This window comes from Podarcis muralis, chromosome 1 (assembly GCF_964188315.1).
Source record: "Podarcis muralis chromosome 1, rPodMur119.hap1.1, whole genome shotgun sequence".
Classification (NCBI taxonomy): Eukaryota; Metazoa; Chordata; class Lepidosauria; order Squamata; family Lacertidae; genus Podarcis; species Podarcis muralis.
This window is the reverse complement of record NC_135655.1, coordinates 79,519,432-79,580,379: the sequence shown is the minus strand read 5'-3', so window position 1 is coordinate 79,580,379 and position 60,948 is coordinate 79,519,432. Positions and strand designations below refer to the sequence as shown.

The 60,948-nt window shown below is 44.1% G+C and overlaps 3 protein-coding genes across 6 annotated transcripts; 1 reads left to right on the top strand and 2 right to left on the bottom strand.

Annotated features, from left to right (window-relative positions):
• Window positions 1-4,248: 4,248 nt before the first annotated feature.
• TMEM258 (transmembrane protein 258) lies at window positions 4,249-7,941 on the bottom strand. 2 transcript variants are annotated; one of them, XM_028736897.2, is made up of 4 exons: window positions 7,330-7,941; window positions 6,811-6,920; window positions 5,763-5,910; window positions 4,249-4,391 (listed from the first exon to the last, which is right to left on the bottom strand). In XM_028736897.2, the coding sequence occupies exons 1-3, from the start codon at window positions 7,924-7,926 to the stop codon at window positions 5,784-5,786; spliced, it is 834 nt and encodes a 277-aa protein (XP_028592730.2). In that variant the 5' UTR covers window positions 7,927-7,941; the 3' UTR covers window positions 4,249-4,391; window positions 5,763-5,783. The 2 variants fall into 2 exon arrangements, with proteins under 2 accessions (XP_028592730.2, XP_077788634.1); XM_077932508.1 differs by having other exon boundaries at window positions 4,249-4,342.
• Window positions 7,601-10,904, top strand: FEN1 (flap structure-specific endonuclease 1). Of its 2 annotated transcripts, none has more exons than XM_028736876.2 (2): window positions 7,601-7,735; window positions 9,304-10,904. In XM_028736876.2, exon 2 carries the CDS (start codon window positions 9,362-9,364, stop codon window positions 10,508-10,510), a length of 1,149 nt encoding a protein of 382 aa, XP_028592709.2. In that variant the 5' UTR covers window positions 7,601-7,735; window positions 9,304-9,361; the 3' UTR covers window positions 10,511-10,904. The 2 variants fall into 2 exon arrangements, with proteins under 2 accessions (XP_028592709.2, XP_028592718.2); XM_028736885.2 differs by lacking the exon at window positions 7,601-7,735 and adding an exon at window positions 7,946-8,065.
• Window positions 10,905-13,800: 2,896 nt separating this feature from the next.
• On the bottom strand, window positions 13,801-31,205 carry LOC114600565 (acyl-CoA (8-3)-desaturase-like). 2 transcript variants are annotated; one of them, XM_028736854.2, is made up of 12 exons: window positions 30,426-31,205; window positions 24,830-24,940; window positions 24,350-24,547; window positions 23,854-23,955; window positions 22,722-22,850; window positions 22,225-22,285; window positions 21,074-21,150; window positions 19,034-19,131; window positions 17,705-17,801; window positions 15,445-15,524; window positions 14,877-15,002; window positions 13,801-13,985 (listed from the first exon to the last, which is right to left on the bottom strand). In XM_028736854.2, the coding sequence occupies exons 1-12, from the start codon at window positions 30,651-30,653 to the stop codon at window positions 13,934-13,936; spliced, it is 1,359 nt and encodes a 452-aa protein (XP_028592687.2). In that variant the 5' UTR covers window positions 30,654-31,205; the 3' UTR covers window positions 13,801-13,933. The 2 variants fall into 2 exon arrangements, with proteins under 2 accessions (XP_028592687.2, XP_028592695.2); XM_028736862.2 differs by lacking the exon at window positions 30,426-31,205 and adding an exon at window positions 30,229-30,253.
• Between the last annotated feature and the right edge of the window lie 29,743 nt (window positions 31,206-60,948).

Sequence of the window (60,948 nt, the reverse complement as noted above, 5' to 3'; positions counted from 1 at the left end):
GGCTGCCTTCAGAGGTCTTCTAAAAGTCAGATAGTTGTTTATTTCCTTGACATCTGGTGGGAGGGCATTCCACAGGGTGGGCACCACCACCAAGAAGGCCCTCTGCCTGGTTCCCTGTAACCTCACATCTCGCAGTGAGGGAACCGCCAGAAAGCCCAAGGAGCTGGACCTCAGTATCTGGGCTGAACATTGCGGATGGAGACGCTCCTTCAGGTATCTTGCTTAGCTGGCTGGAAGATAAGAGAGGTGTCTGAGTATATATGGAAATTAGCCTACTGTACAAAAGTGAGATCTGCATTGACAGTCATTGCTCTGCTCACTTTTGCATCTGGCCCTGCCTACCATTGGCACATGGCCCACAGAAGTTAATGCAGGCTGAAAAGCCATTCCCCACTCCTCCCTTAATCTCTCCCAAGATTAACTGACAAAGGCATGTGAGACAGGAAGCTTATATAGGACAACATGTGTTTACCATGTGAAAGTACTGTACCTGCAGGGTTATGCAGATACTTCACAGAGACAATGGTGCTACCCAGCTAAATCCACCACAATCTTCTAGTGCTGTTCCTATTGGTCCATGCCTGCTGAGTTATTTGTCGGGGGTCTTTCTTACTTTGTCCACAAAGCATGTGCTTTGATCATCCATGGAGGTTCAGTACCAAAAGACTCTTCACCATGCAGGCATCCAGCAACGCCCCCAGCTAAAGCACAGTTGTTCTTGAGCACGATTGGAGTGTCAAAAAAATGTACTTGGCCGTGGACAATATTCAGATAATTCTTCTCAACTTGGTATTAGAAAGTCAGGATCTTGCAGGGGCTGGCAACGCTCCAATTTCCTAGCAACAAGAGGCTGCTCTTCCTCTCCGTGTTCTGTGGCCCATGTGCCAATTGCCTGTTTTTTCCACGTAGGCTGAATTTTTGATTATTTTTTTTAACTCCAGCAGAATGGGAGCCAAAATGGAGCCTCTCCTCCCGTCACACTTCTCAGCAAAGGGAGAATCTGGTGCTCCACTGGAGGTGCTTGTGCCGGAGCTCCTCCCTGTATTGCCAACCCAAACGGTGTGGGGAGGAGCTGCAGAACAAACATGGCCTTTGGGGCTTCCTAGGACACTCCAGCAGTGGGAAGAAACCACCCTGCAAGAAGCAGCTCATAGAGGAGGAAGGACCTGTTGCTTAATGACTGAGAGGCATCTTAGGCCTGGTGGGTCACTGTTTTGGTGCTCTCCTCCTGAGCAGCAGCAGGAGGCTTAAGCAGACTCCTTTCTACAGACCAGCAATAAGAAGTCTTTAGACTAGTGGTTAAGAAACCGCTGGGTTAAAAACAATCTGGTGAGGACATTCACATTTTGACCGGACTATCCCCTTACCCACTCCCCAGTGCATTAAATGTATAAAACCATTCATCCATAGTTTGTTACCGATCAAGATCAGGGTGAGGGCAGCAGGGACACAGTGACATCAGAAGTAAATTAACCAATCACTTTCTTCTTCTCCTGGTCTTATCAGGTGGCATTGGAGAGAAGGGCTGTGTATGTGTCAAATATTTTCACTGGTACATTCACATTCGTGCTGAGAATCCGATATGCATAATCCTTTGTAACAGTAGCACTCTTTACATTACAGTTTTAATGGTTTTATTGTTTAAAACTGCTACAACTACTTACTTTTATCGATATAGCACTTTTTTTTTAATCCCAAAGTGCTTCACAGTATTGGGGTGGGCAAGGTGACTACCAGCATTAAAGAGTAGGCGTTCTATAGCAAGGTGTTACCTGCCCATGTTTGAACTGGTATCATAGACATCACCTGGACTGGCCAGCTCAGCATCTTGATGCTACTCGCCTGTCTCGGGAAATGTTCTCCCTACCTGCACCAATTACATACCCTCCCCAAATAGAAGGACGATTAACAACTGGATGTTTTCCTGCATCTGATGGAGGGAGCTCTGTTCCGGTGCTTCTGACCTAGGAGGAAATTCTTCTTCCTTAGAACCGGAACATGAAGCCATATCTCTCTAGCCATTTGGGGAGTCAAGAATAAAATCAAGGGTGGATATGGAGCCAACTTTTAAAGTCTGGCTGTATCGAGGGGCTGGGAATGAGTTCTCCAAGGAAAATTCATAAGCCTTTTGTCTTTTTGTTGTTGTTTAAAGAAAAAGCTCAAAGCCTGTAAATAAAAGTTTTGTGCCACCACTGTGAGCCTTAAGGAAGATAAAGCACTAATTTGTTTTGTTTTAAATGTTGCTATCACAGCTTTAATCACTGTATATTGCCCCCAATTCAGAGTCATATCTGTAGTACGTACTATATTAATGAAGTTTTATTGTTATTTTGCTTTGGTGGAGGACATGTGTGGTTGCTTTTCCCCCTACCATCTGCTTTTCTGATCTGTATTTATATTTTGTTTTGGAGTGCTGGTGCCCAGAACTCCTCTACTTCTTGTTTTGCTTACCTAGACCTTTTATTCATAAGAAATGTACCTATAAAAATAAATATATAAGTATACTACTTTGTATCCAAGATTGGCTCATGGCTTCTTCCTCCAATTCACAGAACTGAATTATTACAAGTAATGTTATGGTAGGGGCTCTAAGCAAAGTTTTTTGTGGGTAAAAAGAGAATTTCTGAAGCAAGAAGTGCATTTGTACTACCAGAGTAAGCCCAGTTACATGCACACAAGTCAGCAGACATTTTAGAGAAGAAATATCTGTGTGAGAGTCATACATCACTATATAAAAAAATCTATGCCTTCAGTATTGGACTACCACTGCCTACAGAAACATTCAGTTAACACAGCTATTTTCAATTTGAACTCAATGCCATTTAGTTATAAGAGCAAAATGCAGTTTTCATTAAGGATTTAGTTAAAACATGGAATTGAGAGAAAGCAATTAACCAAAACTACACTCACTAATCCATGGGCTACATGTCTTTTACTAGCCTCGTTTCTGATATACATTCTTAATTACTATAGCCTTGGGATTTTTATTTTTAAAGCCTGTTGCCAGCTCTTGTAGTTTAAAGGTAGCTCAGAGTCAGTGATGTCCTCAAGACAGCTTGTTATTTTAGCCTCTGCAGTTTAATGCAATGCAGTAAAAGGAACTGACATCTCTAAAGATTATTCTTTAAACCACAATCTGAGAGGAAAAATCAATATGGAGACAAAACAATAAGTAGTAGGGAGGAGATGATTTATCTATCTGTATTACACACACACACACACACTCCACTTTGCACAATTGTATAGACATTACTCATGACACACACAGACACCTTTATTTAACGGGCTTTCCCCTTAAGCTGAAGAGCCCCAAATATTGTAGCCTGCCCTTTTCTGCATGTTGATCCAGAAGTGGAGCATCTCAGCTCTAGTGCCTACCACAGCTGTGATCCTATGTGCCTTTTTTAATCAGAAATACGTCCCACTGCATTCAGTGGGACTTACTCTGAAATGAGTTTATTTACCTACATGGGAATATGTCCCACTGAACTAAGTAGGATTTACAGTACTTCTGAGTCCATTGGCTCTCTCTCAGTAAAGAACAGAAAGAAGGGAAGAAAAATGAGTGTGGATGCTTTGTGTAGTAAAAGGTAAATGTAAAGAACCTCTGGACAGTTAAGTCCAGTCAAAGGTGTCTATGGGGTGCAGCACTTATCTTCAGGCCGAAGGAGCCAAAGTTTGTCCACAGACAGCTTTCCGGGTCATGTATGACTAAATTGCTTCTGGCGCAATGGAACACCATGGCAAGTGCCAGAGCGCATGGAAACACCGTTTACCTTCCCACCACAGTGGTACTTATTTATCTACTTGCACTGGTGTGCTTTTGAACTGTTAGGTCGGCAGAAGCTGGGACAGAGCAACAGGAGCTCAGCAAGCCCAAGAGGCTCAGTGGTTCAGACCACAGCACCACCTGCTCCCCTTTCTGTTTGGTATCCAGCATACTGTGTGTGCAAAAGAAAAAGTTCATTTGTGCTTAAAGGTTGGTTTGAAAGCCTGCTCACAGCAGTGGAAAGTCTGATATGTCAACATTTACAGTCTCATGAAATTCTGACTGTTGTCACAATTGCTTATTTCTTAAAAGTTGAGATAAAATATTCCTTCAGGCATATGATTACTATGTGTCCCCTATATCCATCCTATTCAAAGAGCAATTTCTGTTGCTTTGTACCTTCTCTCCTGTAGCGGGTGTAGGCCTATGGGTCTTCATATACAGCAGAAAAGTGCACGCAAAGAACAAAGAACACAAACTTCAGCTCATCACAGAGTCAGCTTTATTGGTCCGATGTTGCGACCCTGGGCTATAACCATATATCAAGATTATGCAGGCCCAAGCTGCAAAGAGCTGCATTACGTACAAAAATAAAAAAGAGCTTCAGTAAGGCTGCTGGAACCTGAAAGGAAAAACAACAAATGGATCAAACTATTTTCTGAAGTACCCAGGCTATTATAGTTTTCTATATTGCTGTTGGAAACGGAAACATACAAGCAGGGGAGCCAAACAAGGCCTTGACAATTAGAGGGGCTTCTATGCTCTACGTGCCTGGGAAGTTGTCCTCATAATTTGTGCCTTTCGTTCTTGCTTTTTAAATTTAGATTGTTGTGACTAACGGTAAGGGGCAGACAAATGCAACTACCTGATACAAAACTGCTCACTATTGCACATGTTGCAGTTCGAAGAGCACTAAGAGAGAGAGGCTCAGCAACTGTATTTTACTGTGCAGATGCCGATAGGTTCACATCATTTTGTTACCTGCTACATCCTTTGTGAAGTAGTTGCAATATGCTACACAAGGCTTTGTCTATATTCACAAGCATGCCTGGTAAAAACTCAGCTTTAGAAAAGCCAGAACTCTACACATTAAAATAGAACTATTAAATAAGCACCAGACAGCCTACTATATGGTGTGTGCACCCTATATCCATATCCTGGGGAATACATTTTTCTATAATCTTTCCTCCCACAGAGAACTTTCCATTTCTAAACTTCCATTGTTTTGCAAGACAAATTAGTAACATAATTGTTGGACACAATACTAATCACATTTGCAGTTTTAAACAGTTGCAAAGCAACTGCTTCTGGGAAGTATGAATGCACACATAATAATAGAGATCCCTAACATGTCTTTGGATTACTGCAGTCCTTTAGCCAGCCAAAGACAGGCGGAGGGGCCTTAAGAAGCAGTGTGGGTCTTACTGCACTGGCGACATGGCAACATCTACCCACTGGATACTCCTGAGTAAAGCTCTGCCATAACAGATGTACAGCCAGCGATATTCTGGCAGTTGTGGGAAAAATAAGGCATTGGAGGTGGTAGTAGTAGCGATAGATCTGCAGGATCCAAAGCTCCCTCACTCCCGACATGCCTGCAAAATTGGCTCCACACTATCTAGCTCTGGGGCTGGCATAGCTATTTTTCCAACAGGAGGGGGAACTCCTCACCACCACCTGCCCTGCCCATAGCAGCGGTTGTTCTGCCAAAGAACCTGCCCCTGCCCAAAACATGCTTAGCCATGTTTAGTATCTCAAAAATTTTCATTGCCTTCATTTCTCCCCCTTACAATATAAATGATTGTATGGAAGTATGGAAGTCTTAAAATAGTTGCACATTTTCCAACAAAGTGAATACCAAACTGAAACTCTGAATGTTATTTCAATATAACATTTAAACCAAATTAACAATTCAATCCTAATATTTTCTGGGAAATTCCCTCAAATTTGTTCCAAAAAACTCTCATTGTGGAATCAGGTATTAATTTCTTACCTGAGAAAGCTCCTGACTTTGTTACACATAGATTCCAACCCATAGCAGTAAGAAGAGTACTCCAAAGCCCATAAAGAGTGAAGCAACCAGAGAGATGAGCAGTTCCTTGTAAATGTCCCGGGTGTACTTGGTCGAGGTCACTTCATATCTGAAATACTAGTTAAAGTAGTAAACCAGAGACTGAAGAGTGGAGAAAGCCCCAGCAATACACAATGAAAATCCAACACTTTTGCAAAAGGTCATGACATTTTTGTTTAACAGGGTTGTCATCCTCTCAGCTGCCCCAGCATGCAAAAATTAAGCAAGAAAACATAACAGAAAAAAATTCTTGTTTAATTGCAGTGTGACAAACTGCATACAAGGAATAAAATTAATTAAATGAAATTTCAGGGAAAAGATAGCAACTATCCCACAGCATCAGGAACAGTATCAAAGAAAGATCTGATGCCATTAAACATCAGTCACCAAATTAGAAGACACTAAATGAAAGAGTTTCCCAGTCCAGACACCAAAATAGGCTCTTTTTTGTGCAACGTGGGAATGCCCTTAAGACAATCACCTGGTGCCAATTTTGCTTTCAGTCTGCTGCCAGACACAAGCATTTTTATTTGTCTGAACTTTTAAGAAGCAATAGTAACTTACTGCATAATATTTATAAATCTTTTGCTTAATATTTATGCTGACTTTCTACTCCCCTTCATTTGCTTATATGCATCTTATTACCCTTATGGTACATCATCCTAATCGTTTTGCTAAACGAAGGCCTAAAAATAATTTAAAACAGTAATTCAGAACCAGCTGCACCCTAGATGCTGTTGGTCACCATCAGCCTCAACCAGCATGGCGAATGGTAAGGGATGGTGGGAGTTTTGTAGTCCAGCAACATATGCTGAGACAGCTTTCCCCACCTTTTTAAAAATAAGCAAAGGTACAAGCACCTCCCCCAGATCTCATTAAAGCTAACCCCACAACCCTGTGGGTAACTGAAACGTGTCTGGTGCAGGCCTCTGGACACTCAGCAGAGCCGCTCTGGGCTGGAAGAGGATACACAAAGAACCAGGCGGTGAAGAACATGCCGATGGCCAGCAGGACCACTGTGAGGTGTGGAAACACAGCCGGGTTCACCGGACTGGTGTATCTGCTCATTGTCTCCAGCTCCTGAAATTGAAAGAAAGAAGGAGAGAAGTGAAATAACATATTGTCACCAGTATTTATAGCACGCACACAGATAAAGAACCTGCGTTGGCCTCCATCTCCCACCAGCCCCTTCCAGCATGGCTTAAGGGCCGGGAATGATGGGAGATGCAGTCCATCGAAACACCTGGAGGGCAACAGGTTCCCCAACCCCGATTTTAAGGAGATATCTCGGCGAGGGAACAGAGGAGGTGGTAACAGAAACACCATTTATTTCTCCCTCCCTCCCTCTCTGCTGCATTGAAACCGGGCCATTTGCGCCCGCCGTCCGCCCCTCCTTGGCTCTCTCGGGATAACCGAGCAGACCAGCACCGGGAAGGCGCGCAAAGGCTGGCAAAGGGGCGGCTCCGCTCCGGCCGGCCCGCTCCCTCACCATGGCTCTGTCCGGCGCTTCCCGTGGCTTCTCCTCACAGGTGGCGGAAGGACACGTCTCTTCTTCCGGCGCAGGCTCAGCCCTTTCCCCGCCGGAAGTCCGACTGTCATCTTCTTCCCCCACCCCCTCCGGACGAAGAAGGAGGAGGGATAGAGGCCTCACGCATGCACGGCCTGCTGGGAATTGTGGTCCGTTCAGACCTCTGAAGCGGGCCACCAGGAAAAGCCGGTGAGCGCGTGGACTACGTTTCCCAGAAGCCAGCAGGCGCCTCGCCCGCCCTGCCTTCTTTGATGCTCTGAGCGCGGGATTCAGAAGGCGCCAAAAGGGAGGCGCTGATTGGCTTTGCCGAGTCCTCAGCCGGGTCTTCGGTCGCGCGTGGCTGCGAGGGAGCAGGTGGCAGTGGAAGGTACCCCAAATACCAGCCCCTCGCGCGTTCTGCGTGGCTGGGAGGGGAGAGGTGGCGGAGGAAAGGGCCGGCTGGGAGGGAGGGAGCCGCGTTCGCCCTCGCCCTGCCGCGGCCCCGGGCAGAAACCTGCCCCGCAGGGAGGGAGGCTGGCGTGGAAGGGCGAAGGCGGGAGGTTGATGCAGCAGCCCCATTACATTCAGGGCGGGACAGCTGGGCGGGCGGCGTAGGCCGGCTCTCAGGGTCCACTCGGAGGTCAGTCCCACGGAGTTCAGCGGCACTGGCTCCCCGGTTAAATGCCTGCGAGACCGCAGTCTGAGACGGGCGAAACGAGTAAGAGTCCTCTGGGTTGGCTGTCTCTTATTTTGCTTACAAGAGGATTTCTGAACCACCAACTGGATTAAAAAAAAATGGTGGTGGTGTTGTCATCCTCTGTCTCGAGAGACAGTGGAAGAGTGTGCACTATCGGGGGTGAAGTCAAGCCCTTGGAGGAGAGTTACAGCACCTGCTTTGACCTATATGGGAGATACATTACTGTATTTTAATACAGTGGTACCTCGGGTTACATACGCTTCAGGTTACAGACTCCACTAGCCCAGAAATAGTACCTCGGGTTAAGAACTTTGCTTCAGGATGAGAACAGAAATTGTGCTGCGCGGCAGCAGCAGGAGGCCCTATTAGCTAAAGTGGTGCTTTAGGTTAAGAACAGTTTCAGGTTAAGAACGGACCTCCGGAATGAATTAAGTACTTAACCTGAGGTACCACAGTATTGTGTTGGAAGCCGCCCAGAGTGACTGGGGAAACCCAGCCAGATGGGCGGGGTATAAATAAGAAATTATTATTATTATTATTATTATTATACATGTTTTGTTGCAGCTGGGGCATATGAAGGGGGCAGGGGTTGAACTGCCTTAATGCCCATTGGAAATAATAGGGACCATGAATGCCAGTTGAACCGTGATGTGACTCCATTCAATTAAAGCAAGAGATGGATCCTGAGAGACAATTAGATGTGTTGCAGCAATAGGCCACATTAACAGTGGGCAGGAAGAAATAATGGAGAATAGCAATGACAGTCCCTGGACCTTTAATTCTAGTCCCAGATACAGTCAGTCATTCCAGTCCCAGGTTTCATTCCTCAGTTGATGTGATGTACCTCTGTGTCCCATTTGGTTTCCATGGGGTTCTATGGCAGAATAAGGGTGGCATATGAATGTAATTTACATTCCTTTGAGAGGAAGAGCAACATATAAATTGGAAAAAAGAATAAATTCCTTACCCTATTTGTAATTTGCACTTCTTTCTCTGGAGTCTGTACATAATCAATTAGTGAGCATAGTTTTTTTAACCTATTTATAGTGTATTTATAGTTTATTACAATTTTGTTGTATGTTGCCTTGAGTTTTCAGTGTAAAGCAATAAATAAGTTGTTGTTGTTGTTCATCAAAATAATAACCACTACATGTTAATCTTAGATTGGTAGGGAAAATTATACCTTGATCCAACAGCTGAACCTTTTGCTTTCTTGTCATTTTAAATCATCAGTTCACACCTTCTGTTTTACTTTCTAGGTTTCTCCCGTGTTGTATCATCACAGAAGCAGACTGCAACTTGAGCTGAGTTACCAGGATGGGAATCCATGGTTTGGCCAAGCTGATTGCCGATATAGCTCCTGGTGCCATTCGAGAGAATGACATTAAGAGTTACTTTGGCCGGAAGGTGGCCATTGATGCGTCTATGAGTATTTACCAGTTCCTGATTGCTGTAAGGCAGGGAGCTGACATGCTGCAGAATGAAGAAGGCGAGACCACAAGCCACCTGATGGGGATGTTCTACCGCACCATCCGCATGGTGGAAAATGGCATCAAGCCTGTCTATGTCTTTGATGGCAAGCCCCCACAGCTGAAATCGGGGGAACTAGCCAAACGCACCGAGCGCCGAGCTGAAGCGGAGAAGCAGTTGCAAGAGGCCAAAGAGGCAGGTGAGGAGGAAAATGTAGAAAAGTTCAGCAAGAGGTTAGTGAAGGTGACCAAGCAGCACAACGATGAGTGCAAGAAGCTGCTGACCTTGATGGGCATCCCTTACGTTGACGCACCTGGCGAGGCTGAAGCTAGCTGTGCTGCACTGGTGAAAGCGAGCAAGGTCTATGCAGCTGCTACGGAGGATATGGATTGCTTGACCTTTGGTAGCCCTGTGCTGATGCGGCATCTTACAGCCAGTGAGGCAAAGAAGCTGCCAATTCAGGAATTCCACCTAAGCCGCATCCTTCAGGATTTGAGCCTCACGCAGAAGGAGTTTGTGGACCTTTGCATACTGCTGGGCTGCGACTACTGCGAGAGCATCCGCGGCATTGGGCCGAAGCGGGCCGTGGAGCTGATCAAGCAGCACAAGAGCATAGAAAAGATTCTCCAGCAAATAGATGCCAAGAAGTATTCTGTGCCTGAGAACTGGCTGCACAAGGAGGCCCAGGTGCTCTTCCTGGAACCTGAAGTTGTCGACCCCGAAGCTGTGGATCTGAAGTGGAACGAACCAGATGAGGAAGAGCTGGTCAACTTCTTGTGCGGGGAGAAGCAGTTCAACGAAGAAAGAATACGCAACGGGGTCAAGAGGCTGAACAAGAGTCGCCAGGGCAGTACTCAGGGCCGATTAGATGACTTCTTTAAGGTTACTGGCTCCATCACTTCAGCCAAACGCAAAGAGCCAGAACCCAAGGGATCCGCCAGGAAGAAAGCAAGGGGTGGTGGTGCACTAACATCAAAGTTTAAAAGAGGGAAGTAAAATTATTTTCTAGAACTCTGTACCAGTTCCCTTCCACTGCAGATACTTGGAGCGAAATATATTAAACTTCAATTATAGAGCTTTGTGGTAATGTACTCTGTAGTGCTCAAAATGTGAGAGTTATCGTCAGGCCTTGAGCTCAGCTTAAACTGATGCATGGTGGGAGGGACACTGTTCTGACAAAACACCTGACACTGCTAATTGCTGGCCAGAGATCCAGCCAGTCTGAAGGTTTGCCCTGCTCTCGAAGGACCCAGAGGGTGCTGCTGTTGCTGCCTTGAGTCCGGTGAACTCCATACATAGTATAGGTCCATCTTTGCTGGGAGTACTATGTTGAGATTTTAGCTTTTGAATTGTATCTTCCAATAAATATTGATAACTATTGATAACTAAATATTGATTACTACTTCTGTGTAAGCTTGTCAAAATGAAATCGGTGAGACTGAAATAGAGTTGCTAGAACTGTCTGCAGCACAATTCAAGATTGGTGGGCCAACAAGAGTTTGCTAAGGGAGCTGTTCTGCAACCTGGGCTGTAGTTTAATACTTGTCATATAGGATCTGGCTGCTACTCGCCTCAAATGGCATCTGTCTGGTTTTGACCCTCTTCAGTGACATTCAACATTGCACTAAGGAAATTACTCCACAGGGCAAGCAGAAATGCTTGTGCTGACGGAACAAACTCCCTTCTCCCCTTTCTGGGGGTTCTTCCAACTGTCTGGAGCAGATCTGGGGAGTTGGTGAGGGATCTGTTGCACTTGCCAGAATTGACTTCAGCTAAGGAAATTGGAGTTCTTGTTGAAAATACACTGAAAAGGATATACCAAGAGCTCTGGCCACAAGTTTCAATATAAGGAATAATTCCTACTTGAGAGTTGAAAAGAAAAACGTGTATATTCTGCTAAGAATAACAGTTTGAAGCTAATAGTAAATTTGAACACAACGTGTAAGTACGATAGTTTTAAGGTAATAGTAAATTTAGATACAACGTTTAAGTGCAGAAATAATGTAGTTTCAAATATGCAGTGATATAGTATAAAGGTACATAAAATACCAGTACACAACAATTGTTTTATACAAGTCTCAATGGCAGTCAAAAAGAGTCCATATTATATAAATCAAAATAAAGAATAAAGAATCAAATAGGGCCAAAAAGGAGTATCCGGAGTGTGAATCAGATGTACGACTCAGTAGTGGTGACCAGGACAGGGCCCTGTTTCGGAGTAAACGCCTTCTTCAGCTGGTAATATCAAATAATATGTCAAAATAGATCAAGGTTCTTCAATACCATAGATCATAAATATAATAAAGTATATACATACTAAAGTGTATTAACACATATCATGATATTTGGTTCCATACCTCGTTTTTTTGAGGACTATATGCGTCTAGAAATAAGAATTTACAAGAGTTATTATTTCCAGTCAAATTTCACCAACAATTTGACTGGAAATAATAACTCTTGTAAATTCTTATTTTTAGACGCATGTCGAAAAAGAAACATAAAATAATTAAATTATATAGACTTCCAACAGATTTATAGTCCTCAAAAAACCGAGGTATGGAACCAAATATCATGATATGTGTTAATACACTTTAGTATGTATATACTTTATTATATTTATGATCTATGGTATTGAAGAACCTTGATCTATTTTGACATATTATTTGATATTACCAGCTGAAGAAGGCATTTACTTCAGCGGCAGAAGCTGGATTTATTTTGATGTGCATTATAGAAGATGTGTGTATGCGAGGGTTTTTTTACACCAGAAATTTTCCCTCCAATTTTATTTACCACATGCTCATAAACACATACCACCAAAAAATGAAACCGCTTCTTCTGTTTGGCCTTCAGATTAAGAAAACCAAATTGTAAAGTTCTGTTATCATTTTCCAAATTTTAGGTTTGTGTTGGTTTTAGTGCCAGGGTGAAAGCTTAAAGAACCAATGTAGAAGCAATCCTGTCACTAGCACTTTTTTAAGAGTTGTAGTAACTATACAATAAAGCTCTCTTTTGATTATTTAATCTTCCTTTATAACAGACTGATATGAAAATAATATAATTGTGATAGTTTTGTTGATTTAAAGTAGTGAAGGTTTTGAGACAGTAGAAGCTAGAATTTGGTTTGGGTTCTGTTCGTTGGGAATACAAATAGGCATATACAGCTGTCTAAACAGTATTGTGCCTTTGGCATGCCTTAAGGCAGGCACAGGCAAACTCCGGGCCTCAAGATGTTTGGGACTACAATTCCCATCATCCCTGACCACTGGTCCCGTTAGCTAGGGGTGATGGGAACTGTAGTCTGAAACACCTGGTGGCCCAGAGTTTGCCTATGCCTGCCTTAAGACTTAGTACCCCCCATAAACTTTGGACCACAACTCCCATCAGCCCCAATTCAATGGGCAGAGATAATGGGAATGATAATCCAGAATATCTGTCTACTTCAGGTGTTACTATAGTATTTTGACCTTTTTGCTTTAACAGCTGGCTGATGGGTTTGATTAAAAATTAGTTCATACCTTCATAACTCACATATGCATGATTATCATGAAAAGAAGGAAATATGACCTATACCCATATGTGGTTTCTGCAAATCACCCTCATTGTAAGTGATAGAAACAACATAGGAAGCTGTTTTATACTGAGTTAGACCCCTGGTCCATCTAGCGCTGTACTGTCTACATGGAGTGGCACCAGCTCCAGGTTTCCTAGATAGGACATGCCCAACTGTACCTGGCGATGCCAAGAAATGAACCTGGGACCTTTGTATGTAAAAACAACCAACAATACATCGACATTCTCAAGGGGATAAGCCAAACTTTGTGGCCTGGTAGTTGTTCATTATGCAAGATCAAGAAAGGGACACTGAGCTCACCTCTCCAGTGCACTAGAAACACATACATGGTCCACAATCCAGTTTAGGTAATTGGTGTGTAGTAGGCTTCCTTTTGTGTAAACCAGGTGTTGAAAAAATGCATATACCTTACAGCAGAGGTGCAGAACGTTTTTTGGACCAGGAGCTACCTACTCATCCAGGTAAATGGCACATGACTGGTGACAATGGGCTTAAGCATACAGAATTTCTACCTGGATTGGGTCTTCAGAGAATCAGCATATGACATCTCAAATCATTCAGAGAAAAGAAGCCCTTGTGCACAGTCTTTTCCTTCAGATGCTTATACCCCCACCCTTTCTTCCTTTCACAGTATGGCAGCTCATTTGGGACATCTGTTAACAACTTTTACTTCCAGGTTCAAAGGGAGATGTACAAAATAGGGAAAGCATGGTATCAGACATAAATTTTATTATAAATAGGAAACAATGAAACACTGGGAGTTGGAAAAACATTCAAGGCAATCTGCTGGTACAAGGTATCTGTGGAGACATCGTGAATGAATCTATTTTCTGTAAAGCCAGTACTTATTTATGCAAATAGGCATCCAACCAGAGCTCTCCAGAATCCTTCAGGGAACTGCAGTGAGAGAAAGGGTGGGGTGGGAGAAAACTAATTAAGTGTTGTGGAAAAGAAAGGGTAAGATGCCAGAGATACAATCAAGTTAAATAGAGAGGCAGGAATCTGGGTAAAGATCAAGAAAGCAGAAATCTATAGCTCAGCAGTAGTCAACCTTTTTTTGCCACTAAAGCTGTATGCAGTTCCCCAACTGGCCATGAGCCAGCCACAAGCCAGCTGCAAGAATGGTGAAAGGGGGTGTGGCGGCTACTTATTTTAATTTCAAAATTTACAAATCGCCCTGTATTTAAAAAATACCTGAGGGATGTACAGGAATAGAAAACACCACAAGTAATAAAAAACAAAGTTGGAAACCATGAAAGCAACCAGAATTAAATGCTGCAGAAACGACTAATTCAGGAAGGCCTGGGAAAAGGCTGCTGAAACACTGAAAATGATGCTTCCAAGTCATTCTTTGTTGTGTTATTTCTGGAATTGCACCTTTTCCTTTAAAACAGTTGAGCAGTTTGTGCAGTGGCTGCTGGCCAGCCCCTGCCAATTGCTACCAGTTGTGTCTTCTGTGGGGGGAGGCAGCCCTCTGCCACTGAGGGTGCTGCAGAAACAGAAATGGGTGCCCCTGTGTTTTGTCAGAACTTGGGAGACACTGGAGCAGACAGGAGCATTCTGGAAGCATTACAGCATTCTCCATCTGACTCGACAGCAGTGGCTTGGCAAAATATCTGCAAAAGCAGTGCCAGCAAAATTTAATGGGAGCAGTGGGATGCTAAAAGCTGCTTGGCCGGTCTGATCATGCCACTGGTTTATCCACCCCTGCAGGAAATGAGAGTAAGCTGCCTTATCTTCTCACTGCACATCTGTATCTTTATGCCACATTTCTCCTTTGATACATACCGTAAAATATCTGCAAAGGCTGTCAGCAGGGGCTTGCACTTGTATTCAATGCCATGTTTGGCACACAGAGACTTAACCAGAGGGACCACCTTCCAGTAGTTGTGCCGGGGCATCGTAGGGAAGAGACTAGCGGGGGAAACCAAAACAATTCTGCCTCAAGTTCTGCTAATCACATTTGGTGTAGAAATCATAGACAAGGCAGTTATCCAGAAAACCGAACAATAGAAAAATTGCTTCACATACTGGACGTTTGTTCTTCCTACAGTGACTCACACAGCATGAAACGCATTCCTAGGATGTGTTGGCTTGGATCCAAAGAAGTTTCACACAACTGGCTCAGCATGTCTACTTGCACAAGGCAACGCGCTGATTTCTCTTGTGTTCCCTTTCCCAATGTAGCCTCTCCCACCACGTCCTGATTCACACTATTCCAGAGAGTCCTGCATCCCTAGGGAGTTGCTTTTCAAGGGGAAGGAGGGGAAGAGCCAGAAAAGCCCCATTGTGTCAGCAGGGTTCCACTCACCTACATACAACCCAGAGAAAGCACTTCCTTGCAGTCCATACTTACTGGTGTTCAATCTGGAAATTCAAGTGCCCAGTAAACCAGTCGTTGAACCAGGAATGATCAACGTTACATGTCGCCTGGAGCTGAAATAACAAGTGGGTGGATGTTGAAGCACTTGACAGCTTTCTCTCTCTCCTGGTATGACGGCTATGGGTTGCATTCAGCCAAGTCATTGTGCAAGTAGAAGAACTTGTACTCAATGCAAAAGAACTCTCTCTCCCCCCACCACATCCCTCCCAATGCGCCCCGAGTTCCCCCTCAACCCTCCAGAGCAGATTTGGCAGTGGGGTACAGAGGGAGAAAGGGGCAGGGAAATGCTGTTGAGTGAGCAGAAGTTTTGCTTGTTGGATTCAACCCTAAGTTACTACCAAATCCCTCCCATAGTTAGCAAAGCAGACTAGATGTCAGCACCACATTCTTGCAATCCTCACGTTACCAAGGAGCCTACAGTGGGTCCCATGTCTGCCAAGTTGCCCATTCCCCACTTTTCACTGTTACAACCCTCAGACCCAACTAGAGACTGTTCTTCAGAAGGGAAGGGATGCTGTGGCGGTCGGCTTCATTAGCCCTTCTGGGTTACTGAGGAGAACTGCTGCTGCTACACTGTGATACTGTGGTGGGCAACTGTTATGGACAGTGGGAAATTGAGTGATGCTCCTCTCTGAAGCATGTTGGGATTCCAAGACTGATTGTGAGGAGCAAAGAAGGTGGGTTTGTCTCGTTTCACTTGATTCTTTTTGGCAGCTTTCACTCCAGTCCTAGCAGGAGCAAGGAGATGCCCCGCTCTGGTCCCAAGAAGGCTCACCCTCTCATTTTGGGTGCTTGTCAAATGACGACAGAATACTGATAATAAGAACACAATGACACAAATGTGTTTGTGAGTGTTGCAACGCCAGCATTTGCTGAAGTGAGCAGTGGAAAGGTTGGATTACTTTTTAAAACAAACAGGACTACAGCTGGGTCCTAATTCTACAGGGAGGGGGGGAATGAAAAGCCATTTTTTTCTTTGTCTGTCAACCTAATACATTGTCCCCCTCCCCTTATTAAAAAAAGGCTTATTTGATTGTTACAGCACAATCAACAATGATTTTTATGTTATGTATCTGTGTTTTTCTATTGTAAGCTGCTCTGTGATTCTTGGGTGAAAGGTGGTATAGAAATTTAATAAATAAAATAAAAATACTTTAAAAAACAAAATTCATCAGTTTGACCACTGCTTGAGTTCTTTCCTCTCCCAGCAAAAGAGCCCCAGAGGTCCGGGACACATGGGAACTTCCTATCACAGAGGAAAGAGGAAGGACCTCAGTCAACAACAGGTAAATCAAGTGGCAAGTTGCAACATGACCCCCTCTCCTTCTTGAACATCTTCTCTAGGTGTTCCTCATACTCTCAAGGGCATGTTTCTGGTCCCTCTTGCTACCAGCTACTCTCCACGCTCTTTGTTTCCTTCTGCTTGCTTCTTAAATACTTGCAGGGCTCTTTCTGCCTCCCCTCTGCCCCTAAACCATACTCTAAGCCCAGAGATGGGGAACCTGTAACCCCTCCAGATGTTGCTGGACTACAACTAACATCATTCCTGACCGGTGGCCAAGAAGGCTAAGGCTGGTAGGAGTTGGAGGGCTGGCCCACACCATACATTGAAAGCACACCCAAGGCATATAGCATCATCCAAAGACTCATGAGAACTGCAATTTGCTAAGGTGGTCATTAAGGAGGAAGGATTACAGTTCCCAGGATACTTTGGAGGAAGTCATGGGTTTTAAATGTGCATTGGATGTGCTTTAAATGTATGATGTGAATCTGCCCAGAGTCTGGTGACATCTGGAAGGACCACGGATTCCCCATCCCCAGAATCAACTTGCTCCTTGTCGCTCTCTCCTGCTTCTTTACCGCCCCAGTCTACTCACTGAAAGAACTGCATCTTTGCTGCATCTCCAGCTCCCATGATTCCCTAGTCTAGTTGAGTCCACTAAAGCAGCAGTGGGGAACCTGTGACCCCACCAGATGTTGTTGAACTACAACTCCCATGAGCCTTAGCCAGCATGGACAGTGCTAATGACAGTCCAGCAGCATCTGAACGGCTACAAGACGCCACCCCTGCCTCCTTATCTGAACTCATGTTTGCTTTTCCTCCAGTTTCCTGATAAACATCCAGGGCAGCATCTTGGTCAACTTGAATTAGAACCCAGAATGATCTTTTGAGAGGATATAGAGCAGTCCCATGTATAGCCATACAGTTGCTAGAGTAAAAAAAAATAATTACCTGGATGGACACCCAGTCCAAGTTCTTGTCATAATCTATAGTCATGGGTATGTGATTCATTTGGGAGACCCAGACAAACCAGGAGCTTTCCAACATCCTGCATTGGGAAATAGAGTAGTAATACAGTAGAAAGCGAAATTCACTAATACAATCATATTGGGAAAATGCTTTTAAAAAAAAAAAGAAGCCTTGTGTGAAATCTGGAGTCTTGCACAAAAATCTGACTCCCTGAAAACATCACACTCATTTTTCTGTTTTTTCAAACTGAACTGAAAAGGTGGCTTTCACATTATTTTATTTATAAAGCCACAAGCAGAAAAAGCTAAAAGTGAATAGACGGTCCCATAGCAGCAAGCAAACCTTTCCCATCTCTGCTCAACTCATAATTGCAATGCAGCTCTGAACTCTCTTCCCATTCTGTCATTTTTAGGAAAGACAATCTTCAGCAGATAATGTGAGCAACTCAGCAGAAAACATTGCAAGCAGAACTTCCTGACCCCGCCCTCCAAAATAACCCCAGTAAGGCACAGTCAGACACAGAAAAGGGTTCATCACCGGAGGAATGGAATCCAATCAGCCCTGCTGGCGTCCTTGGCTATTTTAAATGTTGGGCTGAGCTTACTAAGCTCTCTCAGAGTCTCAGTGTTTAACTTTTTACTTGTAATATGCCAAGAGGAAGCCATTTCTTTTAGAAAATTACAGTAACTTACAGCCAACTTTGAAAATTCATTTTAATCAAAGGACCAGATATGAAACATAGTATTCAATAAAACAAGGTGTTTGCAGGCTTTTTCAATGGTGTTTCAAATATATGCGATTTCACGTAAACCCACGGTGCCTTGGAACATAAATTAGGAGTTGCCTGTATACAAAACAAAAGGGCTGCGGTGTGTGTGTCATATGTTTGTTTGGCTTGCCTTGTGGCCTCAGTGCACATAGGGACAGCTTCAAAAATAAGGAGCATCCTGTGCACATTTGTATTTCAATAAAGGCCTATCTTTTCACTTGTCCTGGGTGCCTGGGAAGGATACCTCCTGTCTAGGAACCTCTTTTTGAATTTCTCCAACACCAGTTCTGGGGATGCTTCTAATACCTGTCTTGCTATTTTGCAGACTTCTTGTAGGACTGAAGTCCACAAAGGGTTGAATTTTGGGGCTTTCCACCACAGAAATATAGATGGCCAACCAAGCCAGCTGAAGTTGGTCATGGTGAAGTCCAATTCAACTAAAAGGACAAGTCAGCCAACGCAAGCTCAAGTCCCATTGCTTTCACAAAGGCAGCTTTGAGCAAATTTAGTTGAATCGGGAGGGGTTTTGTGCTGTACAATACCTGACCAAGAAGAAGAATACAAGAAGACTCTTTATTTCTAGAAAACACCCATAGACGATGAAGAATCGGATGAAGAAGCTCAGCATGCAGGCAATATCCTAACAAAAGGAAGAAGCTGTCAGAATAGAGAAAGCTTAGTTCACATTGTTATTGTCTCCTACGATCCTTTACCCCAGAGGTGCAACAGAAAGTTTTGCTGATAGGCCTTGTGGTTGAAACAAGACTGTGATTGAAGTACTCAAGCATAGAAATAGATCATAGGCTTAGCAGGCAGGTTTCTAGTGCTTAAAGTTGTGATGATTGAGGATGCGTGGGGATTAGGTTTTGATAGCTCAGAAAGGCATTTGAGCAGGATTTCCAGGAGACAATGGACAATGGTGGTGTTTTCGGTGCCCTTTATAGCTCTTTGAAGCTTTGAAGAAGCCTTTGTATGTACACAGAATGAATGGAAAAATAAGTTCCAAATTTTGTATGAATCAACATAAGTCTCTACCCATCAAGATAACATAACATAATGTCATTTAACCAATGTTGAGCAGAAACTGCTTTTTTTTTGTTTAAAGAAACTATCAATTTTTAAAATAAAGATAAATATAGATGAAATACAAACATCATAAAAAATACTGATACAAAAAGAAAACAAAGGAGAATGAGAATAGATAGAATGGAGGAGAAGGAAAGGGAAGATAATACCCTACATTAATTCAAGCAATGTATCCTTTTATAATCACAATCCAAGGCACTGAGATATCTCTTTATCCCAATCTTCTAAAATATATCCTCTCCACAAACTTAATTGAATTATTGGGGGTCTATTGTCTAGACAGTATATATAGATAGGGTACCTGGGGTTAAGAACTTAATTTGTTCCGGAGGTCCGTTCTTAACCTGAAACTGTTCTTAACCTGAGGTACCACTTTAGCTAATGGGGCCTCCTGCTGCTGCTGCTGTGCTGCCGCCACGCAATTTCTGTTCTCATCCTGAAGCAAAGTTTTTAACCCGGGGTACTATTTCTGGGTTAGCAGAGTTTGTAACCTGAAGCGTCTGTAACCGAGGTACCACTGTATAGACCAAATAGCATAAAAATGATCTTATTTAGATTTTCCTCTACTTACTTTTCTTTGAAATGTGAGATGCACAGAGAGAGCTAGATCCCACAGTCTAACATACCAATAATCAACTGAAGGATGTGAGTAAGATTTCCATTGACTAACTATTGGCTTTCTTGACATTGTTAGTAACAGAAAGACCAGTGTCTTATAAGATACTCTGGGATTTGTATTCCTTTCTACTGAAAGCAAGGCCAAGGCTGGATCTAGCATTAGTGATTGCTCGTACCTACGGGACCGCCTCTCCCGGTATGCCCCACGGAGAGCCTCAAGGTCCATAAATAACAACACCCTAGTGGTCCCAGGCCCTAAGGAAGTTAGATTGGCTTCAACCAGAGCCAGGGCCTTTTCAACTCTGGCTCCGGCCTGGTGGAACGCTCTGCCTCGTGAGACCAGGGCCCTGCAGGATCTGATTTCTTTCCGCAGGGCCTGTAAGACAGAGTTGTTCTGCCTGGCCTTTGGCTTGGAGCCAATTTGATTCCCTCCCTCCCTCCCTCCCTCTCTTTCTTTTTTCTTTTCCTTCTCCTCCTGCAATGAGGCTACATTTTAATATTTTAATGTTCCATTATTGTAATGTGGTATTTTATTTTTGTTTTTAAGTTGTAATCATTCATCTTGTTTTTATTATTGCTTGTAAGCCGCTCTGAGCCCGGCCTTGGCTGGGGAGGGTGGGGTATAAATAAAAAAAAAAGTATTATTATTATTATTATTATTATTATTATTATTATTAAGATAATGGTAATAATATTTTATTTTTTTTATATGCTGCTCATCTGACTGGGATGCTCCAGCCATTCTGAGCGGCTACCAACAAAATATTAAAACACAAAATGCCTCAGAACACCCAAGAAGCCAGCCAGCCAGCCAGCCAGGAATAGGAGTGAGAGCTCTTCTCTTGCTTCATCTGTAACTCAGATAATGCAATACTTACCACCCAGTAATTCTTCTTGAAAGCAATGTAGAAGGTATGATATTGGAAGAAGGTAGGGAACAACAGTGGAGGCAATGCTGATGAAGATAGCAAAAGAAAGATGCGTTAGCCACATAATTAAAATATAAAATATGTAAAATAAACCAGATGTACTGGGAAGAAGATGGTGCAAGCGGATAATTTAGGTGTGGCTACTGAAGAATGCCTTAAGTTTTACTACAGTTACAAGTAACAGGGTACAGGATATTATGGACTGCGGGCTGGATCTGGACTAACGGTTCTCGCAGAGATCAAAGCGGCTTAAACTTAGTCAATACTAACTTGTCCTACTGATTTGAATGGAACTAAGCCACCATTAATTTAGTCTGGATCCAACCATATGATCCCATTAACTGGGAAGACGAACTCATTCCCTTGCTCTGGCACAGGGATTCCCCTACAGTCTGTCCTGTGCTTCCAAGCTCCACTGTAGCATAATGGTGGCCTACAAGGTGTTAGGGTCCAGGTATGGCATGCAAATACACATTACAGGGGTGAAACACTGCTCTGGCAGGAACTTCTATCAACAGGGAATATGAGAATGCTGTGGAGTGACGGGTCAAGTAGAACAGAGGTGCACAGCACTGTCCACCTGCTGGGCACAGGGCTTTTGCAGATGTAGCCGCTGCACACTATCATGTGCCCATGACTACGATGGTACCATAATAATTCACCGTAAGCCAACGGACTTCACTAACTCCCATGGCATTGCAGGAAGTTAGTCATACTTCCATATGAACCTACCCAGACCCTGAATTATCTTCTGAGGCCGTCCTTCGTTTGCCTCCTCCTCGAGAGGTCCGGAGGGCGGTAACACAAGAACGGGCCTTCTCTGCAGTGGCTCCCTGTCTGTGGAATGCTCTCCCCAGGGAAGTTCACCTGGCACCTTCATTTTACACCTTTAGGCGCCCGGCAAAAACATTCCTTTTTAACCAGGCCTTTGGTTGACCTGATTGACCCTTTTAAAATGTGGCTCTTTTAGGGGGGGTGTTATTGGGTTATTGTTTTTATTTTAATTTTATATATTGTGATCTTTTCTATGAACCGCCCTGAGACTGCTGGGCATAGGGTGGTATATAAATTCAAACAACAACAACAACAACAACACTTACTGAAGGAGAAGTACTTGTGCTGGTGGTTGTAAGGCATATACTTTGTCTTCTTTACCCCAAGCTGTGAAAGCAAATCAGGTCACATTTTGATAAAAATGGCCCTACAGAAGGGGGAGCCAGCAACTCCTCGTATGTTGCTGTCCTGTAATTTTCATTGCCATTGGCCATATTGACTGGGGCTGATGAGAGCTGGAGTCTAACAACATGTGAATGGCCACAAGGTCCCCATCCCAGCCACACAGGCACCTTGCCACTTCCCTGAATGCAACCATATCATTATTACATAGACTTCTTGCCAGTCAACATAAATTTAGTTCCTTGGATTCCCAACCCCACCCCAAAATATTAAGTGGCATGTATTATTTGTTGGTGTGGTTTTTTTTAAGGTAGACATCTGGCGACCACACATACAGCTACACTAGAAATAGGTAGCGCATAGGAAGAAATAGGAAGCATTCGTTGTTTTCTGAAGGGCATGAGAGCAACATGAAACTTGCCTCCACAGAGAGGGTCTTCCCCAAAGCAAACAAGACAGGGTGCATGTCGATGTCCGGGTCCTTGCTGTGGCAATTGGGTTTTGCGTGATGTTGTGAGTGCAGAAGAGTCCACCAGTTGGCTGATGCTCCCTGTTGAAAGGAAGGTCAGAGAAGAAATCAATTCTACAGCACAGCTAAAGGTAAAAAACCAAGGAGATCACTGCACTGTAGATTTTGTTGATATTTTCACCCCGTCCCATTGCAAGAATCTCCTGATCTGATGTTTTGAGAAAGGAGGGGGCGGAAATTGCTCCTCTACTCTTCCGCTCCTGACTGACTGCCTGACTCTGTGTGGAGACAGTCTTATCTATGTAGTGACTAGATGGCTAAGTGGGAGATGTTGCACTCATGCAAGCCAGTAGTTCTTTAGTTTGTAGTAGCTATCAGAAATAAAAGGAGTTATGCTTCACAGCTAGCTTCCGCGTTATTTATACTCTGCATGAGTCTGGTGCTCACAATGCACAGCTGTGAGTCCAGTGCACTGGGACCTGTTTTCCAGTCGGGGCAGAACCAGTTATTGAGCCCAGTTGCTACACATCGGTTGAAAGGCGTACTGACAGATTTATGCCACATTAAGAGTCAGTCCCTCTTCGTAGGAAGTGCTAGGAACTCTGGTCCTGTCGAGGGGAGCAGGGAGACTAATAAGAGGATTCTAGGCACCTTTGCTACAGCACACAGGGTTCATTTAGACAGCAGTGAGGAACATGTGGTCCTTCGGATGCTGTTGGAACTACAACTCCCCTGAGCTCCAGCCAGCACAGCTGATAGTCAGGGAAGGGGGTAGTGGTAGCCCAGTAACAGCTGAAGGCCAAAAGTTCCCCATCTCTGCTTTAGGGGAAGCCAAGACAGTTCCCCTGGTATAAAACTGATTTGTTTGTAGTATATATGCACCCACCATGCAATGGGAGGGTTGTTGGCAGGCTTTTGGGAACAAAAATCCACAAAGAACTAGAGCGTTCCCCCCCCCCACCTTTTAGTGTGTTATGCACATTGTCCAAAAATATGGTAGCTTGATTTTCAGATCATCAATCCAGATCTCTTACCCTTCCCACCCTTCTCAAAAAAATAAAAGTTTTCAAAAACAAGCACTTACAAGAAGATGGCACATCACAAATTTGTGAAGCAGGTGGTTCCACTTGGGCTTCTGGAAGACGGAAAGGTGCCCCAAATCATGTTGGAACCATGAAGCCTGGATCTGGAAGGCAAAGAACAATGGCCTGCCTATCATTTGAATGGCTTTTGGGGTCCCTTCTGCATCATTTAATTCAAAAGAAGCCATCATGTCATTGAATGTGGTAGCTCTAGAGTAATCTGTGTGCCATGCATACTACCTGGGTAAATGCAGGCATGAATTTCTGAATAATACCCATACAACTCATAAATTGCTGAGGATAAGGAAACGTCTCACTGCAAAGGACTGGCATTGCACCCATTAACGCTGGGAGCGACAAAAATCCCAGTGATAAAGATGACCTCCAGAATGAGCACTGGCTTCACCAGGGTAGTAGAAGATGACCAAGGAAGCTGGTTTCAGGTGCTTAGAACAGAAGGCCAGCCTTTGGCTTTATTCACGGAGCAAGACAACTTACGTGGGACATTGTGCAAAGTGCCACAGAGACAGTGAAGGGCAGTAAAGAGGTTCCAAAATACAAGAAGTTGAGCCAGGACGCAGCATCCAAGAGCAGGATGTGAAGGAACACCGCCATGAAAAAGTAAGTGTTGGGCTTCAGGAGCCCCATCTTCTCTATAGTGGTGCGCAGCTCACGGAAGTCCATGATGAGTGATTCCTGTGTAGAAGAAATTTAAAAATGACAGCTGCCTCTACTCTAGGAATTGTTGGAGTAGCCTGTGCCCTTAGGAGAAGCAAGGGGAGGGTGTGACCAGAGTTTTAATGTCTAATTCTGCTCAGGGCTTCTCCCCTTCTATCAGCCCGTTGCCACCATTTACAGGTTCAGACCCACGCGTGGCATCCTCCTTTAAGCACTCCAGAATTCACGTAACATGAACGGAGGGAAACCTTACTTCTTCTTGGGTTCACATCTCACATCCAGGGGTTAGGAGAGACTTACATTTTTGCTGGGTCCCAAACTGGATTGATCTGGTGCCAACTCCCCAATCAGCAGCGGGTTCAAATACTTCTTCACCAATGACTTGTTGACATGGAACGCTTCAAAGGCATCCTACAAGTCCACAGGGGGAAAAGAAGGGAAGGCAAAACCAATACCAGGAAATATTGAGTGAGGCCACTGTGCGCCCTGCTCCCCGGTGCTGCTACCAGCCTCCCAATTTCTCTGGCAATGTTCCTCTTAAAGGAATGTGTGGGTTTATCAAAAGTAAAACAACAGATGAGGAGTTTGTGAGATAACTGGCAGATGGGTGGTGTGTATTGAGCTCATCCTCAACCATCTGTTGAGGATGCCCTAGCTCTGGAAGTCCTACATTTAGCAGGGAGTTGGACTACACGAGCCTACAAGACACAGACACACACACACACACACAGACAATGTGATTCTATGAAAAGGAGACTCAATCATGAAACAGCGGAAAGTTGACAGAAGTAAAACAAAGGAAGCTCTCTTACACTGGTGGTCTGATTCAGTTGGTTAGAACATGGTGCTGATAACACCAAGGTTGCAGGTTTGATCCCCAATGGAACAACTGTATATTCCTGCATTGCAGGGGGTTGGACTAGATGATCCTCAGGGTCCCTTCCAACTCTATGATTCTATGAATTCTATGAGATCCTTGGTCCATTTAGCTCAGCAGAGCCAACTCATTCTAGCTTTGCTCCCATTCTAGCTTTTCTTTTCCCCGCAGAGTTCTACAAGGACAACAGAAATGGAGGAGGAAGAGGAGGAAGTTGACAAACCTGGACCAGCTGCAGGAAAGAAAGGCAGGCTGGGGGCAACTGGCTGGGGGGCAGACTTAGACTGGTAGGCCAGTGCACTAGCTGCTCTAATGGGCCGGCACTTACAGATTGCTTCCCACTAAAAATCCTGATGCAATTTACACACATTAAACAATATAAAGTAACTGTACAAAACAAATGTGCAATTACTTTTAATAAATTGTACTAAATAAAATGGATTTAACAATACAATACAATATCACTGGCTGTTGCCCAAATGCCCAGGAAAACAAAAATGTATTTGCCTGGCGGCAAAGTAGTAAGAAGCTGGGTGCAGCGCAGGCCTCCCAAGGGAAAGCACTCCACCCTATGAGAACTAACCTCTGAATAGACAGGCATAGGATTGTGCAGTTGAGTTTCATGTGCAATAGCATGTATAAATAGCTCTAAGTTACTGTTGCTCAGTCATTTCGAAATATCAGTAAACATCTTGTTGTGCAAAAGGAATTTGTCACAGTGCATTTCAAGTTCTGTCATTACGCAGGTGTGAAAAACTGGGAGGGGGCAAAGCAGGGATTTCTACTTCTCCACATTCCCCACCGTCAAAAAAAAAAGATGAAGATGCAGCTTCAAGGTGGGTGTTTCGGGTGAATAATCTCCCTTTGGGGCTAGCAATTCATTGCAAAACTTGTGAACAATGACAGCTATCAGGCAAGGTATGCATGAACCTATCATTTGAATGCAGTTAATGAGTATCTACAAATATGAGCAGGCGAAAGAGACGCTAAAAGAACTAGAGTTGAACTCATGAGAAGGAATAGGGCAGTCTGGAGATACCGCAAATGTATGGCTGGGCAGGGAACCTGTTCTTCAAATAAAGACCTGTTCTTCAAATAAAGTGGAAAAAATGAAGGGATGAATAGCTAGAAGGAAAGATTGAGAAATATATTAAAAATTTGGACTGGGAGGAACAGTAGAAACGCTGATATCTATTAATTAGCTCAAAAGTAAATGGCTGAAATCATGAGACAGAGACATTTGGAATTACACCTGACTGTCCTGTGCTGCCTATACTCTTGTTTAAATTCCATGTTTATTGACACTGTTGAGATCAGGATGTTTACTGCTTTACTCTGAGTCAGGCGGGCTAAAGCACAGAATGAGCTCAGGCTTACAAAAGAGATTAAAATTAATTTTTAGAGCTTTATTTGGCTATGTTTGAAACACGAGGAAGAGCAAGCAAGGAGCAGGTCTTCTGCATGGAGAAATGCTATTGAGTGACAGAGAGAAGGCAGAAATGCTCAACATCTACTTTGCCTCTGTCTTTACCCAAAAGTAAAGCAGTGCCCAACCTGCTAATAACAAAATAAATTATAAAAGGATGGAGCTGCAGCTCAAGATAGGAAAAGAGAACTCTGGGCTACTTTAAATGACTTCAAATGCCCAGGGCCTGATGAGCTGCATGCAAGGGTACTAAAGGAGCTTGTGGATGCAATCCCGGAGCCTCTGTCTATAATCTTTCAGAATTATCAGAAGTCCCTGCTGACTGAAGGCAGGCAAATATTATTCCCCATCTTCAAAAGGCAGGGGGGCCTTTGAATATTTTCTGGATATGTTCTTTTTAAACTAATGAAAGAGTTGTAGTGCTCCAACACCATCATTCTATTCTATTTTCCCGGGGGGGGGGGGGATAAAATCTTAAGTCTCTTATCACCACCATTAACCAAGTTGCTAAAACACCAGTAACCAAATTTTTTTAAAAATTAGGATTGTAGTACTGTATAGTGTTTTAAAAGTATAACACTATTATCGCATTTTGTGCTATACTATAAACATTATGGTGATATAAATCTTTAGTGCTCTACACACACACACACACACACACACAGAGAGAGAGAGAGAGAGAGAGAGAGAGAGAGAGAGAGAGAGAGAGAGAGAGAAACTTATGTAATAATTACAATATTTTTTCTAAGACTAATGGGTGTCATAAAATGGCAGCCACCTCAAGTGTTAGAGTGAATGTGTGCCAAGCTTCAAAAGACCCCCCACACAGCAGTTCTGTCACACTTCCTCCTTGTGTGGATGGGACATAGAAAGATGACAGGGTAGTGACAGAAACCATCAGTCTGGAAACAGTCATAGGGTTTGTTTCAACTGCAGCACCTGCAGAACGCCCTGCACTCTGCTAGAGGTTAAATGGAAATCCCTACATATTTTACAGTTTGTAATGGTACTGTTGAGTTATGACACTGCAGCAATTAAATAAATCAAGAGCACGTTGCCTCTAATTAAGGTAAATTATCAAAGGTTGTGGGGTGGGGGCCAAAATAATTTGCAGACATAGTCAAAGGTGTGCGACAGTGGGCTCACTCCTAGCACTTATTCCATCAGCCGTCGTGGGAAATACTTGAGCAATGTACCCCTCTCTTTCTGCTTTGCAAATCAAAAATGGGAACCTGTGTGCAAGACGTTTCAAAGGTTGTGTAAACACTATGCTTTATTATCTGACACAGAAGATGTATTGCTGATCAGCAGAGATAATCAGAATATTAATCAAGAAATTATATGCATAGATAATTGCCACCCTCCCCCCACAATTCATGTACATATGATTTTCACTGGCTCCGAAGGTAGCAGGGAATGAAAGGGAGAAAGTCCTTTGCGAGGGTCTTAATGCAGCTTATAAACCATACATTTGAAGCACTCCCCCACCCCCAAAGGATCCTGGAAACTGTAGTTTAGCCCTCACAGAGCTACAATTCCCAGTACCCTGAACAAAGTACTGTTTCCAGGATTGGGGGGAGGCCTTTAAATGTATGGTGTGTATGCAGCCTTTGATAGTCTCACACTTCCTTATAGAAAAATGAGTTCTTACAAGTCAGTGCTTGCCACAACAAAAAGAAAAAACTTTGGAAGTGGCTTGGGAAATACCTCCACAGGTTTGGTGGAGGCCAGTGGGTGCCCTGACTAACCGACAGATTATTTTGGGGCGGGGACAGGGGTTGGAACTAAAGCAAATAAATAAAAAACAATTCTATACAAAGTTGTTGTTTGGGCTTTAAAAAAACCTTTCTAGTAAGACTGTGGTTCTCAAAACCTGGCTGATGTAGCTTGAGAAAACTTTTGGCATTAGGAAGCATTTGGATTCTTCCTTGAAATAATTTCTGGAATGTGGTAGTCACGGGGGTACGGGGGAGGTAGAGAGAACAAACTGGATTTTGCTTGTGGCAGGATTAATTTGCAGAGCATTTTAAGTGCTGAGCAGCCACTCCTGCTGTGAAGCATGGTGACGTGGGAGCCTATTGTTAGAGAGGGCGAGGAAGGCAGCTGGTTTAGGGGGCGTTGTTGAAAGTTAGGAAATTGTCCATTATTTTGGTTTTGCAAAATTTGTTAACACTGCAGGGAGCTTTGGTGCGTGCTTTATGCAGGGAGATTACTTCAAGTTGAATTTCTAGATCCTGTTGGACACAACCCAACCACAAATTAAGAGTAAATTACAAGGCTGCTGAACTCTAGTTTTTTGACAAGGAAAAGAGAAAATACCCAATTTCATGTTAGCTTGCTCCAGGGTCATTAGGATCATGTCCTTTGAAACAACATGCATAACTTCGAGCTGCAATTTGCAGCATCATTCCAGGACTCATTTTCAGCAGAGCAAAAGAGCTTCCTCTAGCCCTAAAATCCTATAGAATGTGTTGCACTTCAGATGTTCAGATGCTGCAGCTCAGCATCCCTAGCCAAGGTGGGTAAGGCTGATGGGAGTTAGGAGTCTACCACATCTGGAGGGTGAAAGCAGTGTGGCTTTATTAAAAGCAAACTGGCCAACGCCCAGGGCCCCACTCATTATGGGGCCACAAAAGTCCTCCTTTATAGGCAGTCTGCCATGTCTTTATCTCAGCAGCATTGCAGGCAAGCAATCCTCTCCTCATAAAAATGCAATCTGAGGGCCATCTGCTCCCTGTTAAACCAACCTCATCCACATCAGTAGCGAATATCAGCAGACATCATTGCCCAAGCAGCCTCATAGGACAACGGAAAACCAAGTATGCCTAGATCTAAACGACAACTCCCAAACATAATTCTCACGTTACAGTATAGTGGATTGCTCAATTGCTCAACTAGTGGGCAGATTTAAGCAAACAGTGCAGTTTAAAAACAGATTCATATTTTATATTTAATCTTTGACTAAAATGGGAGATACTAAGATGATCTTTGCATCTTGAGGGAAACATTGGTTCAACAGAGCTGTTGACTTTGAGGTCAGGAGTATGTTTCGATTATACAATCAACCTCAGGAAAAATGCACAGCTTTGGCAGCCTAGCAATTTATTCATAAATATAATATTCGAGGCATTTACAACAATTTATGCTTATGACCTCACATTATTCTCACAGTATTTGCAACTTTTGCATCAGGTGAGAAGTCATTTTAAAAGTTCAAAATGATATATATATATATTACGTATAATCTGTGTTCTTCTATGTTACAAGGATGCATAGTAGGATTTAACACTGATTTCTCCTCAGCATAAAACTGGGATAATTTTTAATTACAGTGCCTTGACTAAGGAATTTACTGCCAACGAGGAGGATTGACTCCTAAATGATTTATTACCATACCATACTGTTATTTATCGACGAACGGACTATCACCCGTTCACCATATGTCCCTCAGACCTTAATCTGAGGCGCTCCGGATTTACAGCAGAACAGAGGAATGCGGGACCGACTGACATGCAATTTCACGGGACAGCTTAGTTATCTCGTCCCCTTCACCTCCTTCACACTTTTCACACGACCCCCAACCCGCCTCTCACCGTCACGTCCTCCCCAAAGTGGCTCATGAGGATCCGGGAGCCCCCAGGGTGTCTCTGGCAGAAGCTGCGGACGTCGTACACTTTCCTGCCGACCACCAGCCAATTCTCTCGCCCCGGGGCTCCTTGCTTGGTGTTGGCCTGGATTTCGTCCCAGGTGAAGAGCCGCGTGGCCGAAGAGGGCGGCCGATGCGGGACCAATTCCACGCTGGACTTCTGCTGAGGAGCCATCCCGTTCTCCGACGCCACCTGCTCAGCAGCCTCCCGCCCGCGCCGCCAAGCGCAACTCAGCCATGCCGCTTCTCCCGCGGCGGTAAGGGTGGAACACTCGGCCCGGCCTCCTGCACGTGCGATTGGCTGGTTGCTCCGTCGGACATGCCCCCTGAACCCGTCTATTGGCTGGCAGCGAACAAGCCCGGAGGCGGTTTTGTGGCGGAGCGGAAAACTTTCGCGCTTGGCGCGGTTTGCAAGTAGTGGGGTGTGCGCGGGCGCGCCTTCCTTCTGGTTGCAGCCCTGGAGCGAGTCCCGCTGCGGGTTTTGAGGAGACGCCAGCGAACTCCGGCCGCTGAAGGTCCGGCCTTGGGTTCTCTTTGCCAGGCGAAGCCGGGCTCGAGTCCTGCCTGTCCCTGGCGATAAAAACGCAGCCTCAATCGAGGGGGCGACGAGATGCACATTCGGGTGCCGCCGGCTAATGGCCGCGAGCGGCTCTGGGCCAGAGCCTTGCCCAGAGGAGGTAGCCGCGGCCTCTGCCCCGGCCCAGGATGGGGTGCCTGGGCGTAACCCCCTACAGATCAAATAAAACAATAGAAATACTTAATTGACCAGTCACGTTGGTTCTGCTCCCCCAATAACAAAAGTCCTGACACCCCCCCCCCCAACAACCTCCCATCCCTAACAAAAATCACCCTGTCAAGCTAAAGTCTAGCTGTTCACTTTCCCGCTCTTGGGGTGATACCAGGGATGGTTGCTGCTCCCCAGCAAGTAAGCAAGAGGACCAGCTCCTCTGCTCCCACTTCCTCACTGCCAGAGCAGGAAGCATGTGAGAGGATGCCACTGGGCCTTGCATGAAGGAGGAGGAGACGATGGTGAGTTGGGTGGCTGGGTGGGTGTTAGGCTGTATACTTGAGTCCCTTCTAATTCCTGAATCCAGCAAGGATTCCATAGCTGGAATCGCCAGGCCAGCTTCTTGGTAGTGGCCCCCTAAGTATGGGCCATATTAAGGTAACATAGGAAGTGGGTCTGAGCGGGGCAGGCCAGTGCTGCAGGCCCATCCCGCCAATTGGCTGGTAGTTAGGGGCAAAGCTGAGTTGTGTGTGAGAGCTAGAAGCAGGCTGCAGGTCTGATAGAAATGAAGCATGGCTGTGGCTATGGGAGAAGCAAGACCTTATGCGGGTGTTAATGCTGTGAGCCTCTCCGTCGTTGGCTCAGGTTGTACATACGTGTAAAGAAACCATGTATCACACCAAGTCTCTGCTGTTCCTCATTCCGAGGAAACTGAACCTCAGAAAAGTGGCTGGAGCCCTTGGTGTTTTGCACTGCGCAGAGTCTGGGGTAGCGTGCAACACAATCAATGGCCACTTGTCATAATGGCTATATACTGCCTGGATTGTTGGGAGAGTGCTGCTGGGCTCGTGTTACTTGTGGGCTTCCCAAAGGCACATAATTAGCCAGGGTAGAAAGAACACTGATTGCCACACTAGCCAGAGATTAAGCAGATGGAACTGCATGCTCTCTTACGGGCCAGGTTTCACATAGGGCTTGTACAGCACTCTGTATGGAAGCCCCAGTAATCAGCTGAGCACCAGTGCTTACAAATGGCTTGTCACCCCCATTTTGGCACAGCTATGCCCTTACTTATCCCGCACCTGACATCAGGTGTGGGGCAGATGGGTTTCGTGTGGCTGAAATGGCCTTGCTGGCAGTGGCGTGCAGTGAAATTTTTCATCTGGGAACAGTTACAGCCAGCCAGAGGAACCAGCTTGCGAGGGCAATTGGTGGGAGGCCAATGCACACATGATGTCACACACATAAGCACTGCACCTCCCTCCCTAAGCTGGGCAGAAGCTTCCCAGGCTTTGGGAAGGAGGTGCCAGGGGAACATTGGGGGACTAGCCTAGTCCCCCTAGTCCACTGACCTCATGCCACTGCTTGCTGGCCCAGTGGGGAGGTCTGACAGGCCTAATTAGGCTCACAGTCAGGAGATTCCCCACCACTGGTCTAAAGGAGGAGGGTAAGTGACAAGTTGAAAAGGTGGTGGTTGTTCCTTGCAGCTCCCACTTGCTTTCATGGGTGACAATCCAGAAGATGCTTTGTGCCACTGCCTCTCTGATTTGGACAGAAGGTGAAAAGAATGGCTTTACAGACTAAACTTCTTATCAAACTATTTAGGTTTTTTTCTGGGGGTACACAAGGGTACACAGTACCAGCACTGTTTTTTCCTAGAAGAAAAGCAATCTTCCAGTCTAATAGCACCATTGCTGTAGCTGTCACAAGCATCTTCATCCATACTATGAAATGTTAGTTCCTTGACATTTGCTACAAGCAAAGGTACCGCAGACTCCTGACTTTTCTGCAAAAACGTGTTTCACACATTGTTTTGTACTTGAATGAGTAACTTTCAAATATTTTCAGGAGGTGAAGGAATGCCAGTCATTACTGGCTCATAGATGCTTCCACTATGTTTCAGCTTCTCTGACCATGCAAGGGATCCAAGTATTTCCAATCTTCAGTATATAAAAGATTTATTTTGCCATCAAATCTCATGATCAACAAATAATAGGAAAGCTCCCGGAGAAGTGCCAAATGCAGGGCTTTGTCCAGTTCCAGCACATCCAGTTCCAGCACACCCAGAGGCGGAGCTAGCTGCTCTGGCACCCGGAGCGGTGCACATGTTGTGCACCCGGGGGCAGGGCTAGCCATTCCACATAGCTAATCCACACTTAATGCTTATTTCTTCATGAAGTCAAATCCTGTAACCTGACTTATGGAATACAGTAAGCCTGCAATTTACAGTACATGGTGGTTATGTTTCAGGGATCATACGTAAAGCCAAAGTCATGTATGGTCAAAACACGTTGGATTCAGTGGCGGGTGGGCGCCTGCTCCCTTTTTATTCATTTATTTATTTTTCCAAGCACATAAAGCTGAATGCACACAAGTTAGATGTGCATAAGTTACTGCATTCAAAATTGGATGTATATTTCCAGAATTAGGAGTGTAAAGAGGAAACACCCATTAGTAGTATGTCTGCCACAAAATCCTGTTTTAATTGTGTAGGTGTTGGCAAGTTCAAAGCAAGCACTAATGCTACAGGGAAACAAAAGTGACACTGAAGGCACTTTTCAAGCTCAAATATCACTGGTAGGTGTCCCTCCAGATGTGGCTGAACTACAGCTCCCATCATCCCAGGCTGTAGTTCAGCACCATTTGAAGGGACAAAAGGTTCCCTACACCTTCTGCATGGCCTGGGTTAGGCTACTTTCAGGAAAACTGTCACAGCTCTGAAAGTAATGAATCAATTTGGACATACAGTGGTACCTTGGTTTTCGAACATAATCTGTTTTGGAAGACCGAGTTCTAAAACGTACGAAAATTGTGAACTCAATACAGAAGCCTCAATATAGAAAACTCAGTACGGAAGCCGCATGGCATGTTCGACTTCCAAGGCATGTTCAAACGCTAGTTTACAGTGTTCAAAAACTAAAATGTTTGTCAATGGAGACGTTTGGAAACCGAGGTATCACTGTACTAAGGAATTTGTGTGCTACACTATTTTTGATGAGTGTAGAAAAAGCTTAGCCAGCTCTGTTGTAAATACTATTAGCCAAACAGAAGTATGGGTTGTGCACAAGCAATTTTGTTAAATTATCTAAGGGTACAAAGTTCAAAAAATAAGGAAGCGTCTGATTACCATTTGCATGACGCAATTGTTAGGCAAACTGGGTTGGAGCACCTGATGGTATCACAGCCCCAGGCAGGAGTACAATTCAAATTATTTTTGAAATGGGTGTGTTGTATTTTCTTTCCCACTGACATGTCACTAGTTTCAGAAATGCAGCAGACACAGGATTTTAACCCTGTCCAGAGCACTGATGAGACATCAGACCCATCCTTCCAGGCAGTTCTATATTCTGAGTAACAACATCTATAAACAAAATGGGGAAAATTCAATGTAGCACCAAGAGAGCCAGTGTACGAGTCCCCATCTGTCGGCGGTGGAGGCTGGGCGAGCAGAGGGTGAAGAGCACCAAACACGGCCCCCTCCTGCCTGGCATATGAGTGCCTGCCTCGCATCAGCGAAGGGCTAAGGACTGCAGAAGATGAAGAGCACCCTCCACGCTTCATGCCCACCACCCCAGGCGCTGGTGGACAGCACTATGACCCTGCTTTTAGGAGCCCTAGGTGAGCACTGAGTGCAGAGTGGGGTCCAAAGGTGGAGAAACTACCCCAGAAGGTGCACAACGTGCTCCCAGCAGAGGTAATACCCCTTCCCTATAACTCCACACATCCATTTAAATTGGCAAACATGAGTAAATTATATTCATTTATTTCAATGGGTCTACTCTTGAATAGGGATCTGGGTGGCGCTGTGAGTTAAACCACAGAGCCTAGGGCTTGCCGATCAGAAGGTCGGTGGTTCGAATCCCCATGACGGGGTGAGCTCCTGTTGCTCAGTCCCAGCTCCTGCCCACCTAGGAGTTCGAAAGCACATTAAAGTGCAAGTAGATAAATAGGTACTGCTCCGGCGGGAAGGTAAGCGGCGTTTCCATGTGCTGCTCTGGTTCACCAGAAGCGGCTTAGTCATGCTGGCCACATGACCCAGAAGCTGTACGCCGGCTCCCTCGGCCAATAAAGCGAGTTGAGCACCGCAACCCCAGAGTTGGTCACGACTGGACCTAATGGTCAGGGGTCCCTTTCCCTTTACTCTTGAATAAAATCCAGTTGAATACCACCTTTGTCCAGGAGACCAGAGCTACTGATGCTCTTATCAGGTTCTGTGATTTCTGAAGTATTCTGAACACACCAAGTATCTCAGCTGCTCAGTGATGTAGGCAAAAGTCAGAAGTTATTCCCTCAAAAGACAAGGGAGATAACCTTTTGTTTTAAAAAAGCTGACCTGCTCTCCAGCTGTGTTTCACCATTGCCACCAGGGATCCGGGTAGGACTTTCTACAGTTCCAGGAAACTGACCAACTATGCTGTCTACTCATAGTTAGTTGAGATCATAGAGTCATTGGGCTCTTTTTTTGCATTTAGTATTTCTGTTGAACTTTGTTGCTCTTTTCCTTATACTCTTATTTACGTTTCATAATTGGATAGTGTCCCTGCCTTCTAATTTGTTGGTTTGAAGGTGCTTATTTTGTAGAACTGATGCACGGATGCAGAAATCTGCTGAGCAGTGCATGCACCTTTTTTAAAAAAGTGTTCACCCAGGAATTGCACAGCAGCACACATCTGGGAATTCCTAATTCAATGCAAGTTTGCACGAAGCACACTTTATGTCCAATGCTAAAATGACAGGCATTTCCCATTCCAAACAGGAAAATGGGAGAAATCAGTATCATAAAATATAGTGAAATCAACAGAAGAAAATGATGCAATGAGATCTGGAGAAACAATTTTCAGTTTCCAAGTTTTCCCCTATTGCAAATTATCATTGTTTTCTAGCATATTATGTTCAGACACACTGTCCATATGGTTTAAAATATTGCTGCACTTTACACTTTTGTATTGGTTTCCAAAAATGCTGTTCCTTGCTTTTCTGATCAGTGCTATAAAGTCTTCAACAGCTTCCATGTCTTGTCTATGTGTGTCCTGAACCCAGTTGAGAGATCTATTCCACAGTAATCAGATAAAGGCTTCAGACATAAACTTGTGCAGACATACTCTATAATTGTATTGCTAATCTTCCAATAATGCATGCACTGATGTCCCTCAGACTAAGATAGGCAAAGTGTTTACCTCTAATTCTTAAAAAGACATGTGCAAAACTCCCACAGCCTAAATATTCTACTTTTAAACTGCTCTGTGTTCTAGACTATTTTGATTTAGCATACATTGCTTGATCAAATACAACATTCAGACTTTATGACTTCTTAATCTGGACATCACTTTGTGCCCAAGAGACACCAACACTGCAAAAGCATCAGCTGTAGGAAGATACTTGACATTTTCCTGGCATCACATTAACAGACTTCACAGTCTGAAACATACAGGCTTTCCCAGAAATTCAGAACAACCTTTTCACAACTTGGGGAAACAGCCACGGCACCCTCAGAACTTATATAAATGCACTGAAGTTTTTATACAGCTTCAGTATGAGTCCCAAGAATGTGTCATATTCTGTGCCCCCCAAAAAAGGGTGTAGTAGAATCACATCTTGCCTGCACACCCCAACATGATGACTAGAGATATAGCAATGTGGTAGGCCACAACTTTGATGCAACTTTGAGGAGCTACAGCAGATGAAATAAACCAACATGAAGCTCTGCTGACTGAGAATTGCAAAATAACGAAAGGAATGAGACAAGGCTGCCCATTGTCACCCTTGTTATTTATATTAGTTTTCGAATTATTGGCACAAAGAATAAAATATAATCAAGAAAGTATAGGTATGAGTGGGACAGAGACAATATAAATTAAATGCATTCACAGACGACGTGGTATCTGTAGAAGAACCAATAGAGTCAATCCCGAAAGTATTACAAGAGATTTAAAAATTTGGAAATGTAGTAGGTCTTAAGATTAATAAAGACAAAACCAAACTCTTGGTAAAAAATGTGAATGATGAGAGTAAAAATAAATTAAAAGATGTGTCAGGACTAAAGATTGAAAGGAAGGTCAAGTATCTAGGTGTATGTGTAACTGCAAATAATATAAATCTGTATAAAGATATTTAAAAACCTGGGAAGATATTAATTTTGCAAATTTGGAACAGAATGAAACTTTCACTGTTAGGTAGAGTGTTGACTATAAAAATGAATGTATTACCAAGAATGTTATTTTTGTTTCAATCAGTACCGGTGATTGGCAAGACAGATTGTTTCAATGTACAGTATGACAAAAAGATATTTCTAAATATATCTGGCAAGAGAAAAAAACCGAGAATAAAATATAAAATATTGATAGATGTAAAAGAGAGAGGAGGTTTCTCCCTGCTGGATATGAGATTATATTATGAAGCATCTTGTCTTTTCCGCGTTTCCGTGTGCTGTGCTGGTGCTGGCTCGCCAGAGCAGCGATGTCACGCTGGCCACGTGACCCGGAAGTGTCTGCGGACAGCGCTGGCTCCCAGCCTCTAGAGTGAGAAGAGTGCACAACCCTAGAGTCTGTCAAGACTGGCCCATGCGGGCAGGGGTACCTTTACCTTTACCTTTACCTTGTCTTTGTTGGTTGATGACATTGGAGAATTCACATATCTTAGATTTAGAAAGTCATGATAATATTTTTGGTTGGCATGCCTTTCTGTGGTATGAAAAGGTGAAAGTACACAAAGGATTTACAAATCATATAATTAGGAAAAAATTGTATAGAGTATGGGATAAATATAAAAACTTATTGGAGACAAAAACACCTCTTTGGCTCTCACCATTGGAAGCCATAGCAGTAAAGAAGAATATGATAGAAGGTGAGACAGCTTATAGAAATTTATTAAAACAAGAGGGAGGAGAGCTTAAATTTAAAGAATTTAATTATTTATCAGGAAAGTTAACAACATGGATACAATATCATCTTTTGAGTTAAGTATTTAAGAAAGATAAGAAACAAGGGTTTGGGGAACAAATATCATAAATGGAGAGAGATCTGTTGGAATGTAATGTGGTGGTCTTGCAGTAAGGTTAAAGCTTATTGGGAAATGATATACAATGAATTGAAAAAGATGTTTAAAATAACATTATTTTTTTTTTTTTTAAAGCAGAAGCTTTCCTTTTGGGAACTATAGGTGTAGAACTAACTAAACAGTATAGGAATTTATTCATGGATGCGACTACAGAGGCAAGAATGTTATTTGCCCAAAAATGGAAAGAAGCAGAAGTCCCAACGAAAGAAGATTCGATACAAAAACTCATGGGTTATGCAGAAATGCAGAACTTACCAGAAAAATAAGAAATCAAGACAACAATTTTTAAAAATAAAAGAATGGAAATGGTTTATTGAATATGTACAAATAAATTGTAAACAGATAAAGACATTGGCAGGATTATTGTAATAATCTGCAGTTTCATAAGAGTAAATAATTAAAGTAGATGAAGAATAAGTTGTTAATTTAGAATATGCAGGAAATGATAAATATAAATTTAAGGAACTGCAGAAAGAGGAGGAAGGAAGTTGAGTTTTGAAATGTTAAAATGACTGTAGAACCATTGAAATGTATATAACTGAAATTCTTTTCTTTTTTTAAAGGAGTCCCTCATTATCTTCATACAGTAGCGAAAAGAGGTGACTGGTTGGCTGGTATTTAGATGAACATTACTGGTGAAAGACTATCAAAAAGGATGACCTCATTTAATCACTCCATGTGGTAATGATCACCTCATTTTTTAGGCCCCTGGTCCTATCTGTTATGCTTACCCAAGTAATTCTTGCTGAGCCCGGTTATGACATTAGAATGGCTCTGGATGGTTGCTTCTCTTGCCATGAGTGACACCTGACTTTTGCAGCACATGCATTCCTGTGGAAGGAATTCTGAAAACTAGCGCTCACTGGAGGTCAAGAGATTTGTGGAGAAGCGCATGGGGCTGGTTGGGCTAGCCCCCAGGTGGCAAGAGGCATGCCACCTGCTCTCCTTGGCAGTGGAGCTGAAGGAGGCTCCTGCCCATCTTTGTTAGCTGTGAAGGGCTGGGTAGCGCCCAGAAAAGTGATATGGGAGGTGCCGTGGGATTTCCGACTGCTGAGGCAAGCAGGCAAGGGTGGGGCTTCCAAGTATATGGTGCAATCACGGAGAAACTTAGATTGCATCTGGTTGCACCCAGTGTATGTAGCCTAGCGGTATCTCCCTATGAACTCAGGCAGATGACCTTTGGAGCAGCTCATCATTACTATGATTATAATTATTTACAGAAGCAGGCATGACATCCAAAGCATATGCTCTGCCATCGAGGGATGTGGGGAGGTTACTGGGTTGTAGGGACGGCATGCATATCAAAGAAGATATGCCTTCAGTCCTTCTATTTCCCTCTGGACAGAAAGTTCTCTTACACTGGGAAAGGCTGTTTTGTTCACCCAAGCAAGAACTACCCCTTGGTAACATGGCAACATGGAGAGCAGTAGCAGAGGTTTTTCTCTTCACCTTCTGTTTCTTTCTCTAAGTGCAAGTGCCAGGGACTGAACCTGGACTGCTTTGCACATAAAATATGTGCTCTCTTAAGTGTTCGTCCTGACCAAACACCAACCAGGGGAAACATGCATAGCAGTTACAAGAACTTCCCTCAAGGAAATTCACCTAGATGCACAGAACAGGTGCCGAACCACTAGAGCTACAGCCTTCTTCCCATCATAGATGTCTGCAAGGGAAGGTGAGGGACAGTTGCCTTTCCCCCAGATGAACCGCTATCCTCAGATTACTTTTTTTAAAAAAGCAGGTATCTAGCCCATTATATATTCTATCTGTCTGTCTGTCTGGTCATGGGCTTTGAAGATGCTTGAACTCAGGATGAAAGGGAGAAACGTGCTAAGAGGAAGGCATGATTGGCAAACCCTTACCATGATCAACTCAGGCCCAGAAACCTATGTCCCCACTGTGGAAGGATGTGTGTGAAGTGTAGGTGGATTCCCACGAGGCAAGACACAGGGATAACAGCAAGAACATTTATTGAACTAACAGAACTGGGCAACAGGGGCAAAGGAACTGCTTATATACATTTCTGAAGGCCTGGGCCACTCCCACTCCAAACGTGATTGGCTATCTAAACTTCCAAGCTGCGAATCATGACTCAGAGTTTAAGGGCCAGTGGCAAAGGCCCAAATCCTGAAATGTTCTGTGATTGGATCATGTATCGAATCAGAACACAGGAGCTCAGAATCCTTAGTCCAGACTCAAGCTCAGGCAAACACAGACCACTGAATACATAACAATGTGGATCCAGAAATGGCCTCCATGGTCACTTACATGGTTAAAACCTTGTTTATGGAAGACAATCTTACTCGGCTACGAGTGATTGCCTAAGAAGAAGAAGATATGGGAGAAACTACAATCCTTTGTTGAGGAGAAGAGGGGAAGGGCAAAACTGAGGTGGTTCTGGGTAAGGGGAGGTATGGTGCGGGAGGTGGGGTAGGGCAGTTAAGGGGCACATAGCACAGTTAGTGACTGTGCTGTATGCCAGTCCCTCCTCCAACCTGGAGAATTGTGGTTGTCCTATCAACCAGTCCTCAGACCTGCAGCGGCTGCTTTTCAATGTCAAGTCAGCTCTGGCAACTGGATCTCCCTCATCCGTGATCAGATTGTGGATGAAGAGGCCAATCTGATCTGTATCACTGAGACCTGGGTGGGTGAGCAGGGTAGAATTGGTTGTGCCCACCTGAGTACTCAGTGCAGCACCAGGGCTTCAGTTTGCCTGAGACCTTTCGGTACCTGTGGCAAGATGCGCTGCCAATCCTTCCCTGTTCCTAATTATCTTCTAAAAATTGGCACAAATAACTCATACAGTCACTATTTCAAAGTAGACAGGATCTGTTCAGCTGAACACAACCTTAAAAAGGGTTATCCTATCATAATACTCTATGAGCCACTGGGCCAGCTCTTGACAATCCACAGAAACAGGCCCAAAATTAAATGTGTAAGTGGTAAAAAAAAGAAAAATATTTATCCCTTTGCTGAAGAAGTTCATTCCATTTTTGAGCAACATTCATCTGCCAGAAGTACCCCAAGGCATTGTGGAGTAATAAAAATATGGCAAAAACAATAAGGAAAGAAAGCAGGAGAAATCAACAATTTGTTATTCTAAATTAGGAGATGAAGCATCCTAAACAACAAGCTGTTCGTATATAACAACATTGTAACATGTGCAAAAAAAGTGTTTTACCTAATTAAATATTTTCTTCCCACAGAAAATATTGACACACTCTACAGTGGGCATCTTAACTACCACATGCACAGCAGACTACAGGTTATTATACCACTATCTCCTAGCAATCACAAGCCGATACACCAAAGTGGTGTATGGAGTGTTAGGGGAGGGGTAATACCCCCAGGAAAAGGGACGCGGGTGGCGCTGTGGGTAAAAGCCTCAGCACCTAGGGCTTGCCGATCGAAAGGTCGGTGGTTCGAATCCCCGCGGCGGGGTGCGCTCCCGTTGTTCAGTCCCAGCGCCTGCCAACCTAGCAGTTCGAAAGCACTCCCGGGTGCAAGTAGATAAATAGGGACCGCTTACTAGCGGGAAGGTAAACGGCGTTTCTGTGTGCGGCTCTGGCTCGCCAGAGCAGCGATGTCACGCTGGTCACGTGACCCGGAAGTGTCTCCGGACAGCGCTGGCCCCCGGCCTCTTAAGTGAGATGGGCGCACAACCCTAGAGTCTGTCAAGACTGGCCCGTACGGGCAGGGGTACCTTTACCTTTACCTTTAATACCCCCAGGAGGGGGCACATTGTGCTCCCTCTAGGGTAGTTTTTCCACCTTTGGTCTCCACCCTGCCCTCAGCAATCACCTGTGGTTCCTAGAAGCTGTCAGCGCGTAACAATGGCTACACCCTGGGCTAGCTAAACCAGGTGAGAGTAGCCAATGGATCTCAAGCTCTTGATGAGTTAGGAACTTCCCCTGCATGTGAAGACAGGCTCCAGGCAGATTGAGCAGATGAGACCCATAGTGGGTCCAATGGTCAAGAAGGCAGTTTTTGCAAGTGTTGTAGAGGGAAGTGAGAGGCAGATGGGGCTTGTCAACCTGGGAAGGTAGCCCACCTAGGAGAATGAAAACTCTGATCCTAAACCTCTGCTGCATTGTGGCACATATTTGGGAGAATAAAAAGCTCAGGAGTAAACCCTACATGAATCCAGAATGGAATCCCTAAGGCGGTTGGATGGCACCTTGTACACCTCCTTCCAGCAACTGCTGCAGCCAAGCTGGTGCCAGGCATATTGATCTGCTTTCCTTTGGACCACACCAGTAAGGCTGAGAGGGGGTCTTGTCATTGGGCAGCCCAGGACCTCCATACACGATGCCCAGGCTTGCTTCCAGGGAGAGTTGACTTCACTCCTGGAGGTGCACTCCATTGTCTCTTGAGATAGACTGATACCAATAACAAGAACATCAAAAGATTTACAGTATCTCAGTTTCTTTACAGAAAAGCTCCACACCCTTACCACAACAAATGAATAAACAAATCTGAAAGTTTTTTAATGAGCACTTTGCTTGGTTTGTTTATTAAAGTAATTTTATAAAAAACAACAACATAGCACTCAGAGAGTAATATTGTGCAAATCCACTATCCAAACTGGGAGGAAAGCCTAATTTTAAACTACAGTGCGAATCCCACAAGATTAGCAATGAAGCTGTTAGCCAACTGAAATGAATTCAAACTTGGCAACAGTGAAGGGTAAAGGACTAAATCCATCTTAATACTGGTACCCACCTAAGGGTTACACTGATGGGGGAGATGGGGAAGGGGATCTAGCGATAGCATTGTGAATGAATGATAAACTTTTCTTCCCCTAGGGAAAAAAGGATTACAGGTATCTGACAACAGCAGATAAGTTTATGTGTCTCTCTGTGTAGACAAGAGGAATCCAATGGAGCGGTTTGTTGGGGGCAGAGAGGAGGGATATATAGTTTTTAAGATCCAGAGAATGTTACTCAATTTTAATTATGTTGACCAGGCAGGAGGTGGGGAATATTCACTCTTCAACACTACCCCTATGAACATTAACGTCACAACTCTATTAACAAAATTGGCTATAACATTTTTAAAGGGCAGAGAACTTGATCCCCACCATTGTGCAAGGAAAGACATGATTTAATATATTTTGCTGCCTGAGGTAAACCAGAAAATGCTGCCCTGCTGCCCTGCAACCTGACGAGGTCATTGAACAATCACCAGTTTAATCAATATATCGGTCATCTTTCTTTCCCACCCCCAGTATAGGTTTTACCCTGGGGGGAAGATGTTGGGGTGGTTCCAAGCGATCAATCAGAGCAAATGCAACTTCATTGACTCTGCCTTTCTTTAGGCTGGACATAAGGGATGTGTATGGTTTTGGGGGTTTTATTGAAACGGTATGCCTGAACAGACACTTGAGGGGAAAGAAAAATGTATACATGCAGGTCCCGCTTACTGAACACAATGCATTCCCAGGAAGTTGTTCATTAGGCAAGCATTCACATTAACAAGCTTAATGATTTCCGTTATTTCCTATGGGGCATTTCTAATTCATTTCTTCCTAAATTGGTTGCAGCCAACCAGCAAAAGAGAGACAAAGTACAAACTGATCTGCCCGATCTCTCCTGCTTTGAGCATAATTCTTTGTGTTCAGATAAGTGAATTTGTGGATAAGGAGTGGGTGGATAGCGTGACCGGCGTGTAGATGCATGTTGTTATTTTGGAAAGAAGCTCTGGGGACAGCAAAGGAGACTGGAGAAAGGGGGAAAAGAAAGAAAAAGAAATCTTATACTGAATAGTACTTCCAAGCATATCCATCTACTTTATCCATTTGAGGATGCAGATCCACTTCTGTCAAACCAATCTTGCTACTTTTAAAAGCCCCACTATAGAGTTCAATGGGGCTTACATCCTGCTTCTATGACTGCTAACCTAGAAACAAATCCTATTCAGTTAAAAGGGATTTGCAGTCCAACCCCATGCAGGTTTACTCAGAAGTAAGCTCAAAGGAATTGCAGCCCAATCCTACCTAATGAGGCTCCACTCTGTTTTACAGCCTCCCTTCTACTGCTGCCTCCTCCTGCCCTTACTCTGTGGCATTTTCCTTCCCTTAGCTGTTAGCACTTTTCTGACAAAGTGTGCCCCCTATGTCACGTAGACAGAACAGAGGGAAGGAAGGAAGGTGAGCTAGAACTATCTACCAAATCTGCTGCCGAAGCCGGTTCTGAGCAGAATAAAAATTTGGATTTGGTTGGGGACAGGTTTTGATCATGCCAAAAGATATTCATGTCATAATTTTCAGTTTTACAAGCAGCCTCCTCCACAGTGTTCCAAGACTCATCGTGTTGCAAGTGCCTACTTATACAACAACTTTGGTCTTACCACTTCAGAACGTGAAAAGACTTGTCAGGAGAAATGACCTTAGTATTTGATGTTTGCTTCAGGGAGATTTCAAGAGGCACAAGCGTTTCTTCTTCTCACACCCATGGTGAAAGGGAATAGTGTCCTTGCAGGTTGGCATCTGTTCTGCTTACTGGGCAATTCTGATTGACAGATTTTCACATTTTGTTCCTCTGACAGTTTCTGTTCATTTTTCTTTTGCAATGGCAAATCTTCCGCCTCTTCCACTGTCACTCAGTGCGTCCTGTCCTTGGCAAGGATGGCTCTGCCAACACAATCCTATGAAAATTGCATCATTCCAATGAACATGAAGGACCCATCCCTTGTAAAGAATGGCTAGGCTGCATCTGGGGCAAGCATTCTCTTTTCATTCAGTGATGCTAGCTACGTCTTTAACACTGATGCAAGCTGTAAAACAAGGGCTGCCTGCTGTTGTGCCAACATCTGTGCAATATTTGCAGCTTATCAGATTAGTTCATTGAAATGGGACTCACAGAAGTTACTCATTTGTGTGATGAGAAATTAGGAAATCAGTGAGGACTGAGCATTTCCCCAGCCTGATCATGTCTGCACATGTATTTTCAAGCCACTCCTTAGTTTATGAAAGGGACAGATTAGTAGAGGCTTTATAAATCTCACATTCTCTGCAATTCATATGCAAGTGAATAAAAAGAGGATGCTATGATTACTAAGGCTCAGTATGGGTTTCTCAAAAACAAGTCATGCCAGATGAATCTCATTTCCTTTTCCTGATTCAATTACAAGATTGGTGGATCAGGGGATGCTGTAGATGTAGTGTATCTTGATTTCAGCTTTGGACTAAGTTGCCCATGATATTCTTGCAAAGAAGCTAGTAAAATGTGGGCTGGGTAGATTTGTAGCTGGTTGACTGACCAAACCCCAATACTGCTCACTAACAGTTCCTCATCATTCTAGAAAAAAAAAATGACAAGTAGAGTGCCACAGGGTTCTGTCTCGGGCCCATTGATGTTCAATGTCTTTATAAACAACTTGGATGAAGCAAGCGGGGATGCTCCTCAGATCTGTAGATGACACCAAACTGGGCTTCAAGATGACCTTAGATGGAGGAACTGGGCCCAAACTAATACAAAGGGATAAATGTCAGGTTCTGCACTTAGGTTGGAAGAACCAGCTGTACAAATATAAGATGGGGAAAACCTGGTTTGCCAGTAGTAACTGTGAAAAGGATCTTGGGATCTTAGTAGATGACAAGCTTAACATGAGTCAACAATGTGATGCAGTGGTAAAAAAAGCCAACTCTATTAGACCGCCTAGAGGGACTGAGAGCTGGGGGCACTGTTATACTGTGGTTCCGCTCCTTCCTCCTGGGCCATGTTCAGAAAGTGGTGGTGGGGGATGAGTGTTCAGACCCCTGGGCTCTCACTTGTGGGGTGCCTCAGGGTTCTGTCCTCTCCCCCATGCTTTTTAACATCTACATGCAGCCGCTGGGAGAGGTCATCAGGGAGTTCGGGCTGGGTGTTCATCAGTATGTGGATGATACCCAGCTCTACCTCTTTCAAATCAGAACCAGTGAAGGTGGTGAAGGTCCTGTGTGAGTGTCTGGAGGCGGTTGGAGGATGGATGGTGGCTAACAGATTGAGGTTGAATCCTGACAAGACAGAAGTACTGTTTTGGGGGGACAGGAGGTGGGCAGGTGTGAAGGACTCCCTGATCCTGAAAGGGGTAACTGTGCCCCTGAAGGACCAGGTGCGCAGCCTGGGAGTCATTCTGGACTCATAGCTGTCCATGGAGGCACAGGTCAATTCTGTGTCCAGGGCAGCTGTTTATCAGCTCCATCTGGTACGCAGGCTGAGACCCTACCTGCCCGTGGACTGTCTCGCCAGAGTGGTGCATGCTCTGGTTATCTCTCGCTTGGACTACTGCAATGCCCTCTATGTGGGGCTACCTTTGAAGGTGACCCGGAAACTACAACTAATCCAGAATGCGGCAGCTAGACTGGTAACTGGGAGCGGCCGCCGAGACCATATAACACCGGTCTTGAAAGACCTACACTGGCTCCCAGTACGTTTCCAAGCACAATTCAAAGTGTTTGTGCTGACCTTTAAAGCCCTAAACGGCCTCGGCCCTGTATACCTGAAGGAGCGTCTCCACCCCCATCGTTCAGCCCGGACACTGAGGTCCAGCGCCGAGGGCCTTCTGGCGGTTCCCTTGCTGTGAAAAGCCAAGTTACAGGGAACCAGGCAGATGGCCTTCTCGGTAGTGGCGCCCGCCCTGTGGAACACCCTTCCACCAGATGTCAAAGAGAAAAATAACTACTAAACTTTTAGAAGACATCTAAAGGCAGCCCTGTTTCTGGAAGCTTAATGTTTAATAGGTTATTGTATTTTAGTGTTTTGTTGGAAGCTGCCCAGAGTGGCTGGGGGGAACCAGCCAGATGGGCGGGGTGTAAATAATAAATTATTATTATTATATTGTTCTAGGCTGCATTCATTGAAATATAGTGTCCCAATCAAGGTATACTTCTCCATTCTGCATTGGTCAGACCACACCTGGAATACTGTGCCCAATTCTGGGCACCACAATTAAAGAAGGATGTTGGCAAGCTGGAATGTGTGCAGAGGAGGGCAACCAAGATGATCAAGGGTCTGGAAACCAAGCCTTATGAGGAATGGTAGAGGGAGTTGGGTACGTTTAGCCGGAAGAAGAGGAGTCTGAGAGGAGAAATTATAGCCCCCTTCAAATATCTAAAGGGCTGTTACATTGAAGATGAAGCAAGCTTGTTTTCTCTTGCTCTGGAGAGTAGGACCTGAAGCAATGGATTCAAGTTGAAAGGAGATTCCAACTAAACTTACTCATGGGAAGAGATGCTCGACTCCCTTGGAAGGTGGTGGACTCTCCTTCCTTGGAGGTTTCTAAGCAGAGGTGGGATGGCCAACTGTCATGGATGCTGTAGCTGAGATTCCTACATAGCAGGGGGTTGGGCTAGATGACCTTAGGGGGTCCCTTCCAACACTACAATTTTATGAACGGGGAACTAGCTCAATTTTATTTTATGTGGTTTTCTCCCTTACTCTCTTCTTCCTTTTTCCCATTTTCCTGTTCACTTTTGGTATGTCATCATCATTTTTTGTATGCTGTTACTATTGAAAATGCAATGCAAAGTTATATGTGTGTGTGTGTGTGTGTGTGTGTGTGTGTGTATACACACACTTATGTAATAATTACAAGAACTAATGGGTGTCATAAAATGGCAGCCACCTCAAGTGTTATAGTGAATGTGTGCCAAGCTTCAAAAGACCCCCCACACAGCAGTTCTGTCACACTTCCTCCTTGTGTGGATGGGACATAGAAAGATGACAGGGTAGTGACAGAAACCATCAGTCTGGAAACAGTCATAGGGTTTGTTTCAACTGCAGCACCTGCAGAAAGCCCTGCACTCTGCTAGAGGTTAAATGGAAATCCCTACATATTTTTCAGTTTGTAATGGTACTGTTGAGTTATGACACTGCAGCAATTAAATAAATCAAGAGCACGTTGCCTCTAATTAAGGTAAATGATCAAAGGTTGTGGGGTGGGGGCCAAAAGAATTTGCAGACATAGTCAAAGGTGTGTGACAGTGGGCTCACTCCTAGCACTTATTCCATCAGCGGTCGTGGGAAATACTTGAGCAATGTACCCCTCTCTTTCTGCTTTGCAAATCAAAAACGGGAATCTGTGCAAGACGTTTCAAAGGTTGTGTAAACACTATGATTTACTATCTGACACAGAAGATGTATTGCTGATCAGCAGAAATAATCAGAATATTAATCAAGAAATGATATGCATAGATAATTGCCACCCTCACCCCACAATTCATGTACATATGATTTTCACTGGCTCCGTTTCATTCAGATGACCAGCATTTTCAAGATCGGCAAAGGCAGGCTGGGGCAGGTAAGCAGAAAACAATGGCATAGCCTCCTTCAGCAACCAGTTGCTCAGATTGTGGGAAGTCAGAGGGGCTGTTTTTACACCAGCTGGGAACATCAGATTGGCCCCCTTGTGTCACCCGATATCCCAGGACTTGAGGATTGTGGGCTACAATGAGAATCTCCTGGTGGGAATTGCCTATAATTCCCCTGCTCCTTCGGTGCATGGCCCTGGCACCCAAATTTGTGGGTGCCTGGTGCCTTCATGAGGAATTTTGTGGGTGCTTAGGCACTCAGGGCCCCAGGCACCCCAGGCTGCGGTGGCAGAGGAGACGGTGGCAACATTTACTGTTTTGCCTCAAGCAACACCCTGGTTAATGCAGGGTGCAATTATTGCTCATTGAAAAGGGAATATTGCTGTGGATTCCTGATCCACAGCAATATTCAAAGCAACAAACAGAAGTGAAGTTCATAAAGGTCCGGGGGGGGGGGGGTAGTTGATTGGGGCAAGTGCTTTTCCTCAAAGGAAAAGAAACTCCTTTTTCAGGAGGCAGGTGATCATTACATCTAATGAAGACTATTTTGTAATCTAAACGCATTAGGCAATTTGGATGGCTTGAATAGCTATTACAGGAATGAGCCAGCATAAGATTCAGGCTTGCGTGCTTCACACACAAACACCACTTATTAAACTACCCTGGTAATTGCAGTTCTGTGAGGGGAATAGAGATTTCCTAAGACTCCCAGCACCCTCCCAGTCCCCAGGATTCTTTGGGGGCAACCATGACTTTTTTATAGTGATGATACTGCTTTAACTATATACAGCAGATGGGGCCTCAGATTCATAGCCCACCCCATCCTGAAAGCTTGGAGTGGGTACCAAAATGCAAAAATAATAATATGGAATACTAAAAAATACTCTTTTTTGACAAGACCATGTGTTCCCAAGCCAGCCCCAAGGTACAAGTAGCTATTGCAACACTCAAAGAAGGTGCTCAAGCTTACTCTGGCATGCCTGAAGTGGGAAGGGATCCCATAATTGAGGAGCAACCCCCAATAATCTTCATGTCTTCACAGCCTGGGCCTGATGCACAGATGGAATCACTGAGAGGGCCTCCTTGGTAGGTCTCAGATTGTAACAGGCCACACAGAATCACAGAATTGGAGAGTTTGGAAAGGACTCTGAGAATCATCTAGTCCAACCCCCTGCAATGCAGGAATCTCAGCTAAAGCATCCCTGGCAGATGGCCATCCAACCTTTGCTTTAAAATCTCCAGAAAAGGAGAGTCCACCACCTTCCATGGAGTCCGTTTCACTGTTGAGCAGCTCTTTAACATCAAAATGTTCTTCCTGAAGTTTCGTTGGTAGCAACCCTTTCCTCAAGTTTCCAGGCTGGCAGCATAAACCTCAAGATGGTGTTGAACTCCAGCTTCCCTCAGCCAGCACAGCCAACGGAGAAGGATGGTGGGAGCTGGAGTCCAACTTCATCTGAAGGGGCACACAGATGCTACAAGTTATATTTCTGGCATTCCTCACACCTCTCTTTAAATTCTTTATTGATGGTTTCACTGTTTCTTTTCCCTAAAATGCAACCCACACCCTGCACCAAATCCCCTTCTTCCAGCCAAAATTTATTTTGGAGACCAAAATACCGTAGTTTGTTCCAGAGGAGGCATATGGTTGGCTGGAGTCCCTAGGTTAGTGGAACTCAAGTCCCATCAATTTCAATGGGAACCATGCCCATATTCCCCTTAAACCCAAACTCAGAAATGCAAAAAGCAGAAGGTAGCAGGGAATGAAAGGGAGAAAGCCCTTTGCGAGGGGCTTAATGCAGCTTATAAACCATACATTTGAAGCACTCTCCCACCCCCAAAGGATCCTGGAAACTGTAGTTTAGCCCTCACAGAGCTACAATTCCCAGTACCCTGAACAAAGTACTGTTTCCAGGATTGGGGGGAGGCCTTTAAATGTATGGTGTGTATGCAGCCTTTGATAGTCTCACACTTCCTTATAGAAAAATGAGTTCTTACAAGTCAGTGCTTGCCACAACAAAAAGAAAAAACTTTGGAAGTGGCTTGGGAAATACCTCCACAGGTTTGGTGGAGGCCGGTGGGTGCCCTGACTAACCGACAGGTTATTTTGGGGCGGGGACAGGGGTTGGAACTAAAGCAAATAAATAAAAAACAATTCTATACAAAGTTGTTGTTTGGGCTTTAAAAAAACCTTTCTAGTAAGACTGGGGTTCTCAAATACTGGCTGATGTAGATTGAGAAAACTTTGGCATTAGGAACCATTAGGAAAGTTAGGAAATTGTCCATTATTTTGTTTTTGCAAAATTTGTTAACACTGCAGGGAGCTTTGGTGCATGCTTTATGCAGGGAGATTACTTCAAGTTGAATTTCTAGATCCTGTTGGACACAACCCAACCACAAATTAAGAGTAAATTACAAGGCTGCTGAACTCTAGTTTTTTGACAAGGAAAAGAGAAAATACCCAATTTCATGTTAGCTTGCTCCAGGGTCATTAGGATCATGTCCTTTGAAACAACATGCATGACCCACAACTGCAATTTGCAGCATCATTCCAGGACTCATTTTCAGCAGAGCAAAAGAGCTTCCTCTAGCCCTAAAATCCTATAGAATGTGTTGCGCTTCAGATGTTCAGATGCTGCAGCTCAGCATCCCTAGCCAAGGTGGGTAAGGCTGATGGGAGTTAGGAGTCTACCACATCTGGAGGGTGAAAGCAGTGTGGCTTTATTAAAAGCAAACTGGCCAACGCCCAGGGCCCCACTCAGTGGGAGACAGTGGAGACAGGGAGACAGTGGCAACATTTACTGTTTTGCCTCAAGCAACACCCTGGTTAATGTAGGGTGCAATTATTGCTAATTGAAAAGGGAGGGCATTCCTGATCCACAGCAATATTCAAAGCAACAAACAGAGGTGAAGTTCATAAAGGTCCGGGGGGGGGGGGAGTTGATTGGGGCAAGTATTCCCTCAAAGGAAGGATTTCAATCATTAAGATGAATGTACTCCCAAAACTAGTTTTTTTATTTACAAATGATTCCGATACTAGGAGACACAGACTGCCTCAAGATCTGGCAAAAAGAGATATCTAATTTCATATGGGAGGGGAAGAAGCCTAGAATTAAGCATTTAATCCTAATTGATATAAAGGAAAGAGGGGGATTCACACTACGCGATTTGAAATTATATTATGAGGCAGCCTGTTTCACTTGACTGAAGGAGTGGTGCAACTTACAGGACACGGACCTCTTAGATTTGGAGGGATTCGACAACTGTTGGGGATGGCACGCCTATCTAATTTATGATAAGGCAAAAATTCACAGAGATTTTACAAACCATATTATTAGGAGATCATTATTCAAAATATGGGAGAAATACAAAAATCTCCTGAAGCCCAAAGTCCCGTGGTGGATTTCCCCATTAGAGGCTTCTGTGGTGAAGGAAAAAAATATGTCCGGAGATTGGCCAACATATAAAATGCTCCTAAAGGAAGAAGAGAATCAATTAAAGCTCAAGAGTTTTGAAGAACTTAGAGAGATGATTACAGACTGGTTTCAGTATTATCAAATGTTTAAGAAATTTAAATTAGATAAAAATAGGGGCTTTTCCAGCAAAATCTCCAGATTGGAATCCGAGGTATTAAATTCAAAATGCAAAACCCTCTCCAAGGCATACCGACTCCTTGACTGGGAAGTCATGGAGGAGGAGGTCACTGCATCAATGATAAAGTGGTCACAAGATTTTGGACACGTTATAACAATGTCCCAACGGGGAAATCTCTGGAAGAACAATTGGAAATTTACTACCTGTTATGCCATCAGGGAAAATTTCCTTAAAATGCAACACCAATCATAAATAACTCCTCAGAAACTAGCCAAAATGTACAAAGGAGTAAAAAGTAATTGTTGAAGATCCTTTTATCGTGTATGGTGGCAATGCAATAAAATTAAAATGTTCTGGGAGGATATCCATTTAGAACTCGAAAAGATGTTAAGAATCTCCTTTAACTTCAAACCAGAGTCATACTTACTAGGTATTATTGATGCGGACTTTCCTAATAAATTTAAGGATATTTTTCTCTATGCAACGGTGGCAGCGAGGGTTCTTATAGCCACAATGTGAAAAGTGAGCTCCCTCAAGACAAGAGTGGGCCCAAAAAATGATTGACTATGCTGAATTAGAAAGCCTATCCGAAAAACTGAAGAACAAACCAAGAAAGAAGAAGAAGAAGAAGAAGAAGAAGAAGGAGGAGGAGGAGGAGGAGGGGAGGAGGAGGAGTTTGGATTTGATATCCCGCTTTATCACTACCCGAAGGAGTCTCAAAGCGGCTAACATTCTCCTTTTCCCTTCCTCCCCCACAACAAACACTCTGTGAGGTGAGTGGGGCTGAGAGACTTCAGAGATGTGTGACTGGCCCAAGGTCACCCAGAAGCTGCATGTGGAGGAGCAGAGACACGAACCCGGTTCCCCAGATTGCGAATCTACCGCTCTTAACTACCACACCACACTGGAAAGAATTTATTTCAAAATTGGAAGCATTTAAAATATATTTGAAAATTAATAATACTGACCTAAAATCCGTTGTGGCATTTGAATAATACCGGCAATATCGTTCATTAGGTATATGATATAACATATTTTGAACTGATTTGAGATGATAGCAATAATATATATTGGCAGCAAAGAATGGTAATTAGATTTACGGAGTAGATTGGAAGTCAGATTTAAAAGGAAGAGACCATTACAGTTTACGGATTATGAAATTTATATTAATTCTTTATGTAATGCGCAACTGATGATATTCTTATTATGGTGTAATTTGTCTTTTTGTTGTTGTTGTTGTTGTTGTTATGTGTTGAGCAAATAAAAAAAAAGAAATAGAAAAAGAAAGATGGAGCAAGCTTGTTTTCTCCTGTTCCAGTGGGTAGGACCCGAACCAATGGATTCAAGTTAGAAGAAAAGAGATTCTGACTAAACATCAGGAAGAACGTTCTGACAGCAGGAGCTGTTTGACAGTGGAACAGACTCCCTTGGAAGGTTGTGGACTCTCCTTCCTTGGAGGTTTGTAAGCAGAGGCTGGATGGCCAACTGTCATGGATGCTTTAGTTGAGATTCCTACATAGCAGGGGGTTAGACTAGATGACCCTCGGGGATCTCTTCCAACTCTACTACAATTCTATGATTCTTTGAATTGCAGCTTTTCCTTAAGGTGGAAATGGAGGGCAATATTGATATACAAGATACAGTGTTGGTGCATTCAGAGCCAGTTGGGTGCTTCTATAGGAGTAACAAAAAGTCTAGAAAGATCAGCTAGGGAACAAAAAGAGTCTTTGGAAGCACATTTCAGCTAGATGAACAGACTGTGCTTGAACTTCATTGCCTGGAGTAACAAAAAGTCTAGAAAGAGCAGCTAGGGAACAAAAGGAGTCTATGGAAGCACATTTCGGTCAGATGAACAGACTGTGCTTGAACTTCATTGCCTGAGCTTGTGAGAGTTCTTCAGCAACCATTCTCTGTGGGGTGATGTGGCTTTGGGGAGTGGGGCCCCATCTTGGCATCCACCCCTCCCCCATAGGGTCTCTTCTTTGGTAAGAAAGATATACTACTTTGTTATCAACTGCAGGGAACCTGTCATGGTCTGATATTTGTGGTACTGATCATTAGCACCCGGAGAGAGTTTTCTTCCCTTCCAAGATATGCAGATATGAAAACATCAAATCATCCTGACCCTGGGCAAGAAACTAATATTTTTGTAATTATGCAAAAGAAGACCATGTGGGCCTAGCCACATTAAATATTTCAACATCAAAGGAGATTATATATATATTAAACCAAACTGTTTTGCTGGATTTAGGAATCTAAACATGTTTCTAAATCCTTTGCGGTGGCAACAATCCCCTTCATCATGACATTTTGTTTATCAGTTAGGGTAGAGAACCCATCATTAATGCAAAACTTGTATTTCCATTCTATGACCTTTTTCAATTTTCTTTCTTTTTTTTAATGACAGAATGCCCATCCCCCAGCTCTGTTAGTTTCTTCACAGCCTTCAGAAGAAACTGCATGAGCAGCTCATTCTTTAGTACTGAATCTGCTGTAATAGCAGTATGAGGGCCATGCCAATGAAACTGAAATGTCAGGTTGGGTGATACACCTCCTGGGGCAGCAGTCATGAGCACAGACACACTGTAAAGTCTACTGATCTTCAAAGCCAGGGCTGGCCCAAGGCATTTTGGCACCTGAGGTGAACCCCAAAATAATACCCCCCCACACCAATTTAGTGAGTTACAGGTGATGGTGTGGATTTCCCCCCGCTTTATCTGGAAAAAGTAAAAAAATCAGACTTCAAAACACAGCTCCAGTACACTCTATAGCCCCACTCCCACCTCAAAATGAAGCTCACCAAAATAAGGGGTAGGCAACCTAAGGCCCGTAGACCGGATGCGGCCAAATCACCTTCTCAATCCATCCCACAGATGGTCCGGGAATCAGCGTGTTTTTACATGAGTAGAATGTGTGCTTTTATTTAAAATGCATCTCTGGGTTATTTGTGGGGCCTGCCTGGTGTTTTTACATGAGTAGAATGTGTGCTTTTATTTAAAATGCATCTCTGGGTTATTTGTGGGGCCTGCCTGGTGTTTTTACATGAGTAGAATGTGTGCTTTTATTTAAAATGCACCTCTGGGTTATTTGTGGGGCATAGGAATTTGTTCGTTCCCCCCCCCCCCCAAAAAAAAATATAGTCTGGCCCACCACATGGTCTGAGGGATGGTAGACCGGCCCACAGCTGAAAAAAGGTTGCTGACCTGAAAAAGGTAATGTGACCTGAGTAGGACACTTTAATAAATTGCCCTCACCAAGCCTGCCCAAAGCACATACTGACTCTGTTCACTTCAACAGAACTGAGCACACACGCACATAGCTCAAGGGCTGACACATAGGCTGCACCCAGAACTACAAGAATAAAGAGTTTAGGTAATTATCTCTGTTTTGAGACCAGAGGCGAGACATGCATCCTATTCCTATATATGCCCCAAATCAGGTTTTAACCTTCTGCACTTCTACCTGGAAACAAATTTTGTTGCAATCAGCTGGGCTTACCTCCGGGTAAATGCACAGTGGGTTGGTTTTTTTTTAAAAATAAACAACATATCCAAGACAGACTACCCCCCCCCCTTCCAACTGCATACCCTCAGATAAAAATAGGGACTATTCTCACTCCCACAAATGAATGCATTTTAGTGCACACATTGCTTGGCGGAAGAAGTGCTTTGCAGAATTTGGAGAAGTGCTGATTTGGAGGGATCACTGTGTTGTGTTTTGCAAATTGTTGCAGAAAGTGTGAATTAGGTTGGTTCACCTTTATATGTGAATGGAATTAAACGGGTCCCTTGTCTAATCCACTGATCCTCTTGGGCTTGCTGGTTGGGAGGTTGGTGGTTCAAATCCGCTCAACAGTGCTGAGTTCCTGTTGCTGTGGCCCAGCTGTTTGAAAGCATACCACTGCAAGCAGGCAATTAGGTACTGCTGAGGCGGGAAGGTAAACGGCACTGGTTTCCGTCACGGTGTCCCGTTGCACCAGAAGTGGTTTAGTCATGCTCGCCACATGACCCGGAAAGCTGTCTGTGGACAAACGCCGGCTCCCTCGGCCTGAAGCAAAAAGAGCGCCACACCCCATAGTCACTTTTGACTGGACTTAACCGTCCAGGGGTTCTTTACCTTTACCTTTTTTCTTTACCATAGACTATACTGAGCAAGCTAAACCAAAGGTCTGACATGGTGCAAAAAAGCTTCCTGTGTTTCTGACCCAAGTCTGTTTCAAGGCTGAGTATACATTTGGTCTCCCCAGGTCCTCGTCTGACACTCTTAACCAATATACCACTGTCCCTCAGTTTGCTAGAATGGGATCCCTGATTCAGATTGGTACTCTAGTATTGAGAATATGGTGGTTTTTCCCTGCCCCATCTCTATCCAAGCCAGGGACCCCACGCCTGCAATTTGCGTGGCAAAAAAAGATCCCATTGGAAGAAATTGGTACCCAGCAAAGGTGGGGAATCTGTGGCCCTCTAGATGTTGTTGGACTGCAACTTCCATCATTCCTGACCATTGGTCATGTTAATTGGGACTGAAGGGAGTTGAGAGTGGAGGGCTATAGGTTTCCATTCCCTACAGTGCAGGAAATTGCAGTGTCTGTCTGCTTTGCAGGGGCTGTTTGTGCTATTCTATTGTGCTGAGACTCTGATCTTGGAAATCAAAGGAAATCATGAGAGCTTGGCTAGCAGCAGGTCTAACTGGAGCGGAATGCCTAACCTAGAAAAATGGATAATCTCCCTGCAGTAAAATGCGGTGTTTCGTGGCCAATGGCGTCTCCCTTTCCGCACAGTAGATACTGAGTCTCTGTTCACAAGCTGGACTTTCTGTTGCTAGCTGTACACAGCTGTATTTTCAATTACATTTCAATTTTCATCTCCCCCCCCCCGCCCCATTTGCTTGTGTGACAGAATGCCCTTGCAGCTCTGCTAATGTCTCCACAGATTCAGCAGAAACCTCATCAGCAACTTAATTTCAAATCTTTGTGGTTCTGAAAATGCTGTAAAAACAGTATGAGGAACATACCCATGAAGCTGAAATATCAAGCTGGGTGATGCAGCTGCTAGGGCAGCAGTTTTAAGCACAGGCACACCATGAAGACCACTGACCCTCAAAGGTGAGGGGGAGAGCACATGCTTTGCATACAGAAAATCCCAGGTTTTGTCTTCAGCAGCTACAGGCAGGATTTCTATTCCAAAACTCTGGAGAGCCACTGCCAGACACTGCAGACCATTGGTCTTCAACTGGTGGGTCAGCACCACTCCCAGGATGTGGCCTGATCTAAGGTGGGTCACAAAAGCAGTAGTATAACCATGCAAATATAGATGTAGATACAGTGGTACCTTGGTTCTCAAACTTAATCTGTTCTGGAAGTCCGTTCTAAAAGCAAGGCATGCTTTCCCATAGAAAGTAATGCAAAACAGATTAATCCGTTCCAGACTTTTAAAAACAACCCCTAAAACAGCAATTTAACATAAATTTTACTATCTAATGAGACCATTGATCCATAAAATGAAAGCACTAATCAAAGTACCGTAATATAAAATAAATAAGACAGTGTTATAGATGAGAAAAATAAAATATTTTTGTTTCTTACATCCACTGATGATAGTCATTGTTTGGATAGGGGGCTTTTATCCATTTCTGCAGTCACACAATCAATCAATCAATCAATCAATCAATCAATAGCTAAACTGGGTCACAAAACAAATTAACCAAAAAAACCCTCAAAAACAAAAACCCAAAATAAATAGCAAAAACAAAAGCGCCAAACTTAATCTATTCCATAAGTCTGTTTGACTTCCAAAATGTTTGAAAGCCAAGGTGCAGCTTTTGATTGGTGCAGGTGCCCCGGAAACAATAGTCGACAGCCACATCAGATGTTCGGCTTCCGAAAATCGTTTGAAAACTGTAACACTTACTTTCAGGTTTTTGGCATTTGAGAACCAAGGTACCACTGTATACGAACTGAGTCCTGGGTGTGAAAAAGTTTAAGACTACTTTCATAGGAATAAGAGAATAAGGTTGCATTTTGCAAACAATTAACTTGTGCAAGTTCAACCTTACATGGTTGAAAGCCAGCCAATTTTGTGTGTGTGCTGAACAAGGCTTTTTTGCCAGCCGGAACTCACTGGAACTCAGTTCCAGCACCTCTCTGGTGGCTGCCATTGCCATTATAAGAGAACAAGGGAGGCATTCATGCTGAGTTCTGGCACCTCTTTTTCTAGAAAAATAGCACTGGTGCTGAACATAATACAGAATATAGGCCTCCAACTCCAAGAGGTCTCCAACTTCATGGAAGTCATTCTACTGAGTGCAACCCACACCACATTGAGATTCTAGAACTGGAGTAGGAATGCAAACTGAAAGCAGAGCTGAAAAAAAAGATAGGTCAGTCCGGGCCACTTTCCATAGGCATTGCCTGTTAACGCTGCTATGTTTCGCAAGCTGTATAATTTGGTAACAGCAAAGCTTTAGGCCTGTGTGGGTGGTGGAGAGCAGTTTGTCCCTAGCCTGCACCAAGGAAGGGGCCTTGGTTCTGCACATACTATTGGCCACCAGTAGTGAGTGAATGCCATGTAAGATTTTGAGGCCAGGTGCCACAGGGGAGTCATTTTCTCTCATGAACAGTAAACCTTGTTAGCTTGCCAAGTATCAGAACTGACTTGAGAAACAGGAAAGCCAGTCTGTCAGGGGGAAATCAAAGCAAAGTTTACCTTTTGCCTGGACAGCCTGCCAACAACGGCCATTCCACAGCTAGCTCTTTTTTTGTTCTACGTATTCTTATGTACTTTTTAATGTGAAATTTGCATCACTCTCTACAAACAAAAAAATTACACTCCTAGCTATTTGCGCTGTTGGTTGCATGCTTCCAGATCCCCCCCCTTCCAATATCTTTACAGATTGCTTGTAATAATACTTATTACACAACACCTTTGCGATAAATTGTGTAACTCCACAGGCTTAACTTTTTAAATGGTACACATTCTGTATTTTTAATAATTCTTTATAATAAAAAAGCATACCCTCAAAGCAAATATAAATGGTTGTTTGTTCTCAACATTAATTCAGTTTCTTTAATGTATTAACAGAGTTTAACAGATTGGAGTTCTCCAATCTCAGCCTTTGCCCTTTGATAAAGGCTGGCCCATCCATGAGGCAAGGGGAGGCAGTGGCCTCAGAGCAGCAGGCCCCAGACAACTAGGAGGGGTGGCAGTTTCGGCCTCCAAGGAGTGGCCCACTCACTGCATCCTGCGCTTGTCAGCTTCTTCCTGTGTGCACAGCTAGATACGATACCATCATCTCCTCCTCCTCCTCCACTGTGTGCCTGCCTGCCTGCCACCCGCCTATCCCAAATTTATTTTATTTTTTAAAAAATATCAATAAGGTAAAGGTAAAGGTACCCCTGCCCGTACGGGCCAGTCTTAACAGACTCTAGGGTTGTGCGTCCATCTCACTTAAGAGGCCGGGGGCCAGCGCTGTCCAGAGACACTTCCGGGTCACGTGGCCAGCGTGACAAAGCCGCATCTGGCGAGCCAGTGCAGCACACGGAAACGCCGTTTACCTTCCCGCTAGTAAGCGGTCCCTATTTATCTACTTGCACCCGGAGGTGCTTTCGAACTGCTAGGTTGGCAGGCGCTGGGACCGAGCAACGGGAGCGCACCCCGCCACGGGGATTCGAACCGCCGACCTTTCGATCGGCAAGCCCTAGGCGCTGAGGCTTTTACCCACAGCGCCACCCGTGTCCCTTGTAAATAGATAGATGCAATTGTGGGGGGCAGAATGCTGTCTGACTGTTGCTGGGGTAAATGGAAAAATGGAGAGCAGAGGAAGATTGGAATGAAGTATCGTGAAAGAAGTCATGGTCAAGTGGCTCCCCTTTGTTCTCCCTGATTGTCCTTCAAGGGAAAGCTAAGGGAAAGCTGAGCACGTCCAGCCCAAGGAGGGTAAACAGCTGGTAGCATGGGAGATTAGCAGCCAAACCCAACAGATGCATATTTTTGCTAGTTAGCATGAGAAACAGCTAAGTTCACAGAGCTGTGGTGCTGATAGGTGGATATTTGAAGAGCAAGTGAGGGACAACTGAAGGAAGAAAAAGGAAGCTACACATTCTTCTGGAAAGGTCTACCTGAACAAGAACGTTGACTACATGGAGTAGGCTTTGCTATCAAAAACAATCTTGTGAAGCTCTAGTCAGAAGTCCCAACTGGCATTAATGAGCGACTTTCAACCCTTCAAATAAAACTTGCCAAAAAGCAACAGGCTACTATTCCAAGCACTTATGCACCAACACTGGATGCCAATGAAGACATTAAAGAATTATTTTACTCTCAGCTGGATACCATACTAACAGAGACGCCTAAGGAGGATAAAATTATCCTCCTGGGTGATTTTAATGCAAGAGTTGGTCAGGATTTCAATCTGTGGCCTGGGACTATTGGGAAAGAGGGAACTGGCAAAAGCAACCAGAATGGAAACTTACTTTTGATGATATGTGCAGCACACAACCTTGTTATTACCAACCTACGCTTTCGACAATTTTTTTTAAAAAAACATCATGGAGGCACCCTTAGTCAAACCACTAGCACCTCTTAGACTATGTAATTGTCCAAACTGAAGATTGCCGTGATGTGCTCCTTACCAGAGCTATTACGATTGCCGATGACTGCTGGACAGATCACTGATTAATATGCTCCATGATGGCTATAAGATTATATCTCAACGCAGGCTTCGAGGAAGGAAACCAAGGCACAAAATGAATACTCAAGCCCTTCAAGATCCTATTAAGCGGGATTGCTTCCAAACAACTCTTAAGGA

Coding starts and splice junctions, on each gene's coding strand:
- TMEM258 (XM_028736897.2), bottom strand. CDS start 7,926: ATGGGGCTGCTGCATCAACCTCCCGCCTTCGCCCTTCCACGCCAGCCT. Junction 6,921..7,329: donor AAGCGCCGGACAGAGCCATG/GTGAGGGAGCGG, acceptor TTTCAATTTCAG/GAGCTGGAGACAATGAGCAG. Junction 5,911..6,810: donor TTCACCGCCTGGTTCTTTGT/GTATCCTCTTCC, acceptor CTAGTATTTCAG/ATATGAAGTGACCTCGACCA.
- LOC114600565 (XM_028736854.2), bottom strand. CDS start 30,653: ATGGCTCCTCAGCAGAAGTCCAGCGTGGAATTGGTCCCGCATCGGCCG. Junction 24,941..30,425: donor ACTTTGGGGAGGACGTGACG/GTGAGAGGCGGG, acceptor GTGGACTTGTAG/GATGCCTTTGAAGCGTTCCA. Junction 24,548..24,829: donor GTTTGGGACCCAGCAAAAAT/GTAAGTCTCTCC, acceptor TCTTCTACACAG/GAATCACTCATCATGGACTT.
- FEN1 (XM_028736876.2), top strand. CDS start 9,362: ATGGGAATCCATGGTTTGGCCAAGCTGATTGCCGATATAGCTCCTGGT.